The 62,963-nt window shown below is 39.8% G+C and overlaps 1 protein-coding gene across 2 annotated transcripts; it reads right to left on the reverse strand.

The window, feature by feature from the left end:
• Nucleotides 1–17,287: 17,287 nt before the first annotated feature.
• RASSF9 (Ras association domain family member 9) lies at nucleotides 17,288–48,267 on the reverse strand. 2 transcript variants are annotated; one of them, XM_007670090.3, is made up of 2 exons: nucleotides 48,009–48,267; nucleotides 17,288–21,497 (listed from the first exon to the last, which is right to left on the reverse strand). In XM_007670090.3, the coding sequence occupies exons 1-2, from the start codon at nucleotides 48,053–48,055 to the stop codon at nucleotides 20,237–20,239; spliced, it is 1,308 nt and encodes a 435-aa protein (XP_007668280.1). In that variant the 5' UTR covers nucleotides 48,056–48,267; the 3' UTR covers nucleotides 17,288–20,236. The 2 variants fall into 2 exon arrangements, with proteins under 2 accessions (XP_007668280.1, XP_007668281.1); XM_007670091.3 differs by lacking the exon at nucleotides 48,009–48,267 and adding an exon at nucleotides 23,078–23,344.
• Nucleotides 48,268–62,963: the final 14,696 nt, after the last annotated feature.

Genomic DNA, 62,963 nt, shown 5'->3' on the forward strand with positions numbered 1-62,963 from the left:
ATTTTTATATTCTTAGTTTCTTGTCCCTCAGCACTGAATGAGGACATATCATCATCATCAGTAGTATTTTTGAGCACTTATGTTGTGCAGAGCACTCTACCAAGTGCTTGGAAGAGTACAATGCAACAGACTTGATAGATGTTTTCCTGGCCCACAATAAGCTAACAGTCTAGGGGACTTCTTGAAGTGAATCCCGCTTATTCAAGAATAGGCCTATTCTGGATTTATTTTACAACAGATAGTAAACTATAGTAGTGTGTGCTTGGTGCTACTTTAATCTTGCCTTTTTCCTTTCCATGACCTGATGCAGAAAAGAGCTCCACTTTGCTGTTAACTTTAGTGCCAATAATGAACCGTGATCAAAAAAAAGAGAAGCTTCTACATTGATTTAGACAGATTTGTGGCAGGTAAACCAATAGACTCACTTATATGGGTATGACATCTAGCAAATTGATTATAGTGGAATATTTCAGGACTCAGGCTGGTAGCACTGCCCAAATTTAGAAAGTAATTAATCATATCGCATGGGATTAGAAAACTAAATAGCAGCAAATGTCCCAAACTCCTGGTTGCGATCACTAATAAAACAAAAGGAAAACATTCCAGAGTCTCCCACAATCTAAGTGGTATCATCTCATGGACTGTGTTCTAATGTGGTAGGAAAACCTGAAGAATACTTGGGTCCCAGTCATCAAAGAACAGAATACAGGACTGACCACTGATATCTTCCAAGAAGCTCAGTGTTAGGCTCCAGGATAAGAAAGACACCTGCAAAGAGACCCACCATCATATTCAACCCTGTTCAAGCAAAGAACCCAAAGCCGCAATCTCAAACATAAACAACAAACTGGCATTCTCTGAAGGCAGCTGTCAAGACAATGGGCTTGGTCAACCTGAGCCACTGAGACTGGTTTAATGAAAATGACTCAGAGATAAAAAGACTGTTTACTGCAAAAGCAAGAACACTGTTCACACCTGGCAAACACCTCACAATCATGACAAAAGAGAGGCAAATAGAGATTTGTGTTGTGACACCTAATTCAAGTTGAGTGGGTTGTGCGTAAACGTGGGCCACCAAGGCATAAGAGACTCCAGGCTTTCCAGACCGGTACCAAACCCATCATGATGGAAGTTGCAATATATCTTGAATACCTCATCTTGAGCACTTCTGAAAAGTGAGTGGCTTCAGCTTCAATATAGACAAGTAGAGAAGTATAGAGCACCTATATGGATATTTTATATTTAGCCCCTATTCCTGAATCACATTCACAAACCAACTGCTCATCCTGAACTCTTATGAAAGTCTACTATCTGGCCTGACACATATATCTACTATCAGGAGGTCGTAGCATGTCATTTTGGGTTCATTCATTCATTCAATCATATTTATTGAGCACTTACTGTGTGCAGAGCACTGTACTAAGGGTTTGGAAAGTACAGTTGGGCAACAGAGACAATCCCTACCCAACAACGGGCTCACAGTCTTATTGTGTAAGTACCTAGGAGAATCTGTGGGAATGGCCACAGTGCTCCATTATTATCCTGAATACAGCTATTATTTGGGGAGATTAGGTCCTGTAAAATCAAAAAAGTACAGAAAACATCATGATGTCAGTCTACTGGCAACAAGGCTATGTTCCTCAGCACTGTTTCCCTTTTTGGGACATGCAAGAATGTGTGACAGGAAGATATTCAAACAGATACCATATGAGAATTCAAGAAGGGTGACTGAAATAAGGGAAATAGAGGACAAGAAAAATCTAAGACCACATGGCATCACAGCTTAATATCTGCTACAGGGAGAACAAGCTTGGACACAATGCAATCCTAATAACCCTTTATGAAGAAAAATGATGGGAAGATTGTGAAGAGAAGTGACAAGAGCAAAAAGCAGTGGCAGGAGCTGCAAACAACAACCATGACTGTACCACAGTCTTGCTAATAATAATAATAATAGTGTCATTTCTTAAGCACTTACTTTGTCCCAGGCCAGGGGTGGATACAAGCAAATTGTGTTGGACGCCATCCCTTCTCCACGTGGGGCTCACAGTCTCAACCCCCATGTTACGGATGAGTTAACTAAAATACAGAGAAGTGAAATGACTTGCCCGAGGTCACACAGCAGTCAAGTAGTGGACTTCCAGGGCTGTGCTCTATTCACTACTCCATGCTTCCGCTTTATGTGGCCTGCTCAGTACTGTGGATTTCAGTGGCCTTTTCAGATATACCCATCAATAGATCCGAGGCACCAAATCCACGAGGCTGATAGATGTTGATTCCTCCATAGATTTTCATCTCTAGATTGAAGCCATTGTGGCTTCCCTCATAATTCTTGAACTTAAATTCCCAGTCTTCCTTTCCCTAGGTTTTTGACAAGCCCTGAGATTTTCTGAGCAGGGCTGAAGAGACCCCAAATTAGGTCTTTCAGACCCACTTACTCTTTTGCAGTCTGCCTTCTCTCCTGAACCCACACTTCTCTCTCCTCCTAAAAGCCTCACTCTCTTCTCAATCCCTTCTCAAAATGAATTTCCTCCCTGGCCATTGGGGAACTTCACCATCAGTGACATCACCTTCGAGTTGGATCAGCTTTTCATTCAGACTTCTGAAAGTAGACAGAGCCAAGTATTCGTGTTTAGGGACGAGAGGCCACTGTCCTTCAGTAGATGTTCTTTGAACGAGAGCAGGGAGCTGAGGGTCACTGCCTGGATAGGCACAGTAGGGAGTCCAGCAACAGGTGTGTCCAACCAGTTCTCTCTCTCGACTGAAAACATACCAGGGGAGACCTGAGACCGATCTCAATCCACCCATCGTTCCTCCGGAAAGTGGGATTTCACTCCTATAACGTCAAGTAGGAAGCAGAAAGGAGGTTATCCGTGGCCTTATTCCCCTCTGCCTCCCAACCCGGAGAACAAGAGTAGGCAGGAGGTGGAAAGATGGGAGGAGGCAGGACAAAGAACAGGGAAACAAAGCCCACGAGGGTTTTAATAGGTCTGAAAATGATTAATACAATAAATAATTGTTCTCCTGGAGGCAGACAATGTGTTGTTGAGATCACCTCTGAGAACATAAAAACACATTGCATATAGGAAAAAGTAAAGCTACAAATGAGTCAACCTACAGAGGGAAAAGCAAACCTGTGTCATTCTTATCATACAAAGAAAAGTTGCATTGTTTAACAGCCTCCACACTACTTTGTTTTGCATGATAGTCTTGATTGATGCATCGTCACATATTCTGAAGTCATCACAGCATATTAAAAATAATGAAGAAATGTATTTGTTATTGCTTTGAATATGTGAAAGTTTTGTGGTATCCTCAAGGCAAATTGCTCACTATGATACCATATCAAAGTAGGAATGATAACAGTCTCCCAACACTGATTAAACCATTCTCACAACAACTCTGCCCTTGTTAAACTCCTTCATTTTGTATGGGGATGAACACAAGCCTGTTTCTTTATGAGGTAGACATTCTACATATAATCAAAGACAACACACGCAGAATCTTTGGCAGTGTATATAGCCGTACTAAATGCAAGGCAATTGAATCTTAATCACTAATCTGCTCCTCTCTAATTACCAAACTAGAGATCCTGTTAAATGAAGATGATGGCAGGGTTGGGGAGGAGTGAGAGAATATTTGGAAAGCAACAGTCACTGAAGCAGTAGTAACATAATCATGTCACACCCACTCCCCACCTATTCCACAGCCCTTCCATCCATCTTAAAGTCCCAAGAAGCAGGAAGCATTTATCTCAGATCTATTCTTTTAAGAAAGAATTATTTCTCATGTTTTTGTTTTGCCTTTCCTTAAGAGTCTGTCGTTAGTCCTCTTTCCACAGTTGTTCTTATAGAGTGGCCAAACACTGCACTTATATTCACCCATGTACTTTTCCCCAGGCCCTAATACAGTGCTTTGCATAGAGTAGATGCTTCATAAATGATTACTACTACTTACTTTTACAATATTATTCTTTATACAATTTAAATTCCGTGAGGAAAAGAGAAAGAAGAGGTAGGGGAGAGGAAAACATTAAATGGCCTTTACTGAGAACTTGAAGTATGCAGAGCATTGTTTAAGTGTTTGGAGTAGGACAATAGAATTGATAGACACTACCCTATCTTTGATAAGTTTTCAATCTAAGTGGAAATCAACAGAGAGCCACCATAGTAGTAATACTATTTATTAAACACCCATATGTAAAACACCTGCTAAACTCGGAAGAAAAATACACGAAAGGTATTGGACATGGACCATGGCTCACGAATGAAAAGTCATCTTAATATTAGTAGCATTAGTAGTAATTATAGCAATAACATTTATTGAGCACCCACTTGGTATAGTGTACTGTACGAGGCATTTAGAAATTTAAAGTAAAAAAGTGTCATATTCCCTGCCCATAAGAAGCTTATGGTCTATTGGGTAGAAGTAGAAAAGGTTGGAAGGAGAGAGTGATAAGGAAAAAGGAAACAGGACTAATGACCAGTTGGCTGTTTTATTGTCCAGAGCAGCAAGAACCACCACACCACCACTCTGACGTACTGTAGCCCAAGTGAAGGTGGAAATGCTTAGTAATGATCTTGATAATTGATAATGATAATTCATTAATTGATTGTCAACCTAACAGTGGTATTCACTGAATCTTATAATATGTAGAACATTGTACTAAGCACTTGGGAGAGCACAATACTACAGAATTAGTAGACCTGTTCTCTGCCTATAAGGAGTTTACAATCTGGAGGATTAAAGTATAGAGTTTACCATCTAACCCAATCATCAGTCCAGCACGAAAATGGTACTTCAGCTAACAGGATACTGTTTAACCCCTCTGGACTCTGAGTTCATTGCGGGTAGGAACGAGTCTATTTCTATATTGTACTCTCCTAAGTGCTTTGCAGTGCTTTGCACACAATAAATGCTCAATAAATACCATCAAGTGAAAGAATGAACAAACGAATCCCTTACCAAGCTATTTGTTCAATATATCTTGTTATATCTGCTATCTTTTATATCTTGGTTGGATAGGTGGAAGCTAGTGCAATAAGCACACATAAATTATTTGTCATACTCCCTGAGCAAAATTAAACCATTGCTAATTACCTAATTGCTAATTACTTTCACATCATGGCATTCGTTTTTACTTTCTTCTGCTTGGATGAGATGGAGCGAAAGATTATTTGGCATTTCTTCTTGTTTACCGAGCATCGTTCTGTGAATACGCCACAGAAGGGGAAGAATTCTGTCTTCTGAAACCCATAGTAAACTGATATTCACACTCATGAATACAGTCTCCCCATCAGCAGCATCATTTTCGAGCTAAAAGACAACTCTAAATACCAACTTAACAGGAAACCTGGTTAAATGATCCATTCTGCAGAAGGAAATCAGCATCAATAGTTTTCCAAATATAGCACTAGCATAGACTTAGCTGTGGAATGAAGCCATCGGGAGACTTTGCCTCTCATTTAGGGCTGGTAGTTTTTACTTCACGAAAGCAACTGTCAGCAATTGGCAGGGGGGTTTAAAACCGCCTCAGTTACTCAGTGATTTCTGACAACTTCTCTCCAAGGCAGGACACAGTGGGCTTGTGCAGGCCACAGTTACCACATTTCCGTTTGGTGGTGGATTGGAAAGGGGAGGCGTCAATTCCTTCTGTGAAGAAGAAACTGTCAGTTTTACTCTGAGTCGGGAATCGGAGAGCTGAGCACAGCTCGGCACTCTCCGAGCACCGACAGATTCAGAAGAGGCTGAGTGGTTCAAAGCTTGGCATATCTGAAACTGCCATCGATATCACAAGCAGCAGCAACAGAAGCAGCGAGAGAAGCAGAATTCATCAAATCCTAGTGGGCCCAAAGCCCCGTACCAGTTGCTTGGGAGACAATACGAAAGATAATGACACATATCCGTTGCTTTCAAGTTTCTGCTCGTCTCCAAGGAACAAGTGCAACTTTTTATCCCTGTCATGCCCACTCCACATCTGTCCTAAAATGAACATTTGGAGGTGCAGACAATGGAGCACATAAAGTTCAAGGCATAAGATACATCTTAACACAATTTTTCAAATTAGAGAAGCTCCCTGCTAAGGACATTAGAGCTGAAAACAAAGGTAGATTGTTGCTACTTTATTTAGTCTCACTAAGCTTGATGATCTCTGAGCAGGAATGCCGACCCATGCCCCCATTCTTTCAGGCCATTTATATAGAAAAGCAATAACATTTTAAAATTAAATTCATTATTCAAATATCAAGACATTGCAGAATCAACCACAAGAAGCTATATTACCCGAAGTTGAATATTTCAGTAGGTTTGTTCTTAAGAGGAAAGGAGTCAAAGGTCGTAGAAAGAAAAGACTCATCTTAAGCTATAATTCAAACCTCAGAAATTTTCACCTTCAGCTCTCTGTCAGTTCACGACAGAGTGCACTTCAGGGCAGGTAAGGACTCTGCGATTATTTTCTGTCACTTTCATTTCCTATTTCATTGTCCTCTCCTCTTTAATTCCCATTTCTTTCTTGTTTCTTTCCATTATTTTTGCTTTTATCAACTGATGCTTCCATTTGTGAATAAACAACTTCCCATCGCTATTCTGTACGTTAGAAAAATACCGATGTTCTATTATGTTCTTTTACTTCCCCCACTATCGAGACCATCACGTCTACAATCATTAAAACACGTGTGAAATAAGGATGGCCGAGATCAAAAGCTTAGAAGTTAGACATTTTAGTAAAACTAACTTTGTGGAGCCAAAAATTAAAGGGGCTATGGAGTGAGAGAGGGAAGGAGTCTAGATGGATTGTGGAGTAAAAATTAAAACTAGAGTGAAAATACAAGGATATTGGAAGGAATAATAAGAATTCCACAATAAATTTGTTATTTAAATTTAATTAGGATATCTCCAAGAACAGGAAGAACATATTTCTGGAATCAAGACCACTTCTAGCCCTCAATAAATTATGTCTTACTCTTGAAAAACTTCAAACGCTCTAACCTGAAAGCTTGTAGTAGGCAGGGAACATGTCTACCAACTCTGGTGGTAGAAACAGAGTGACCTAACTGAGAAAGCACACTCCTGGAAGTCAGAACGACCTTCTAATCCTGGTTTTGTCAAGTGCTTTCTGTGTGACCTTGGGCAAGTCACTTAACTTCTCTGTGCCTCAATTGCCTCAAGTATAAAATGGATATGATGCACAGGGGTTGTGTTTGACATGATTAACTTGTACCTACCTCAGCACTTATAGCGGTGTTTGACGCACAGTAAGCATTTAACAAATACCATTAAAAACCCTCTGTGATACTATCTCTTCTCAAGACCTTAGTACAGTGCTCTATGTAGAGGAAGCACTAAGTAAATGCCACTGATTGATATTCTTCCCGGAATAGAAGTGGTGTTGCCTAGTGGAAAAAGAGCTCAGGCCTGGGAGTCCTGGCTCAGCCACTTGTCTGCTGTGTGACCCTGGACAAATCAGTCTGCTTCTCTGGGCCTCAGTTACCTCATCTGTAAAATAGGGGTTTAACCCTCCTCCCTCAGACTTAGACTGCAAGCCTCGTGTTGGACAGGGACTGTGTCCCATACGATTATCTTGTAGCACAGGACTTAATACAGTGATTGCCACATAGTAAGGCTTAACAAGAACAATAATAATAATAATAATAAGTACAATGATAATAGTTCTCAATCTAGACAGTGTGGGGGTGGTACAGGATTAAGAAAGGAAGGTGGGATACAGAGAGAAGATGTGCCCCGCTGAAATACCAGGTGTATCTTGTCCAATGCGTAGCCCGAGATGTGGGGTGGGTGGCTAGGTGAGAAAAGGAGAAGAATCAGAGAGTACCTCAGTCCTCTGCTCTCTGGGAAAGGCTTCTATCTGCCCATGCAAAACACCCCCAAGTAGCGTGGCTCAGTGGAAAGAACACAGGCTTAGGAGTCAGAAGTCATGGGTTCTAATACTGGCTCTGCCACTTATCAGCTGTGTGACTTTGGGCAAGTCACTTAACTTCTCTGTGCCTCAGTTACCTCATCTCTAAAATGGGGATTAAGACTGTGAGCCCCACGTGGGACAATATGATTACCTTGTAATAATAATTATGGTTTTTGTTAAATGCTTACTATGTGCAGAGCACTGTTCTAAGCACTGAGCACTGTTCTCTACCCCAGTGCTTAGAACAGTGCTTGGCACATAGTAAGTGCTTAACAAATATCATTATTATTAAGATGCAGAAAACCTTCATTCTGTAAACACAACTGAACACTAGAAGAAGAACTTCTAGGCACTTTTTAAAGAAACCGGGAATGCACCTCTCAGGGGAAGAGAGAATTCTTATCTTCTCCTGAAAAAAGGATAATAGTGATTATAATAATGATAATGAATATCATACAATTGTTATTATTATTAGGTAATAATAATCGTATGGAATTTAAGTACTTACCATGTGTCAAGCTCTGTACTAAGTGCTGGGATAAATACGGGATAATCAGGTAGGATGTAGCTCCTGTGCCACAAGGGACTCCCAGTCCAAGGGAAAGGGAGAATGGGAATTTAAATTCCCAGTTTACAGAAGGGTAACTGAGACACAGAGAGGCTAAACCCAAGATCATACAGCAAGCAAGTGGCGGAGCTGAGATGAGGATGAGGACCCCTGACTTCCAGGTCCACTGGAAGTCTCTTTCTTCCAAACTGACCACTTATCTCCAGCTCAGAACAGCTCGACTCTGGGGGGGTAGACACTCATGGAGTCCATTCCAGAGAGGGCAAGCAGGAACCAATTCTTTTCTAGGACCTTGGAAGGCTGGAGGGTAGAGGAGGGGGAGAGGGGAAAAACAGCCGCAGAGGAAGAAACTGGGAACTGCTCCTGGCAGGATCTCCAGAGAGTTGGAACAATCGATGGAAAAGTCAGTGACTACCGGCTCCAGACACTTCCCCGGTCTGAGCTAGAGTTCCTGCCAGGATACTGCAGTGCACAGGAGTTAAAGGAATCTAGTGCTATTGTTGTCGATCCTTCCAGCCCAAGCCACATTTTCATCCTACCAGCCTCACTACCCACTGCCACTTAGAGATGCTGCCTCTGGGGAGCAGAGTTTAGTTAGGCTGAAGAAGCTGAAGAAAGCCATAATGATAATAATTATGATATTTGTTAAGGGCGTATTATGTGCCAAGTACTGTTCAAGGCACTGGGTAGATACAGGGTAAGCAGGCTGTCCCAAGTGGGGCTCAGTCTTAATCCCCATTTTACAGATGAGGTAACTGAGGCACAGTGAGGTTAAGTGACTTGTTCAAAGTCACACAGCTGACAAGTGGAAAGAGCACGGGCTTGGGAGTCAGAGATCGTGGGTTCTAATCCTAGCTCTGCTGACAAGTGGCAGTGCCGGGATTGGAACCCACGACCTCTGACTCCCAAGTCCAGACTCTTTCCACTAAGCCACGCTACTTCTCAATGTCTGCACTCAATCTGTTTCAGAGCATCTGTGATGTCACGCTATCACAATATCCTACTTTCACAATGTTGATGGTCCAAACTCCTCACTAAGCTCCAGCCTGATCTGGTAGTGAGGATGGTGGATATAATAATAACAACGTTGGTATTTGTTAAGCACTTACTATGTGCTGAGCACTGTTCTAAGCACTGGGGGAGATACAGAATAATCAGTTTGTCCTGCATGAGGCTCAAAGTCTTAATCCCCATTTTACAAATGAAGTAACTGAAGCCCAACCAAAGAAGTTAAGTGACTTGCCCAAAGTCACACAGCTGACAGGTTGTGTGGCTGGGATTAGAACCCATGACCTCTGAGTCCCAAGCCCGTGCTCTTTCCACTGAGCCACAGATATTTTCTTAAACCATTCCTTATGATCATATATATTCAATAGCGTTTATTGAGCGCTTACTATGTGCAGAGCACTGTACTAAGCACTTGGAATGTACAAATCAGTAACAGATAGAGATAGTCCCTGCCCTTTGACGGGTTTACAGTCTAATCGGGGGAGACGGACAGACAAGAACAATAGCAATAAATAGAATCAAGGGGATGAACATATCTCATTAAAATAATAGCAAATAAATGGAATCAAGGCGATGTTCATTTCATTAACAAAATAAATAGGGTAATGAAAATATATACAGTTGAGAGGATGAGTACAGTGCTGAGGGGATGGGAAGTGAGAGGGGGAGGAGCAGAGGGAAATAGGGGTAAAAGAGGGCTTAGCTGAGGAGAGGTGAAGGGGGAGGTAGAGGGAGCAGAGGGAAAAGGGGAGCTCAGTCTGGGAAGGCCTCTTGGAGGAGGTGAGCTTTAAGTAGGGTTTTGAAGAGGGGAAGAGAATTAGTTTGGCGGAGGTGAAGAGGGAGGGCATTACAGGACCGCGGGAGGACATGGCCCAGGGGTGGATGGAGGGATAGGCGAGACCGAGGGACGTTGAGGAGGTGGGCGGCAGAGGAGCGGAGCTTGCGAGGTGGGCTGTGGAAAGAGATAAGGGAGGAGAGGATATATATCTATACATATATAGTCACAGATAAAGGTAAATCTAGATTGATGGATTCACCCCCAATTTCATATCAGCATAAATACTTGTTCTATATATCTATATATCTCTCTCTATATAGTCACAGATAAAGCTAAATCTAGACTGATGAATTCACCCCCAATTTCATATCAGCATAAATACTTGTTCTCTCTTCTAGAACTGCATATCCATTTTAATTGACTCGAAGACACATGTAATTCACTCAGGAAAAGTTCTGAAGTGTGACGTGGGGTAGCTAATTATCAACACTCGAAGAGCTAATTAATTCCCAAACTGAAAATGTTTTACACAACAAAAAATGATTTGCTATGCAGAAGCATGCTGGCCTTTCAGTGTTTACACTCTTCTCATCTACCAAGTCATTTTATTTAAAGAAACTTTGAAATGTGACTTTACAGTCAAAAAACGGAAATCTTACCACAGCCTATCCATTCAGATGAGTGTTGTTTCATAATTTTCACAGAAACAGATGGAGAGCAGCAATCGAAAAAGGTCTCATGTGGGCTGTCTGAATTCATTAGCTTTTTTTTTTCCCCCTGAAAAGTGAAGCTGAAAAATGGACTGTAACATTTCTACTTAGTTTGGTCACCCTTTAAATAAGCTATTTCATCTCACTGCTGTCATTTTCAGATGGAACTAATAACAAAGAAGTTATAATGAGCCTCACAATTAATTGCAGTCACTTCAGTGCAAATAACATTTAAAAATGAGGACACAATTTATAAGTTTTATTACCTGTGCTCCCAGTGAAATTCTTATTAAAATTAGGATTGAATGGGCAGTTTGAATGTGAGCATAATGGATAGACAACCTTCTTTCTTGAACTGAAAATAAACATAGAAGAAAAAAACAATCTGTTGTTCCCTACTGGTTATAATTAAGGTAGGCTGTAATTAAAACTTGTCTTAGGCTTTCATTTTATAATCTCCAGTTGACTAAGTCCTCAGGTGTACCCATTTCCTCCTATATTTAAATTCCAAGCTTTTTTTTTCAGTATATGAACTCTTTAGTTCAAGACAGTACCATGTAGCAACTACTGTTCTAGTTGCTAATTGAATCAAATTATTTCCCAGTGTTCTTTTAAAGCAGTTTCCTTAATGGTATAATCTGTCCTATTAATGTGACTTTTATTTTAGTTTCTTTGGGAGAAGCAGCTTGGCTCAGTGGAAAGAGCCCGGGCTTTGGAGTCAGAGGTCATGGGTTTGAATCTCGCCTCTGTCGCTTGTCAGCTGTGTGACTGTGGGCAAGCCACTTAACTTCTCTGGGCCTCAGTTACCTCATCTGTAAAATGAGGATTAAGACTGTGAGCCCCACGTGGGACAACCTGATTCCCCTGTGTCTGCCCCAGCGCTTAGAACAGTGCTCTGCACATAGTAAGCGCTTAACAAATACCAACATTATTATTATTATTATTAATAAAGGTTTTTGCACATCCAGTTGGTCAGTGAAACCAAGGATGTCACCCACAATTTTAGCTATAAGGATGCATGGCTTTAACTCAGGTCCACTTTCTATTTTACATCACCCAGACTTCTTTGGCACCCCAAACCTTGCAGTTTTACCCAAGAATGCATGCTAGATCTATCTGAAGAAAAAGGCTCATTCTCAATTGAACGATGCTTCCAATTTAAATGTCAATCAGGGAATTTTGTTATTACTACTACTACTAACTATAATAGCTATTGTTAGCAAATACTGTGGGCTAAGCCTTGGGGTAGATTCAATGGTAAGCAGATCAGTCTCAATCCCTGTCCTACATGAGACTCACAGTCTAAGGGGAAGAGGGAATACCTAACTTATCCTGATTTTTATAGATGAGGAACTAGAAGTGCGAGAAGTCAAGTGAGTTGCCTGAGGTCACACAGCAGGAAAGTAACAGAGCTGGGATGAGAGCCCAGGTCTCCTGATTCCTATCAGAGTGTGCTCTTCCCATTTCCATTGTTCCGTGCTCTTTTCACTAGGCCATGCTGCTTCTTACACTGCTTAGCAGTCAAGTTCCTAGTGGGAGCACATATGCAGAGAGAAATGCAGCACTTAGAAAAGGTCACACAAAGGTATTTTTGCATGCAGGACTCATTTATTTCTGAAATGATCACATCACATTGCCAATATTTACCTGGGGGCCAAAATCTACCTTAGGAGCTTCTCCACCTATGTTAACCAGTGACTTTCAGGATTCTTGCTGGGCCTGTCCCTCCAATAGAACATCCTATAAACAGCTATAAACCACGAGCAATGATGGCCTAGTCCCTGAGGGCAGAATTCAGAGTAGCAGACTTTCTGCTGGACCAACAGAGGGTTTTACACAAAATGTGCTTATTTATCCAAATATTAAACTACATAGCCATTCAAGTACAAAGCCTTTTTAGGTGCAAAGGTTGAAATTCTTAAACTAGAAATTGATGAGAGATCACAAAATCTATACTTATTTTAGGAGAAGCAGGGTAGTCTAGTAGAAAGAACATAGGCATAGGAAAGAACAGGAAAGAAAATCAGGGGAACAACTCCAACACATACCTACTTTTTGACTATGGAAAAGTCATTTAACTTCTTATTCATCTATAAAATGGGAATAAATGATTTGTTCTCCCTTCTCTTTAGGCCAGGAGGCTTATGAGGGATAGAGAATTCCTGACCTGATTGTGTTATATCTACCCCAGCATTCAACTGAGTGCTATGCATATAGTAAATTTCCCAAATACCACAATTACTAACACTATCAAATTAAATATTCCATTCACTAAAAAATTTACTTTTCAATTAAGTAGAATTTGCATTCAGAGAGTAATCACATGAAATATTTGCTCAAATAGAGTTTATTTTCCTTAAAAACATATATCTGAGAGTAAAGGGCAAATACATAAGATGAGAAAAGACTTCAGGTATTAGTTCATTAAGTTTTTAGAATTACCAGATTTTACCTTCCAATATGGCATACATATCTGAAACAATCGTTTTATGTATTTCCTTCATGGTGCTGATACTATATCATTATCTTATATTATTTTAGGTGTTGTCACTTTCCATTTACTCCTCACAGTCTTAGATTTAAACTATGCAACTGAGATAAATTGATGGAACTGTGAATCTCTGCCCCCCCCAACCTGATTACTATATAATGTACTAATTTAAGAGCATCATGTAGCAGAGGTAAATTCTTCAAAAACACATTGCAGAAATCACTTCTTTTCTATTTTATATTAGTAAGACATTTCTTATTAAAACAGACATTCTTTACACACCATTAAGTTCTGACAAGAGCAATAAGGCCTTTTATGAATCCCTTCCTTCTCTTTTTCTCCTCTTTCCCATATCTCCTTTCTGTATCCTGTTCTTTCCTCCCTCTTTCATCTTTATCCTTTCTTCAGAATGTCATGTCTTTGAATATTATTTTTCTCTACTTCTCTGTGCTTAAAGTCCTTTTGTTTTTCTTCACCAAACCTCCCTTTGACCAGGGATCTTGCATTTCTTGATCTCAGTTTCTAACATTCTGTCAACATCCAGAGCAATCTCTACCTACATGTTTTCATGGAAATATTTCCTCCTTATCATTGTTTCATTGGTTCTATTATATTTCTGATATTGTTAGCATACTCTCACCAGTATGCTGCATAATGCTATGGTGAATTTCTGAACAATTTTCTTCTCCAGAATAAATATTTGATCTAATTCTTTCTCTTAGGCATTTTCTGCTTCTAGCTAAGCAGGATTTCTTTTAAATGATATGGAAGTTCCCCGATTTATGTAGGTCATCAGCTCTTATAAATATCTCAACATAAAATGAACAAATGCACCATTCCTGAGAGAAATTGGCCAAGAAGGTAGTCCTGTACTCACATAGCATATTGTGAAACATATGTAGACAGAAGAGGCTTAAAAGCAAAATCCTTTCATGGCAAACTGAATTGGCTACCTCCACTAAAATAAAAGGACTCCAGCTAAGAGAGCCAAGAAGACTCCAAGGTTTCAACAAATCCTAATCTAAGCCTGCATGAAATGAAGTAAATGGGGATGACCCTGCTTGGGGGCTTATTGAAAGGAGGCCAACTAGTAAAGGAAGGCCAGATTCTGCAGTCTCCAAGATTAAGGTTGAATAGAAGTCTGTGAAATTCTCATTTGTACATTAGCATTCTCTGATAAAATGAGGGGGAAAAGAGGGAACATAAATCATCGTTTCCTTTTTTTAATGTATATAAGGGAAAATGTATGTAAGTGCTAGATAATTAGCTATTTACTGACATCCAGCCTAAATAATCACATCATGAAACTTGGGAAAAGCTATCGTATCGTGTTCTTTTTTTTCCCCCCATTTTCTTGCAGCATCAGAAAAAAAAAATTGTGAATGACAAGGAGAGTCTGTGCTTCTATAACTTCACTTGACCTGGCTCTGATTGACTAGCATTGGAATTATTTTTCATACTACATATAAGGAATCATCATCAATGATATTTACGGAGTTTTTACTGTGTGCAGAGTACTGTATTAAGCACTTAGGAAAGTATGATGCAGAGATGGTAGCCATATACCCTACTCACAACGAAATTACCATCTAGGGTCTACAGTACTACAGCATTTAGCTTAATGAATGTCATAACAAGTATCAAAACGAATGATTTTATATACAATCTGATTTTTTTTACTTATTTACCTATTTATTTTTCTGGCTTTTTCAAAGCATGATTTTTCTCTGCTGCATTGTTTGAAATTCCACATCACCTGGAAATCAGCTTCTTCCTTTCAAGAATACATCAGTTTTCAATTGGTTAGCTGTCATAAGCATGTCACTAAGTGACAATTGAAAAAAGTCAAGAAATAATTGAAAGTTACCAATTTCTCACTCAGCAATATAACCTTTAGCAATACATTGCACCTAGGGAAAATTTCCCTTGATCCCAGATGTGGAGAAGATCCCCTCTGACCAGTCTGTGGGCCCAATCAACAAAGCTGCCAATCAGTCCATTTCCTGAGGGTCTGCTGAAGGTGGGAAGAAGCTTCTAAGCAGGACTGGGCCTCTAGTCCTCTCCTTATTGTCCGGTCATCCAATGGCAGAGACCCATAGGAGCTGTTGGGGAGGAAGGCTCTGGGCACCATGGACAAGTATGAGCAGTCTCCTCCTCTCCCTCCCCGGGATACCCAACTCTACTCTGGGAAGAGAGAAATGATAAAGGACAAGAAACAATATTTACAATTCAGCTGAACCTTAAACAGTTTTTTATTTTTATTTTCAGGGAATCTTCCTACAAATATCTGAGATCACAGTATAATTGTAATTGTACTTGTATAAGTCATTGAAGAATATATTAATTCTGCATTTATGGGATCTTCCAAAATAGCCTCCATTTTATGGTATTTGTTAAGTGCTTACTATGCATCAGGCACTGTACCAAGCGCTGGGTAGATACAACTGTAATCAGGTTGGACATGTTACATAAAGGGTCAATATTAAGAAGTTTGTTTTCTTAACCTCCATTGTGAAAACATGAAGATGGGTCCCATGTTGCGGATCAGGATATCTGTATTTTCATAAATATGGATTCTAGATCTAAACACCTGTTTGGGGCAAAAGTAGATGCATTCTTGCTCATTTGAATCAGGACAATAATGATTGCTTGTGTGTTTCTTCCTTCCTTCATTCCATCATTGGTATTTATACTGAGAACTGGTCACTTATGACCTGGTTGAGAGTTATTCCTTAATGTTCAGTCAAAAGGGAGCTGAAGCTGGAGAAGAAATTGTCTGCTGTGATTTGCACCCCCCTGCAATTATTTTATGGTGTTTTTCAAGCGCTTATTATGTGACAGGAACAGGATTAAGCACTGGCATAGATGCAAGCTAATCAGGTTGACCACAGTCCATGTCTTACATGGGGCTCACAGTCAGTACCCATTTTACAGTACTCTGATACAATTTACTGTTCTCTTTAATCTCCCCAAGCCGCTACAATGATCATCCAGGGCTATCAAGTGCTGGGTCTTGGTGCAGGCAGGGCAAATGAGTAGGGTATTGGGAAGGTATAAGAGGAGAGTTAAGGGGTGAAACTCTTCCTAATACACTATTTCTATTCTTTGAACCACACTTTCTCTGAGCCAAGAGGCATTGATTCCCATAGTCCCACAACTGAGACAATTCTCTTGAACCAAGCAGCTTTCTCTGTCCACTGGAGTTTAAGGTCATGGTCCACTGCTTGGATTTACTCTAGTCTTACTGTTCTTGCATAAACAAGAAAAATCAGTAGGTTCTGGAATCTGCTGCTCTCACATTTCATCCTTCAATTTATTTAACTGTAAAATAGGGGTGCCATGAGATTAAAATATGATCATTTGCATGAAAGTGCTTTGGAAAATCCACCTATGGTGTTAACGGGTTGTGGTGGTGTTGACTGTGGTTCTTCATACTATCATCCCATGTCACCTTTAGCTGAGGGCAGGAATTAGGGATGAGGTGGGCAAAGTTTCTGATGGTCACCCTTACTTTCACTTTCCCCTCCACCCTAGCCAAAAAATGAAATGCAAAGGCTGGGAACCAAAACCCAACAGTGGTATAAAACAGTGAGAGTCCTAAGGTTTCAGAGAACTACTCACCAAGATCATTATTTAGAGTATCAAAAGAGTGAGGAATACATTAATCTATATTAATATAAACATTTATATGTATATATATATATTTATAAAGAAAGTTATAAACATCTTGCTAAAGAAAGTTATAAAATGCCAACAATGTAAATCCCTGTTTACACATTAGACATTTTACCCAGAAAGAAAAGCAACACAAAGATAAAAAATGAATTATTCCTTTAATGTTCTATATCTTCTACAGTTTCAGTAAATCAAAACAATTTTCATCTGATACTAAATTTTCTGGGTCAACAAGACAGGAGAAGGGTATGGTCTATCAACAAGAAATGTGTCTTTAGAAATTGGAGGAAAAAGCACTTGAAATGTGAATGAATTCAGTTACACCCCTAAGTCACATGAAATTCAGCCACATGTTTAGAATGCAAGATATTTAAATAATTGTAAAAATTAAAGGTCTTAATTCAAATTCAGGGATAGGATGCATACTTGAATGTAAAAATATACTAGGTTTGTAAACAGAAAAAAAAAGAGCTTTTTACATTTTTAGGAAATATCAATATAATGAAAAGTTTCCCTGACTCCAGTTTTGCAATCTAAACCATATATCCCATAAAGTTAAAGAATAAAGTGTATTGTTTATATCTGTTAGCTATACAAATCCCAGTTTAACCAGGGGAGTCCTGGAATTTTGCTGATCTGCTTCGGGAAAAATTCTAGGAAAAAGCATATGTTCAGGTACTGGAAACATCAGCTTTTGCACCAATCATCGATTACTTTACACATACCATCAATGCTTGAGAATTGACTAGCTTGACCATTCAAGCTGGAGACAGCAGATTCATGCTCAGGTAAGACCTGAAAGCAATTCTGGGATTTGAAAGAGGAATATCTCAGATACTTGAAGATTTTAACTCCTCAGTCTCTCTCTCTCTCCCGCCTCAATTCTCAGGTAAACAAAATAATTTAAATTGATATAAATGATTTGGTCAGTCGTTACAATGCTCCATCTCACATGGTTATTTCAACTAGAGTTTTATCTAGTATACAAGATATGTGTCATAGTCATAATTCTACCATACTATAATTTAGAGAAAAATATAAGCTTCTGAAATAGAAAATTTAGCCATGCTTTCCTATTTTTTCTTACTCTAATATAGTTTATCAGTTTTACAAAATGAAATTCAATCTGCCATACTACTACAGAGTAGATAAAACGATCCACTATAAAGTATAAACTATATTTTTTGCCTATAGCTCTATGAATATTAAACATAAGCACAATTCTTCCTAGGTAAAAGCAATAGTACAGTGTTATAGCAAAAGGATGACCTTTCATAATCATCTCAAATCATTTATTTTTTTCTACACTAGGTGCTTACCATAGCCATTTAACTATAATATGCTCAAAGATGGTTTTCTAGTCTGTATAATGCAATTATAAAATGATCTACAAATTAAGGTGCTCCATATAGTAAAGAATAGGTGTATTGTCACATTTATGGTTTCAGGATGTAAAACTGTACATACAGAAGATGCTACAAAGTGCTACAAAGTGAACAGTAGCAGATTAGTGTACAAATTTTTTGTCATAGATTTGTTTCCCCTACTGAATGTCAAGGATATTTAATAATTTAAACAATTGAATATTTAATTGCTCCCTAAAGAAATGTTTTAGTGGTATATTTATCAGTTTGAAAGAGAAAGCAATGCTTTCACCATTCCAAATGACAGTTGTAAGTAATTCTTATCTATTTCTGCTTTGCTTAAAATAACTTCCTACATCCTTCCAGTAATAGGTTCAACAAAACTTGACAATGCCATATTCTTGATCTTGTAATGCTTCAGGTGTTTTGAAGTGACCTCAGAAAATTTCAGGCACTCTCCAAATGGGAAGAAATCCTAACAAAAAGAGTTTTCCCTGAGGGTAGAGGGTAGATGGATGGAAGAAATAGAGGTGACGAATTATCCAAGATTTTAAAAAGGGAGATGTGGATGGAACAGTAAATCTATTAAGCTTTTGTTTTTTTAGACCAATTCCTGCATTAAAGACATCATTCTAGTAAATGCAATGAATGATAATATCAAGGGACAGTTAATAACAGTGATTCTAACTCCTGAAATATTTTATTGACTAAACAGATTGTGAACTTAATTGTTTTAACTCATGATATCTATGAGACAGAAAAAAAATACATGTAGATTTAAATTACTGAAATATCACAAGTCTAAGCCAACTTTCCTGAAACCACTTGTGCCATAAATTCTGGTCCACTTTCTAATGGGCTACAGAGATTAGACAAGAGATTAGGGAAAGACTCCCACTCCCTGTATTCCTCTCCTATAATTTGGTGTGGATCTGCATTTGATTAAGGGGAAATAACTCTGCAGGCCAGGGCTAAGGCAAGTTGAATAAGAAAGCCTTGATTTTTTTTCCCCTCTCTGCCTTGAGTACACAACTCTTTGGAATCATTGATGTAGCCGGCAGCTCTTCCACTGCCCTGTCCTCAAACATTCCTAAATATATGCACTGTTAGTCTTCATGCCTGCCCTAACACCACTGATTCTCACCCGTTCCAATATATGCTTTTACTTCAGATCTAAAGACTCAAGTCCCATGCAAATATCCAAGGTTCAATTATTAACAGAACAAATATTCCAATAGAGGCCATTAGCAAATATGATAACCTCTTAGTGTCTACATGCTATTCAGACTTTACAATTCCAAATGTCTTTTGTCACTTGAGCGTTTTCCCATGTCATATTCAAATGTTGATTTAAATTTTCCAACTATCAAAGATGAACATCTTACTTTTTGAAAGTGTCACTTAAAACACAAACTTCACTAAAATCAAATTGATTATCATTTCTCCATCTACACATGAATTATTCCAACCAAGCGTGTCTATTGTACATAATACACACTTTTCAAGAAGTAATGGGTATTCAATTAGGTGTTATTTTTGCGATTAAGTAAACTTGACAAACTATTTTTTTTTTCCTTTTTATCTGTTACTAGGTCAAACAAATAACTTAATTCTTCTTACGGATGCGTTCAGATATCAGAATGTGATTTTGGTAAGTTTTTCCCCTATCATGAAACAGAGTCATAGAAAGGATTATAAGCCACTTATCAATTTAACTATTTAAACTATGTAGATAACAGCACCACATCCCCTAAAGTAGTTTCAGAGTCTTGACTATGCGTGGAGCTGATACCAGTGTCAGAGTCTGTGTCGTTGATATATGAATTAAAAGCCCTCTGAGAAGAATGAAATGCTATGGTGCTGCTTTTAGTGCCCTCAGCAAATTTTCTTCTATCTTCATTAGGCAGACAGCCATCTTTGTTTGTTAAATGAAGTGAATTAAATTCCTCTGCAAGGAGTTCATATTCCTTTGCTTTCTTTTGAAGCAGCGAGTCATTATATTTAATCTCTTTCTGAATGCCACTCAGATGAGAATGGATTTTTAATCCAGTTTTCATACTCTTTTCCAAATCATACTTGACACTTTCTAAATTTGAATCTTCAGGTTCAGCCTTGGATACACCCTCTGCATCTTCATTTATGTCTACACAAACACTTTTGACTTCATTTTCTATTTCAGCAGAGAGCTTTTCAATAAGTAGTCGGTAATATTTCAGTCGTTCTTCCATATGTAAAATTCCATCATTATCACTTAAACACTCAAGCTCCTGATTTTGATCTTGTCGGAAGTCTATCTTCTCATCAGCCTCACTGAGACAACCCATGAAACCAGAATCCTGACCACAGTTTTCTCCGTCATTTTTTCCCTGATCCGAATGGAATTTAGCTTCACATTTTTCTATTTCTAAGTCTAGTTCTTTCATCCTCTTCACTTGTTGATGGATCGTATGGTCCTGAGAAATGATCAGATGAACTAATGTTTCCATGGTATCTCGGTCTTGGGAGACAGTGCCTTGCTTAATTTTAGCCAGCTTCCTGAAAGTCTTTCGGACAATTCTCTTTTGCTTCTCCAAAGGCAGAGTCTTCATGTAATTAGCTGGGCTGAGTTCCCACTGTCTTTCTGTGCTTTCCACTAATTTAACTTCAGCTGATCGCCATAATGGAACGGGGATAAATGCATCTGCTTTGACCAAAACAAAGTGCATATTGGGCTGCTCTTCTCCCCAAGCCTTCCAAAGTCTCAATATTTTAGTTAGTGGAGGAAGAACCCTTTCTGAACCCCTCCACTTTTCAATGATACAGTATTCATTAGGCTGTCCAAATAAAAGTCGTTTCTCTCCAAATGCAGTTTCATGCTCCTCAAGCAGAGCCTGGATCACTTCTGCAGAAGTAGTTCGCTTGGTTAGCCCACAGACAATCTTTTCTTCTTGACAAACCCAAACTACAATTTCCCTCTCTTCTGAGTCCATGTCCCTGGTTGGAGATCTGTGAGAAAAACAATGGGAAAAATATTATTATGTGTTCATTAAGATCCACAATTGTAAATCACAAATATGGTCTAATCATCAATTCCCAAGTTATTGACATAACCTCCCAATATAGTATGCAAATTACAATGGTTTATACCAGAAAAAACCCCAAAATAACTGCCAGTCTCAAAAGTGATCACCAGTCTTTTCAGTTGAAAACAATTTTCTTTTTTTATGAATCATATTTTTCTTTTAAACACCTTGTTTTAGAATAGAAATAAAATACCACAAATTTCTAGGGTGAGTGAACTAGTATATTTATAATCATATGGGAATGTGTCATTAATTGATTACCATATAATATTTAATATTCCACAAATCTAAACCTTACAAGAATATCTGAATGCTTAACCCCTTATTTCTTTCTTTCCAACTATGATGAAGCACAACTCAGTGGAATATATATTAAAAGGAAATAGAAAGTGAAATGGAATCTGTTAAAAGCCTGTTTGCCACTATTAAAATTTCCATTTTAATTTTAGACAATTACTGTCATTTGCCAAACCAATTGAAAGAATCCCATTCTAAACACGAATAATACAAAAATATACTTGGAGAGGTATAAGAATTTAGTTTTTTTTTTTCTGGACTGCTTTTGAGTGTGGAGAAAGAGTACCTCACATAATATTTTTAAAACTACTTCACATTTAAGTATTTCAAATTATTTTATCATGTTCACTGATAACCTAAAGTTACTACAGAACATATATGAAGAGCTTGGTTCCTATCTCATAGGTTTCCTTGTGGCACTTGTCAAGCACTGTTTATTTTAAATGCTGTGGTAGACACAAGGTAATCAAGGGCTCACAGTCTACATAGGAGAGAGAACAGGGATTGAATTCACATTTTACAGATGAGGAAACTGAGGCACAGAAAAGTTAAGTGACTTGCCCACGGTCGCAAAGCAGGCAATGACTGTTTATGCCAACAAGGGTAAAAATCAAGGAGAGTACGTGTTTTAAAATAGAAAAAATGCTTTGGGAAAATTTTTAATAAGACATTTAAAATGAGGACTACAGAAAGCAATGCAGGCTGTGAAAATAGGTCTAAAACTATGTTCTAAGTAATGGAAAACAATTGGAAGTCCTATTCAAGTTTCTCTGCTAGCTTTGCAGTGTTAATGGCTTAACTGCCCGGCTGATAAGCCTGTCAAGGTAAAAATTCTCTGCAGCAGTTTTTCTTCTTACATCCTCTTGTGACGCTAGCCACCGTCATAAATACGGATATCAGAGCCAAAGTGAAAGGCAAGGAATTAGCCTTGGAAAAGGCCTGGTGGGAAGGCTGAAGGGAAAATGCCTGCATTTCCTTAGAGAGCATATTCTCTTCTCCCTTCTATGCCTGTTTGATTTGTATTATGTAAAAGACAGAGGGAAGAAATCAACTAGTCATTCCTTTCCCTTCATGCCCCTAAACAATTTCAGGCAGATGAAAATCTATCTTATTTTTAAAGACCTACAGAAAAGGAAACATGAAACCTTCTTAAGTGACCGTTTAAATGTTCAACAACCCTCAATTATGAAAAAAATTTTGCCTCACATGTAACCTAAATGTTTAGTTCTGCAGTTTAAATCCATTTCCTCTTATTCTGTCCCCAGTAGAGATTGAGAACAGCTGCACACTTCAATCATTTCTTCTCTAGGATGAATAATCCCATTGATCTTCACAAAATTTAATTTCTAATCCCTTAATCATCTCTGCTTCTACTCCTCTGAACTCCTTCCGAGTTTTCCACATCCTTCTTTAGTCGTTAAATCCTGAACTGGACAGAATACACTGGTAAGCATAACTGATTGATGCTGTGTTTCACATGCGGCTCACTTCACAGTGTTCCATGTTACTACGCCTATTATGATGCGTGCTTTCTGAACTTCAATACTCCACTGCTGCCTCATTCATTAGCCACAGTGACCTAGAGATATTTTCTGACCGCCCACTCCTAGTCATTTGTTTGACAGAACAACATTTTCATCACTTTTTCAATTTATCAAAGGTATTTTCCATTTAATTCAATATCTTACAGCATCTATTCAAATATTGGCAGCCACACACCCATTTCATTCATTCATTCAATAGTATTTATTGAGCGCTCACTATGTGCAGAGCACTGTACTAAGTGCTTGGAATGTACAATTCAGCAACAGATAGAGACAATCCCTGCCCATTGACGGGCTTACAGTCTAATCGGGGAAGACAGACAGACAAAACAATAGCAATAAATAGAAAGAAGAGGATGTACATCTCATTAAAACAATTTATTTGCTGTCTGCACAATCAATGTGCATTCCCTCTCTTCCAGCATCACTGATGAGAACATTCAGTGAAACTAATACCAAGGATCAACCTCTATGTCCCTTACATGACATTCCCCAGTCAACTGCGCATCCACCAAATAGATGATCAAGATCAAATTTCCCTAGTTGATGCCTGTCATTCTAGATGAAATCAACCACAATCTCCAAAGTACCTGTAAAGGGAAATTTCTGCAAGATATGGTCTACCAAGCAACCCTCAAGAAACTGGGTCCCCAGTCATAGTCCCCAGGATTGCTTTAATTCAAATAATTCAAAGAGCAAAAGACTTATTTGCAAAACAAGGCATATATATCAAATACCTCTTGCAGCACTTCAGGATCCTGACAAAAGATAAGCTCACCACAAGACACAAGTCACAAGACACAAGCAATGGATACATGACAAGTGGTGGATTCATAAGAGGAAAAGGTCCCAGGCTTTGCAGATCATCACCAAACCAGGACTTTCAACATATCACAGCCTAATTCACACTGTGAAAATTCCTTGGAAAAGAAAGCATGATTCCAGCTTTACTCTAAAGGAGAAGGGAATAACAATGATGGTATTTATTAAGCACTTATTATGTGCCAAGCACTGATCTAAACACTGGGGTATAGACAAGGTGATCAGGTTGTCCCACGTGGAGCTCACAGTCTTAATCCCCATTTCACAGATGAGGTAACTAAGGCACAGAGAAGTTAAGTGATTTGCTCCAAGTCACACAGCTGACAAGGGGCAGAGTCAGGATTAGAATCCATGACCTTTGACTCCCAAGCCCGTTTTCTTTCCACTACACCACATTGGGATTAGGACCCAAGTCCTTCTGACTCCCGAGTCCGTGCTCTATCTCGACCATTCTGCGTCTCTGAATTGTTGCATGCATTACACACTCTGCACATCTACTTCTTTGTTGCACCCTCTGTTACAGTGAAAACAGAAAGGGAGAGGGTGAGTGATGTTATGAAATCCATTAGCATTACAATTAATTCTTCATGCAGGCTCTCTGTGACTGACTCAAAGCTGGTCCATCCTTTACAACACCACTTTGATGGGTGAGACATGTGAGGAGAACACCCAAACAGCTACTGTGGAGTGCTGCAATGTGGTAATCAAAAGCATGTAGGGTAGAAGAGACATTTTAAGGCAACAATAAATCACAGCCCAGCCACATGACATCACAACTATATATTGGGTAATAATTATGGAAAACAGATCAGCATGGGGCACTGCAAACTAGAGAGGAGTGGTTCCTTTCCAGGAATTGCAGCGTCAAGAGAATTGTGGAGCAGAGGCATGGCAAAAACAGAAGTGGACTTCTCATAAAATGAGCACAGCAAGTCTTATTCTGGGTTTTTTGTGCACGTGTGTCTCACTTGGTTCCCCCTTTTAGGCAGGGCTCACATCTACCAATTCTACTGCTGCTTCTAAGCAGCATGGCTTAATGGATAGGGCACGGACCTGGGAGCCAGATGAACCTCCACCACACGTCTGCTGTGTGGCTTGGGCAAGTCCTTTCACTCTTCTGTGCCTCAGTGACCTCATCTGTAAAAGGAGGATTAAGACTGGGAGCCTCATGTGGGACAGGGACTGTGTCCAACCTGATCAACCTGTATCTAACTCAGTGCTTGGCACATAGTAAGTTCTTAACGACTACAATAATAATAATAATTATCATTGTACTGTACTTTGTACAATGCTCTGCACCCAGTAAGGATCCAATAAATATCACCAATTGTTCTCCTCGGACACATTTGTAAGCAGATGTAAACTATAGTCAATGGCATCATCTTTGGTTATGAAGGTAAGCTATATAATTTAAACCCTATATGCATTAATTCCAAGTTCCAGGTGATACCTACTGCTTATAACAGTCATATAGAACTGCATTTACTTATTCTAAGAACACTCTTTTCTTACCAAGCTATGTTATTATCTAGTAATATCTAAGCTCTTAGTATAGTGCTCTGCACACAGTAAGTATTCAGTAAGTACAACTGAATGAATGAATCTAATAATAATAATAATAATAATGGCATTTGCTAAGTGCTTACTCTGTGCAAAGCACTGTTCTAAGCACTGGGGGGGGATTCAAAGTGATCAGGTTGTCCCACTGTGAGCCCGTTGTGGGTCAGGGACAACCTGATCACAGTCTTAATCCCTATTTTGCAGATGAGGTATCTGAGGTACAGAGAAGTTTAGTGACTTGTCCAAAGTCACACAGCTGACAAGCAGCGGAGCTGGGATTAGAACCTATGACCTCTGACTCCCAAGCCGGGGCTCTTTCCACTAAGCCACGCCACTCCTCCTAGTACAGGACTTGTTACATTTTTGTGCAGAATATCCCCTCCCAAAATTTAAATTTGAGCAATTGGAGCACAAAGAATTACTCATGGAAAATAAAGACATGTTAACTTTAACTTAGTTTATGTCCACGTGGGGGTATAATTATGAAATGATAAAGAGGGGGCGAGAGAAGAGGAGAGGCCAAGGAAAAAAGAGGGAGGAAATACCTGAGGGAGAGGAAAAACAACCACTTCTTGTTTTCTCTCCCCCTTGCCTGTTAGTGTGGGAGGGTGTCACTGCTGCAAAGCACCATATTTACACATGAAACTGACTTGTTGCAGTATTAATCTTCATCCAAGTTGTAGAGGAAACACCTTTTATGGCACTCAGCTGGAGGGGAAGAGCAGCTAGCATAGGGTTTTAATAATAATAAAAATATTCATAGCTTTTGTTAAGCGTATACTATGTGCAAAGCACTGTTCTAAACGCTGGGGGGCTACAAGGTGATCAGGTTGTCCCATGTGGAGCTCCCAGTCTTCATCCCCATTTGACAGATGAGGAAGGCACAGAGAAGTTGTGACTTGCCCTAAGTCACACAGCTGACAAGCAGCAGAGCTGGGATTTGAACCCATGACTTCTGACTCCCCAGACCGTGCAGACGTAGAGGGCCACGAACAAAGTGAGTAAGTCTAATGGGGAGAAAAGAAGCTGCAGTGTGAAAACAAATCACAGCAGATTTGCTTGTAGGGACCCAGGGAAGCAACTGCTTGGAACTGAGCGCCTCCTTCCCCTCAACAGGAAAGAGAAAGGGACCACACAATTCTCACTGACACTACCACTGCTCAACAGGCTCTGTCTTAGCAGGCATGTGGGAGGCCAGCAGCAGAAGAAGTGGAATTAAGCAAATTACCTTTTCACTGACTTTCTTCAATCAATCAATGGCATTTATTGAGTGCTTACTTTGTGCAGACCATTCATTCATTCATTCAATAGTATTTATTGAGAGCTTACTATGTGCAGAGCACTGTATTAAGTGCTTGGAACATACAAATTGGTAACAGATAGAGACAGTCCCTGCCCTTTGACGGGCTTACAGTCTAATCGGGGGAGGCGGACAGACAAGAACAATAGCAATAAATAGAATCAAGGGGATGAACATCTCATTATAACAATAGCAAATAAATAGAATCAGGGCGATGTACATATCATTATATTTATTTCAGCATTGAATTAGTTAACAATCTATTTGACTGAATAACTTACCATCCTGCAAAGATAAACACATACTACAAGTTTTCAAAGTTGTTATGTTTTAGGGTTTGTTTTTGTTGAAAACAAGGACGTTGGGACATGATTATAAACTTACATAACTTCACCTTCCCTTTGGCATCCATGAAAGGTGGAGCAGAATTGTGGATTTAAGCAATGTGAGAGAGGCAGTGGTGCCTAATGGATAGAACTCAGGCCTGGGAGTTAGAAAGCCTGGGTTGTAATATCGGCACGGCCACTTGTCTGCTGTATGACATTGGGCAAGTCATTTAACTTCTCTGTGCTTCAGTTACCTCATCTGCAAAATGTCCCAATTCAAACAGCACGTAGACTGTATCTACCCCAGTGCTTAGTTCAATGCCTGGCACATAGTAAGCCTTTCACAAATAGCATTCAAAAAAAATTCTAGTCCACAAGCATTTCACGGTCTTATTGTGAAAATGTTCTGGCTTCCAGTGCAAATGAAACTGAAGCAAATAGAGCTGAGGATACCTAGAAAACATTATTTCAGAGATTATATTTTCCAGGATCGAAAAAGAGATTCCCAGAATACTCTGAGTGATTTGAGCCTTCAGATAATGCTGAAATGACCAACCAACAATCTCTGTAGAACTCTCAAATTCAGACATGTTTGGCTGAATATAGCTTTCACTCTCATTTTTTTCTTGTTTTTTTTTTTTTTATGGTACTTGCATTTCTCTCTTGAATGTACATGCTCACGGCCCCCAAACGTTTGTGTACTTACTGAATGTTCTAATGTAAGTTTGGGCATTTAATGAAGCATCTATCGCTAGGAAACCTTTTGGTCCATTTTTCCTCTCTCTTTCTCTCTGCATTAAAATGAAATTTCTGCTCCTAAGATTTGAGTGGAATTTCAAGAATGGATTGAACCATAACAATTATCTCTTTCATAAATTTTTGCACACAACTTGGTAGAGAACAAGTGTGCCAACTCTGTTGCATTGTACTTTCCCAGGAACATAGTACAGTGCTCTGCACATAGTGAGTACTCAGTAAGTATGATTGATTGATTAGCTGATCTCTCCTCAATTGATAGTAGTTGAATGGCTTCACGAATGTCACCTGTTTATATTGGCAAGCCTGAGCTATGGAACTTGGACTTGAGTTATTTTAATTAACTCAGAATCTAAAACATCTACAAGTCCCAAAATCCTGTAGGACCTAATCCAGCCCAGACATGGAAGTTGAAGCAGCATGACCTAGTGGAAAGAGACCGGGCCTGGGAGTCAGAGGACCTAATGCTAGCTGTGCCAATGGTTTGCTTTTTGACCTTGGACATGCCACTTAAATTCACTGTGCCTCAGTTCTCCTGTTCTCCCTCCTACTCAGACTGTGAGCCCCATGTAGGACAAGGACTGTATCAAACCAAATTAGCTTGCATCTACCCCAGTGCTCAGAACTGTGTTTGGCACATGGTAAGCACATAACAAATCCCATAAAAACAATGCCAGCAACAACAACAAATAAAACAAATTTAAGGCCAAGAGAAGCTAGTAGTTGAAGGCAAAGTGAACAGTATATGTAGGAAAGTCCCAATTCTGGGTCATTATTAAATTGCCTGGATTGCCAGGCTTATCCAGGATAAATGAGATTTATGGATACTTCTAGGTGTATATGCAGTTAAAAAATACACAGACAAGCCTATTATTGACTCACTTACTCAGACCCTTTGCTAGTAGAAGCAGCGTGGCTCAGTGGAAAGAGCCCAGGCTTGTGAGTCAGAGGTCATGGGTTCGATTCCAGGCTCTGCTACTTGTCAGCTGTGTGACTGTGGGCAAGTCACTTAACTTCTCTGTGCCTCTGTTACCTCATCTGTAAAATGGGGATGAAGACTGTGAGCCCCAGTCTTGGGACAACCTGATGACCTTGTATCTCCCCCAGCGCTTAGAACAGTGCTCTGCACATAGTAAGCGCTTAATAAATACCAACATTATTATTATTAGATTTAAGGGATTTGACTGAAGAAGCGTGCATACTAGATTCAAGGTGGGGTGAGATTAGGAATATGGTGGAGGTGTGGTCTGGTATGGAAATTGAACATTGGGCATGAGTGACCTGGATCAGAAGACTAGGGATACTGCATTTTTCTCAGATATTAATTTGAAAAAATTCAATGCATGTCAATTCAATAAACGGATAATAATAATGATATTTGGTAAGCACTATGTGCCAAGCACTGTCCTAAGCACTGGGGGTAGATGCAGGCTAATCAGGTTGTTCCATGTGGGGCTCACAGTTTTAATCCCCATTTTACAGATGAGGTAACTGAGGGTTTCTATGAGGCATAGAAAGGTTAAGTGGCTTGCCCAAGGTTACACAGCAGACAAGTGAGCGTGGCTCAGTGGAAAGAGCATGGGCTTTGGAGTCAGGGCTCATGAGTTCGAATCCCAGCTCTGCCACTTGTCGGCTGTGTGACTGTGGGCAAGTCACTTAACTTCTCTGTGCCTCAGTTCCCTCATCTGTAAAATGGGGATTAAGACTGTGAGCCCCACGTGGGACAACCTGATTCCCCTATGTCTACCCCAGCGCTTAGAACAGTGCTCGGCACATAGTAAGCGCTTAACAAATACCAACATTATTAAGTGGTGGAGCCGGCATTAGAACCCACGGCCTCTGACTCCTAAGCCCGGGCTCTTTCAACTAAGCCATGCTGCTTCTCACCTAAAACTGAAATATGTAGTTTTTTAGGTGCATATTTTTTCAAAAAAAAAAAAAATCCACACTTCCTTATATGTTCTCTAGTCATTTTAGAAAAATACTGTTAATCGCTTTTCCAACATTTTTTCCTGTTTGGTACAATTGAGAAATCATTCCACATGCCTAATTAAGTTTAAAATTATGACCATTCATTATTAAATCTAGACAGTAAATTTTACACAACCTGAAATGCGTTTGATCACATATTAAGTCTACTGTCTATTATTGTCCGATCACATATATTTTATAATCTCCAAACTATACAAAATAATAAATCTTTATTTAATGATATGATTTTGATTTTCTAAGCCCTTTAGTATTCTATACGTTTTAGGTTTTTCAAAAATTCACTAGATTTTCCAAGAGTCCTAAAAATAATTCATATCTTCCTGCCTAAATGCATCTGCCGACTCGTGTGGTTTTTCTCATCTGTTATTCCAATTAGCACGAGAGCAAAATGCAATGAAATCTTTTATCTTACATTTGAAATTACACAGTTTATTATAAATAATACAAAGAAATATTATTAAAACAGTTTATAATATAGCAATAGAAGTCCTCGGCTAATGACTGCGGTATTTGAAAAGTGCTTCTGTGTGTCAAGCCCTGTCCTAAGCACTGGGATACAAATAAAATAATTTGGTCAGATATAATCACAGTCACTGGCTCACAGTCGAAATAGGAAGGAGAATGGGCATTGAATCCTCATTTTACAGATGAGGAAAGTGAGGCACAGAGAAGTTAAGTGAGTTGTTCCAGGTCACACAACAGGAAAATGGCAGAGCTAGGATTAAAACCCAGGTCCTTTGACTCCTAGACCCACACCCTAATTTCACGTCCCTAAAGAACCACTGTGCATTTTAAAATAGATGTTTTACATTTTTGTAAAAGATCTATTATAAATTTATTAGCCCAGCTGCTAAAGCCTAGAAGTTTAATTCTGAAAAAAAGGTACAGTTTGTATTTATGTGAATATATATAGATTCCAGGTTTCAAAGTCAGTATTTTCATGCTAAAAGTAAAAGGTGAAAGTTAAGCAGTGATCATGAAGAAAAATGTACATCTTTTCTAAAATAATTGAGCTTCTGCTACTTTTATGGAATGTCGTCATGAGGAGGTCCATATTCCATCAATTGGTTTTAATCCTCCAGGCTCTTCAGATGCAGTGTAAAAGAAATGAAACACATTAATCATTACATTACTCTTAAGAAAGTTTCTTGAACAAATCCAACAGGACCATAAATAAAATCACGTTTCTCTCATAAAGTGTCCATGAAATTGTTTTTTCAATATACTTGTGATCAACTGTAAACAAAATATGACTTAAATGCTTATGCATATTTAGACTTAGAAATAATTTTTCAAGACAAAGGAAGTCCTTCTATCTGTGCATATAGTCTAGACGACAATCTTGGTATCTCAAGTCTTCCACCTTGCTCCAGGCACCTGGCCAAATGCCAGAATTAACTAGGACGGCCTAACATTCCAATTTCCATACCATGGAAAATGATAATAATGATGGTATTTGTTGGTATTTGTTATGCGCTTACTATGTGCCAAGCACTGTTCTAAGCGCTGGGGTAGACACAAGGGAATCAGGTTGTCCCACGTGGGGCTCACAGTCTTAATCCCCATTTTACAGATGAGGTAACTGAGGCACAGAGAAGTTAAGTGACTTGCCCAAAGTCACACAGCTGACAAGTGGCGGAGCTGGGATTTGAACTCATGACCTCTGACTCCAAAGCCCGTGCTCTTTCCACTGAGCCACGCTGCTTCTCTATCCTAATGAGTATCCTAATGTTCTTAACTGCTAGGTGGTAACGTTTAAGCAGTATTGCTAATCCCCAGGTATTATCCAATTTCGCAATTATCCAACTAGTAAGAGTTGTGCCAATTCTGTGGGATTTAATTATCTGAATTTCCTGCCTGTCTGGGTCCCTAGTTCCCTTTCTCTTGACCCTGATGAAGTGGTCCACTATTTTTCCAACAAAATTGAAACCAAAAGATGAGAGCTTCCCAGTGCCCAGCCCTCACTCCTACACTTCCCTCCCACTACATATCCTCTCTTATCCTTCCCAGCAGCCTCAACAGATCTTCCACTTGCTTTCAAAATCCATATCCTCAACATGCGTCTTCTACCCCGTACGACCTCATTTCCTAAACTCAATTGTACATAACCCACCTTCCCTGCCTTCCATCTTCAACCACTCACTTTCTGGTGACTCCTTTCTCTCTGCTTTCAAACCTAATCACATCTCTCCCATACTTTATTAAAAAAAAAAATCCAGATTCCACTGCAGGCTCACGCACCTTCATCCAATCTCCCTAATCCTATTCCACTCCAAGCTCCTCAAAAGGGTTATATGCCCCTGCGGCCTCCATTTCCCTTACATCAAGCCCCTTCTTGTTCTTCTACCAACTGGTTTCCCTTCACTTGTGAAGTTTCAAATAGTATATCATTCTTCCTAGCTCTCCGGTAGATCGTTCTCAGTGACTTTTGGTGGCTCTTCCTCTGTATTTCACTTCCGCTAAGGGTGTCCTTCAAGATTTTACACTTATTCCTCAAAGGAGTTATCCACTCCTTTGGCTTCAACTATCCACATCTATATGGATGACACCCAAATCTATCTCTTCAACTCAGACTTCTCACTTCATCTGAAATCTCACATTTGCTCTTGTCTCCAGGATATGTGCTGCAGAAACCTTTGGATTAATATGTTTAAAACAAAATTTTTTCATCTTCTCTTCCAAATGTTCTCATTCACCTAACATTTCCATCACAGTTCCCAGCAAAACCTTTTCCCTGTTGCTGAAGCCTACAAACTTGGCATTATCCCTTACTTCTCCCTCTATTTAAATTATGTTGATTTTTTCTGCACACATTTCCTTGATCATCCAGTCTCAACAAATGGCCACCTCCCTGATTCAGGCACTTATACCTGTTTGACCACTATACCAGTCTCTCACTCAGCTTCCTGTCCCTGGTACCTCCCTTCCCCAGTCCATATTGCACTCGGATGCCAGGTTCGATTTTCTAAATGCATCTGCACATGTCTTCAAACCTCCACTGGTTACCCGTTCCTCTCTGTATCCGGCACAAACTTTTGACCATGAATAACAAAGTACTCCACTAGCTCTCCCCTTCTTACTTCAACACTGCACTCTAGTTTATGCTTTCTGTTCTTCCAAGCTCATCTACTCACTCTCTCTCTTCCTGGGATCTCCTCCCTCAGCCCTGGCTCACATTCTTCCTCCAGCCTGAAACTCCCTTCCTCTCAAATCAAACAGATGACAGCTTTCCCATTTTCAAAGTCCTTTGGATAGCGTGTCTTCTGCAGGAGATTAATTTTTCTTCTCTCCAGGTCAAATTCTCCCAAATTCCAACCTCTTCTTTTGTCCCCCCCCCCCTTCTCCTCCCTTATCATTAGCTTGTGTATATTTCCTCTGTGCATTTCAGTCCCAGTGCTTACAACGGTGCTTTGCACATAGAATGCACTCAATAAATCCTATTACAAAGACTACGTATTTATACACTTCAACCAAACTGTAGCACTCCTTTATACACTATTTTACATACCCTATTAAGCACATACTCATCCACATATCTATTTCATTTTCCCCTTATCTTCAAATTATATTGTGTCTGACTCCCCTACTAGACTGAAAGCTCCTTGTGTCTTTTAACTATTGCTTTGCCCCAAGTGCTAAATACAGTACTCTGCAAAGAGTAGGCATTCAATAAATGCCACTGATGTATTCATAATTCTGTTGTGCTTTGACATAAAACAAGTTTTTTTTTATAATGTAACCTTTGAAATATTTCTATATGTATTCTGGCTATATAAACAAAATAATTCAATTAACCTGAATGATTTTGTTCTATCCTAAATGCTTCAAATCTGTGAAAAATGACATGCTTTTCATAAATTTTGATCGTGAATTTACTTTTTTGAACTGTTTTGCCAATTTTCAGTGGGTGTCTTGGCTAAAGATCAAGGACTCTGAAGAACTCTAGAATGATTATTTTATAGTGTGAGTATTGGTTTTATTCTTTTAAACAAGTTCATCTTTATAAATAAAACCTGAATTACATTTAACAGGGTTATATTTTATAGCTGTTTCATTGGAACAATATCCAATTCCATTATCCTCACATAATTACACTCTAAAAATACATATGTGTGAAAATAAAATTCTGCTTCTATAATTACAAAATATATATTTAAGACATATCCGTGCACTTACACTTAGGTATTCCTAGAACTCTGTCATGCAATAAAAGTTCCGCATATAGTTTAATGTAAATATATTATAAGTACTTGCTGGGAAAGTATTTCTCACTGCAGAATCAAAAAAAAAGAAAATCTTGTCCACTTAAAATCATATTTTAAACTCTTTTTGCTGCAAACATTTTTCCAGCTACTTTTAAATGTTAATTTTGTTTGTCAATCGCTAACATACATATGCCATTAATGTTTAGTTTTGGTATTGCAAAGCACAAACATTTCAGATATTATCCATTGTGATACTGAAGAGTGCAAGATCCTCACTTTCTTAAGGAATCTGATTTCTAATAGCACTTCTCAAGCAGTGATGTTCTCTCTGTGAGTGGACTTTACTTACATACCCTTTGGCCTATTCTCCACAATTATTCCATTATTTAGCACTGCCTTTATGGATGTTTCATCCAGAAAGACAGATGTCATGTCAGAAAGAATATCTACCCCATAACAACCCAGGGGCACACAGCAACCAAGAGAGGAGTGGTTCTTTTAGAGCAGAAACTTCCTAAAGATCATGAGACAAGAAGGTAAAAGTGAAAACAATTTTAGGTACTGCAAACAAGAAATAGGGCAATATGGATGTGGACAGCCTTTCTGTGTGCAGCATTCATTCATTCAGTCGTATTTATTGAGAACTTACTGTGTGCAAAACTCTGTACTAAGCACTTGGGAGAGCACAATATAACAATATACAGAGACATTCCCTGACGGCAATGAGCTTACAGTCTAGAGCCTGCAGTTGAAATAAGTTCTGCACCAGCTGGTCTTTTCAGTCACACTTGCATTCATCGGTGAATTTCACCATCAGTAATGTCTTTGAGTATGAAGCATAGATATACATATGTATATCTGAAACAAATAAACCTGAAAATACTTACTAATTAGCCATGAAGTGTCTAAGCACTTAGTACAGTGCTCTGCACATGGTAAACGCTCAATAAATATGATTGAATGAATGAATGAAATAGCAGCAAATGTGTTTAAAAAATTAATCCAAAAAGATTTTACAATTTGATTTTATATATCTACATAGCTCTCTGTAGATAGATTACAAAATAAACATATGTTTACATACATCTATATCTACTTAGTTACATTATAAATTAAATTCAGCATTATAATTTCACCCATTTTCAAAGTCAGGTGACTTTTCATTGTGAGAAGGAAATGTGTCTGCCAACTCTGCTGTAATGTACTCTCCTAAGTGCTTAGTTCAATGCTCTGTAGATGATAAGCGCTTAATTAATACCACTGGCCGATAGATTGATTCTGAGTACTAAGGGCAATTATATCCTGTAATATCAAAATTACCAAAACGCTTTTGGATTTTATCTCTAAAAAATGTCTTGCTATTGAGATGAAGGTTGGTGGCCAGTTCCTCAACCCCCAAGCCCCTACTAGGTAGATGAAACCTGACAGAAAAATACGCTCAAAGAATTTTTGTAAGTCATTTCTATTTGGAACAATTGCAGTATGAGTGATGATTTATGACATTCATGTCTATATATGATCTATATTATCATCCAATAATTACCTGATCCTATGAAGAAAGAGTGATAGAGTTTATTTTACAGTTAATTTTCCTTTTGATTACTCTGACCTTTGTACTTTAATATTCTACATTCCTGGGTTGCCTATTCTCAACAGTTATTTGAGTTTTATTAGTGTGACTACATCTCGGTGAATGAACCAATCAATCATATGTGTTGAGGAGGTAAAGTAATTGATTTTAAAATTCCAGCTACGTTTATAAACAGAAACCACATCGGAATTTGGAAACTTTTTTTTGTGGTACCTTGAAAAGTTTTATTTTGCAATAAATTGCATGGTTTGTGGTTTAACTAAACATCCAGTGATCATATACCTGCCACCCCAGACATACCTGCATGGGCACAGCAATGACAAAATGCCAAGGAAGCACAAAAAAGAAGATGATACATTATTTGAAACTTCACAAGTGGAGCATATTCATCATCTGCTATTGAAAGCTAGATTAGTTGCTATTTGGTATGCCAAGATGTATCAATCTTTAAAAATATTTGCAACTGATTGCTGTTTACAAATCTAAAATGGGGATTCATTATCAAAGTATGAGCCCCAGTTACATGGAGATTGTTTCCTTAAAGGTGTTTTTTAATAATATTTGTTAAGTACTTATTACTTGCCAGACATTCTACTAAGCACTGGGGTAGATATAAGATTAGTAGGCTGGTAACAGTTCATGTCCCACATGGGGCTCACTGCTTTAATCCCCATTTTATGAGAAAGAAACTGAGACACAGATAGGTTGTGACATTCCTAAGCAGCAGATAAAATAGCTGAGATGGAATTAATAATAATAATAATGATGTTGGTATTTGTTAAGCACTTACTATGTGCAGAGCACTGTTCTAAGCACTGGGGGAGATACAGGGTAATCAGGTTGTCCCACGTGAGGCTCACAGTTAATCCCCATTTTACAGATGAGGTCACTGAGGCACTGAGAAGTTAAGTGACTTGCCCACAGTCACACAGATGACAAGTGGCAGAGCCAGGATTCGAACCCATGATCTTGGACTCCCAAGACCGGGCTCTTTCCACTGAGCCACGTTGCTTCTCAATTAGAACCCAGGTCCTCTGACTTCCATGCCCATGCTCTTTCCACTAGCCCAGGCTTCTTCTATTAGAATGAGACTTTTGGAAGACTCATCTAAGTCTCTCTAAACATACAAAGATTGAGGAAAGAATACAGTAGAAAATGAGAACTTGACAAAAGTATTATTTGTTTACATATAAAGTAGCATAGAAAAGAATGATAGGGATAAAAGAGGGAAAAACTTCCAAGCAACAGGTTATAGGGTTAGTCACGGGTAATTAATCACAGGTGAGTAATCAAATATGAGGAAAAGTGATATGAACTTGAGAGGTATGGAGAGTGTAAACTGGAATGGAGTGGATTGGAATGGGAAAAGAAAATGGATAAGAAGAAAAAGAAATGAAAAAGAACACAGATTTTGGCAACACACTGCAAGGAGTCAAGGGTAATACTAAGAATATGGGCTTCTGGGACAGGAATAATAGTGTTTTTGTCTAATGGGATGGGAAAGTTAGGTGGAGGCATGTGTTTAGGAGGGAAAATGAAGACTTCAGTTTTACATGCATTGAGTTTGAAGAGCCAGCATGATGTCCAAATGAAGATGTCCAGGAGGCCAAAGGAAACTGAAGTTGGCAGAGGACACAGAGGTGTGGTAAGGCAGATTTTTAAATCATCTGGCTGAGGTGGTAGCTGAAGGCATTGGAGGGGATCTAGGGAAGCTAGAACAGAACCCTGTGGGATGCCTACAGAAACAGAAGAAACTGAAAAGGCGTTGCTAGAGAGATAGGAGTAGAACTAGGAAAGTACCTCGATCTCATCTATATTACCTTGGAGCACTCGTCCACTTCCTGCCTCTGGCCTGGAACAGCCTCCTTTTTCATAATGTACAGATAATTGCTCTCCCCACTTTCAGAGTTTTATAAAGGCACATCTTCTCCAAGAAGCCTTCCCTGACTAAGCCCTCATTTCCCCTTTTCCCACTCCCTTTTGCATCACCCTGACTTGCTCCCTTTTTTCACACCCCACAAACACCAAGTCCCAGAGCACTTATGTACATACCCATACTTTATCCATATCTATTATTTATTTATATTAAAATTTGCCTCCCCCTATAGAGTGTAAGATTGTGTGGGCAGGGATTGTGTCTGTTATATTTTTGGGTTGTCCTCTCCCAAGTGCTTAGTACAGTGCTCTGCACACAGTAAACTCAATAAATATGACCGATTAATTGATTGACTGATTATCATACTATTCTACTGGTAAAATCAGGATTAGATAGCATCCTCTGGAGAAGAGAGGAGTCAGTTGTGATGAAGGCAACCAAAAGCTCAAAGTGCACTGGCATAAAGCAGTAGAGCCCAATGGCTTAGACAAGATATGAGTAAAATTTGGAGATTGAGAAATTGGTGAAATAGAGAGTCAAGAATCCAGATTTTAGTGGGTCAAGAAGAGCCGTGAAGGAAAGAAGTGGATCAACAACAGATGCTTAAACCTGTTTGATATGTCTGGATAAGGATGGAAGTCTATTGATAAGGGGATAGCTGGAGGGTGCTGTAGAGACTTGAGCATATTTGAAAACAGAGGGTAAGGAGCCCCATAAAATGAATAGTTGAAGGTGGGATTAGGAAAGGGTGGGGACAAGTGTTTCCAGAAGTTGAGAAGGGATGTGGCAAGAATCACATGTACAATGGTAGATTATGAATGTGGAATGGAGACCCCTCAAAAGAATCCTTAAGGGAAAGCATAACCTAGTGGATAGAGCACAGACGAGGTGTCAGAAGGACCACTTGACTTATGTTTGCCCTTAGGCAAGTCACTTAACTTTTCTGTGCCTCAGTTTCCTCATCTTTAAAATGGGGATTCAATATCTGTTCTCCCTCCTACTCAAATTGTGAGCCCTGTGTGGGACAGGGAATATGTCTGACCTGATTATCTTGTATGTTCCCCAGAACAGTGCTGGACACATAGTAAGTGCTTAACAAATACCACAAAAAATCTGGGAAAGATGAGCTATATGGACATATGGATCCATAGGGGTGGTTGAGGAAGTGAGGAGGCAATTTTGGTGAACTCTCCTTGGTGGATTCATTTTTATCAACTAAGTAGTTGGCACGTTTGAGGAGGGCAAAAGAGGAGGAAGGTGGGGTTCCTTGGAGGTTTACAAGGAAGTTAACCATCTGGAATAATTGTTGGGACCAATGAGTGGGGAAAAATAATGCTGTTGGGCAGAGGTGTAAAGGGTAAGGTTTAATATGAGGTGGAAGAATTCATGCAGATGTCTGGACTTCTGCTTATAGCATTCAGCAGTGTGAAAATAGAAAGCATATTATGTGGATGATTTGACTAGTGGAGATTCATGGTGGGAGAATGATGAAGGAAAACGGTGGATGAGTTGAGTTAAGTGGAAAGGAGAATAGTTGAGTGCATGGATTTGGTATCATTAGTGAGGATTCTGGGAGTGATGCGATGGTTTGTAGTAAGTGGAGGGGAGAACAGTTGTATAAGTGGGGGAAGGTAGGAAAGGTAACAGTCTAGGAGGTTGTGGTCAGAGACTGATATTTCCAAGTTTGTGAGGTTAAAAAGGGAAAAGTGGTTTGTGCTGCTGAAACCTCGTGAGTGTCCAAATTAGTGTGTGGGTGAGGTATACTGTGAAACGGGAGGGTTGTAAAGACTTTGTAATGTAGCCACAGCACAAATGAGTCAGTTTTTAATGCGAATAACAAGCAAATACTTGGAAACAGTTGGTATCAGATAAAGGCTTACCCTTAGTCACAGATTAACATTCCATGTACTTCTTCATAAGACAGTGGAAGCTAGCATTTGATTCAGTGTTGAAAATGAAGGAACACTTGGAAAGAGAATATTATTCCCCCATTTCTGACCCCTATTCTTTAACCATAATTCTAAATGGTTTGATTAATCAATCTACTCAAAATGTTTCAATGAACAAATGTAACTGTTATCTATTCAGACCACACTGTGCCATTTCTTGTATTTCAGATTTCTGTTCCACAATACTCCCACATCAGACAATTGGGACTCACATCACCCTGCCCACTTCTATTTCTCTTTTCTACAGTTTGTCATATTCTCTTGTCTTGTCTAAGCCTGTCACTGGTGGCTGCTTAATAAACTTTATTTGATGATGATGTTTCCTTTGTTTCCTGCACCCACTCTTCTTTCGTGCTTCTTCCCATGCTTGGAACAGGTCCTCCCTTGCCTTTTGACTTCCAAGTGCCTTATTAGGATTGGATTTTTACCCACTCCCTCAATAAGCACTCTACACAGACAGGTTTAAACAACTATTAAAATGGAAAACATCATACACGGGGGATTTAACCATAGTACTGTTCTTAATATTGAAATGAGCTATACTTCACTCCGCTGTCCGGATTATCTTTCTACAGCAATGCTCTGGGCATTTCACTCCCCTCCTCAAAACCCTCCAGTGGTCACCTATCAACCTTCACACGAAGCAAAAACTCCTCACTCTTGACTTCAAAGCTCTCCATCACCTTGCCCCGTCCTACCTCACCTTGCTTCTTTCCTTCTACATCTCACCCCATACACTCCACTCCTCTACCGCTCACTTCCTCACTGTGCCTCGTTCTCGCCTGTTCCGCCGCCGACCCCTGGCCCATGTCCTACTTCTGACCTGGTATGTCCTCCGTTCTCACATCTGCCAAACTCTCTTCCCCTCTTCAAAGCCCTAATGAGAGCTCACCTCCACCGGGAGGCCTTCCTTTTCCCTCTGCCCCTCCTCCCCTCCCCAGTCCCTCTATTCCCTCCCTCTGCGCTACCCCCTTCCCCTCCCCATAGCACTTGTGTATATTTGTATATATTATTCATTACTCTATTTTATTAATGATGTGTATATATCTATGATTCTATTTATCTAATTTAATTTTGATGGAATTGATGCCTGATTACTTGTTTGTCTCCCCCTTTTAGCCTGTGAGCCCATTGTTGGGCAGGGATTGTCTCTATGTGTCGCTGAATTGTACGTTCCAAGTGCTTAGTACAGTGCTCTGCACATAGTAAGTGCTCAATAAATATGATTGAATGAATGTATGAATAAATAAAATGAAAAATCATCCAAAGATAATTAAATGAAAAATGTAACTATTTCTATGTCTAAATCTATGTTACTAAAACACAACCTAATCCTGGAATATCAGTCCTCTAGACTATAAGCTCATTTTAGGCAGGAAATGTGTCTGTTACAGTACTGCGTTGTCCTCTCCCAAGCACTTAGTACAGTGCTGTGCATACAGAAAGCACTTAATAAATACCTTTGACTGACTGACTGACTGACCTCTGGTAGGTTCTGGGCCCAGAGCTTCGCTCTACCAATTTTGGGACTTAGGAAACATTCCCTTTGGAGGCCAGGGAGGCAACTTCCCCCGATTAGACTGTAAGCCCGTCAATGGGCAGGGATTGTCTCTATCTGTTGCCCAATTGTACATTCCAAGCTCTTAGTACAGTGCTCTGCACATAGTAAACTCTCAATAAATACTATTGAATCAATGAACTTCCATTACTCTCTGAAATCACGTATCACGCCTCTGCAAATACCACTGATTGACTGCATATGACAGACCTTCAAAAATCATCCATTCATCTATGTCTTCAGAATGAAAAGGGTAGACGTCTGATCAAATTTGATTTTTCATGAAATGAAACATTTAATGTTGGTATTTGTTAAGCGCTTACTATGTGCCGAGCACTGTTCTAAGCACTGGGGTAGACACAGGGGAATCAGGTCGTCCCACGTGGGGCTCACAGTCTTAATCCCCATTTTACAGATGAGGGAACTGAGGCACAGAGAAGTTAAGTGACTTGCCCACAGTCACACAGCCGACAAGTGGCAGAGCTGGGATTCGAACTCCCTGACTCCAAAGCCCGTGCTCTTTCCATTGAGCCACGCTGCTTCAACATTTGCCTTAGTCTAGGATGCCACAAAGTTGGAGTTGATCAGTTCAAATGTGCAGTACCTGATGTCCCAACAAACAGGGACTCTGCAGTATTACCGTGGCCCAAAACTAAAGCTTTCAGACACTTAGCCTGGGTAATTGCAAGAATGACTTTGGGCGAAATACTAAATCTGCAAGAACTTCCACTTTTTAATGGCTGTTCTCCACACACCTTTGCATTAGGTGCCCTGCCTTGAGCTTCACTTTATGGGTGCTCCGCTTCTTGGGGATGAAAAAAAAGGCCAAGTTTCACAGGATCATCAAAATTTGGGATATTGAAGCTATGTACCTATTTTCAGAAACAAATGTAAAAATCTTGAAAACTGCAGGTTCTCCACTACAGTTTGAGTAGCTATTAAAGATGTGTCTCTCCAAAGATCAAGGTAGGCTTTAATTAGCCGAACATGTATGCTGTGCTTATGAATTTGGGAAAATCTACTATACTGCTTGCAGTATAGATTGTGATAAGTATGAAGTCATAAAAATTATGTGCCCACACCTGAAGTAGTCCAAATGAAGTTCTGTGTTTAGAAATGGAGTTAATTTTGATATGAATAAATATAGATAACTCCTGAAAATGCTATTTGCCACCCACACACTTGGATTTCAAAATATAATTAAATCACCATCACTTACTATTCTATTTCCTTACACAAAGTAATCACCAAACTACCTATTATTTAGGTATGTATTGCAAGTTCTAATAACCAATACGCAAACTTTATCTTCTGACTAGCGAAGTATTACAGGAGGCTATCAGTCCTCTGTATTCTCTTCAGGAATGAAATTACTACCTACTCCAAAGAAAAGAGACTAATTAACTCATCAGAAAAACAAACCAAACCCCAACAACAACAAAGTAAACAAACCTAAACAACTTCCAAAAAAAAAAACCCAACAACAACAGTAACAAATATGCTTTTGCTTTTCCAGGATTATTTTTCTAGATGAAGTGCAAAATTATGATATTAAGAAAGTTCTTTTTAGTCAATAGGTAATTGAAGACAAAAAAATACTCAGGTGGATGTTGACATGACATATCCTTAAGAATATGAGACTCAGAATATTGGATTTTTTTTCCCATTTTGGGATCTGACCTCAGCAGGCAACTTTAAAGTGCAAAAATATCTTGCTTGAATTCTTCCTCTTGATATCTTGAAAAGGCAAGAACCTAAGAAGTGAAAAGGGTCCAAGAACAGAGCAAAACAGTAAAAAACCCCACTGAAAACCTGTAGAGGCAGCCATCATGAACAGTTGCCTTTTTACTCTCCGATTCTCAGTTGGAGAGTTGTGCATCATAATGTCATGCTGCCCATTTTTTCACTGGGTTCAAAAAGGTCATTCATTAGAAGTTAGCCCCATTCCCATCATGCTAAGATCCCATTCTTTATGTTTTAATTTCTTACTGATTTTAAAACACCGGCTCCACACAAAACTCATTTTTCAATAAAATTTTACAGTGAAATTCTAATCCGTATAATAGCCTATCAACCTAAATTGAAGAAGATAAAAGTTGGGGTAGATTTTCTGTATCTTCTGCCCAGAGATTCTTCTGATTGTGACAACACTACCACACATTGGAAGTTCAGGCCTTTATTACCTGAAACATTGGGGGTGACTGCTGGGGGGGTTCACTGTGCATCTGGTGAGGTGCTACGAAGGCTGAGCACAGCTGGAGATTTGGAATAAACTATCTTTCTGCCAAACCTGAGTCACCTGAAATCCCAGTGGAAGACACAAGTAAGAGTCAAATCAGGAGCTTCTGAGTGGTGAAGATCACCTAAAATGACTCTAGTTTTGCCCCAAGGCAGCTCTGAAGTATTTCAATAACAAATCTGGCTTCAGGATTCACCAGCTCCAGAGGAATAGGGCAATTAATCAAAGACATTGGTAATTGTCCTTGGTGTATTTAAGCAGAGATATCAGAGGATTGGTTTTCCAACATCTTTGTTTCAATTATTATTAAAACCCATTTAAAACTGCAACAATCACTCGCTAAACAAAAATGATGTAAATGCTAAAAAAGTTCTATAACAGTTATTTCTTCTTAGTGTTTTCCATAGAACAGAAAACAGGTACGAAGAGAAGTTGGTTAGAATGTTCCCTCTGAAGGAAGCAATTGTATTTTCCAGCTACTGGATTGTTCAGAGATTAAAACTATTCTAATAGTAATGGTATTTGTTAAGTGCTTACTTTGTGCCAGGCACTGTACTAAGCGCTGGGGTGGATACAAGCAAATCGAGTTGGACTCGGTCCCCGTCCCATGTAGGGCTCACAGTCTCAACCCCATTTTACAGATGAGGTAACTGAGGCCCAGAGAAGTGAAGTGACTTGACCACGATCACACAGCAGACAAGTGGGGGAACCTGGATTAGAACCCATGACCTTCTGACTCCCAGGGCCGTGCTCTCTCCACTACGGCATGCTGCTTCTCACATTCTTCATCTCTCTCCAAAGTATTTAAATTAGTGAGATGAATACCAGTTCAGGGTCTTGGCAGGGAAAATTTAATCTACTATAGGCAAAGTAAAAATGTTTCTACTCCCGTCTACTAAGTTTCCAGAATCTAGCTGCAAGATAAAATTTGGATGTAGAAACATGGATAGAGTTGAGTGAGTTGTTGCAAATTATTTCACTTGGCATACTGAACTGGTTCAAGTGAGAAGCAGCGTGGCTCAGTGGAAAGAGCCCGGGCTTGCAAGTCCGAGGTCATGGGTTCAAATCCCAGATCTGCCACTTGTCAGCTGTGTGGCTGTGGGCAAGTCACTTCACTTCTCTGAGCCTCAGTTACCTCATCTGTAAAATGGGGATTAACTGTGAGGCTCACGTGGGACAACCTGATGACCCTATACCTACTACAGTGCTTAGAACAGTGCTCTGCACATAGTAAGCATTTAACAAATACCAACATTATAATTATTATTAGCTTTGAGCAAACAGCATCCAGTTAAATTGTCATTGTTCAATTATCTTGCCATTTTTTCATTCAAATTAATAAAAACATTTAATAGTGTGAATTAATAAAACAGTGTAAAAATACCTCACTCCTTTTGCTTAAAAGTACATCAAGAATATCTAACCTAGACAGCTCTATCGATGGAATCATGTCTTGAAATGTGCCAATACTTACACTTTGCCAAGAATGTTTTTTTCAACCTGCTTTTCTAAGGTGTTTCAACCAGAAGAAAGATTACCTACCTGGCAGAATGAGAGAGTAATTCAACTTCTCTCAAATGTTTGGTACTCTATGTATCAGTTTAACTGGTGCTTTCTAGAACAGTAGCTCTATTCATTAATGACACACTTAAATAATACCCCACGAAATTCTTCAAATAGTTGTCAAGTTATTATGTTTGATTGAGTACAAGCTTTTTGATAAGAATGAATAAATAAGAGATGGTACCTTCTCAACATATCCTCCTTTTCCTTATCTTAGTGTTGCTTTTACCCTTCCAAGTTTCCCAACCAGATCAGGTGTTTTCTCATTTTAATGTTGGCCTTCTCTAGTAATAAATAGCTTCTTAGGAGAAACTAAATTGGTCACGTAGGAAAGTTGAGAAAATAAAAAGATTTCAGTGAATAGATTAATGATAAATGATGTGGCCTATGTAGTTACAATGTGTCTACAAAAAGCCTATTGGGTTTCTAGTTGTCAGTTATGATAAAATTTGGTTTACCTATATTTTGACATCGAGATAACCATGAAACTAAGTAAATATGTGCTTAAATCTGTCTTTTTAAAATGTGTTTGAAATAACCCAGTATTCTGTGTAATGCAAACTGAAGTATATATTCTCTAATCATGTCGACTACACTCATATTAATTTTGTATAGGCCAATCACACTTGTAACAAAATTTATATTTCATGTAAATGGAAGATTTAAATTTACCCTTGATGTGGACCTTGAACATGTTTTTGTGTTTTGTAGAAACTAGTATTCAAAGCCACATCAAGGACTCATCAAGGGTAAATTTATTCAACTCACCTAATTCACTTGACCTATAATCACCTGTAATCGAAGATATGAAGGGACTTCTCAAAGACTCCTGGAGAAAACTAAATTATCTGTATAGCTAAATCCCTGTACCATGTATGGATTATTTGCCGAGTCAGTTAAAACATTAATTTTTATATTTTTATTTTACTAAAAAAAATTGTGGCACAAACATGCTGTGATTCTATTAAAAAGGTAATATAAAAAAATCTTAAAGAGAATCACTTCCCTTTCTTTTTACGAGTTCAGCAGTTTCCCTATGCCCTTCCTGTCACCGCCATTAAATTACACCTCTGCAAGTTCTATGTTCATAATGAAACTCCAGCACATTATAGAGTAACAAAGAGAACCAAGGAAGCTCGGGAACTTTTAAATGATTCATTCCTTTTTCATCATTTTAGTGACTGCTCGATTGATGTAGAGATTCTCCCCTAAAAACACTTTGTCTACTCACCAGTTTTTTGCCGTGGAAGTGAACTGACCGACTTTCACCATTAGTTGATGAAATAATTAGTTGGCTGATGTAATTTGGGTGAAAAATATTCGCTTGTCAACAAGGCTCATTGAGCAACAAAGAGGAAGGTTTATTAGATTGCTATTTGGTTCCTAACATGAAGATATTGAAATAGTGAAAAATTCCTAGTACATCAAACATAAGAAAAAAATTCTGGGAAGTTCAAAACACTATATACCTTACTGAAATTCTGAGCAGGCTATCATTTGTCAATGTACTCTATGATAACACATAATTAAATGCTATGCTTTTTCATTAAGGAAGATGTCTCTCCACTGATTCATACAAATTACCATGAATAAAGCAGTGCACTAAATTAATAATAATGACTACATTATCATGATTAAACAATGCCCAAACCACATTATTGTATTTGTTGTTATTCAGATAGTATTTCATTTCACTGTTGGGAAGTCCATGTGTGCAATACCAAGTACTTGGAAAATAACAAAGCTTGTGGGTTTGATATTTAAAAGGGAATTCCATCAAGGAGGTGGTGAGAGTATCAGAGTATGTACATGAGATATACATGGAAGACATTTTACATTAAAATTTCAATGTCTGTAATATTCTCATCTTTAAAAATAATCACACTATTATCTCCTGTGTAATTGTGAGCTTATAACTTATACTAAGTATAGCATGTACAAACAAGCATGACTAAATATACCGCACATGCCAAAAAAGTAAAACCCGTGAGCATTCGAAACTACCGAGTTGAAAACTTAGAAGCAAAGTAAGAAATATACCTTAGTAGACACTCAAACATAACTTTGTCTTCCAAGTTTGGCAAACTATTTCTACCTTAAGCAGAAAAAAAGCCCTGAATTACTGAAATGAATTTGCAATTGTGGAATATAAAAATAACCAGGAAATCCAGATGATGCCTCTATAAAGTTTCAAGACCCTGCTCACATACATACATTGAAACTTCTGAAAAGTTGAAGAATCATTTTACATACAGAATGGAATCTACTTTAGGAATACACCAGTTTGGGATAAAACTTTTTTCATTATGGGGGAGGAGGAGAGGCGCTAGTATTAGAGATCCTAATGGTCTTTGTTTGCAGACTGCATCAGGGTGGTGCAGTTTTTGCTCTAATTAACAATTCTGAATCCTGGTATATTTACATTTGAATCCCACTCTCTTCTCTGAGCTCCTAAACTATATTTACTTCCTGCCCGGAAAACAAGGATTCCTCTTGGGAAAAAGATAAATGGGTGGCTTCAAGATTCACTTTCTATTGAAAATACTGCTCTGGAATGCACCAGCAAAAGGGACAGCAGAAAGGACAACCAGGGTGGGCAGAAAAAACATAAAAGGAAGAAAACATAATCACTCCCTTCCTTCTTTTTCTTTTGTTCAGGTCACTTTTGATCACCTCTACGTTTATGACTGAAATGAAGAATACACCCTGGATGGAGGAGCTTGTAATTTTTCAAGAAGTCACTGATGCCTGAAGCTTCACATTCTCCCGAAACATTTTTCTTTGGAAAGTCAAAACAAAACGGGAAACTCTCTCTCTCTCTAATACACACACACACACTCACTCACTCTCTCTCACCTGTTTTTATTCCGAGCCTTTAACAAGTTTCTTCCAAAGGGTGCCATGGTCACTTAGGAAGGTTAACCCATGAACAATCCTCAATCTCTTTTGGTGAGGGGGGTGAGGTGGATGTCTTCAAGGTTGCTGCTCCTTCTCTCTGCTTAGATCCTCTTAGTTTCAGGCTCATTAATGGTTCTGGATGAAATGAGCTACTGGAAGTTGTGTAACTGCTGCTAACTTTGAACTACTGGCTTGTTGTTGCTGCTACTGCAGCTTTGGAGTCCTGCCCAGCTTCAGTCTCAAAGAAGGCGTTTATGAGCAGGAAAAGAAAAGAGAGAGAGAGAGAGAACGCACATCTATTGTGTTTTGAAGTTATTTACAGACTTACTAAACTTTAAGACCTGCCAACCCCAGGGGCACAGTAATACACCAAGGAAAGGGGATTTCATTTAGGTTGGAAATATTTTTCTCCCACTCTACAAGGGGAACACCTATTAAAGTATTAAAAATGAAGGATTAAAGGATTAAAGCCAAGACCCCCCTCCTCCTCCTCCACCATCACCCTCGGTTGGTTAAATAAGCTGATCATCATAGCCCAAGGGTGGGATGGGAAAGTAACTTGCTACTGGGATTCTGACTCCTAGTTGCCAAGGAAAGGGAAACCATCTTAAATTTGCCCTCTCTATGAAATGCTGGACAAGAGGTAATAATAATAATAATAATGCTGGTATTTGTTAAGCCCTTACTATTACTATGCGCAGAGCACTGTTCTAAGTGCTGGGGTAGATTCAGGGTCATCAGGTTGTCCCACGTGAGGTACACAGTCTTCATCCCCATTTTACAGATGAGGCACAGAGAAGTGAAGTGACTTGCCCATAGTCACACAGTTGACAAGTGGCAGAGTCTGGATTTGAACCCATGACCTCTGACTCCCAAGCCCATACTCTTTCCACTGAGCCATGCTGCTGGTGTCAGGACCAGCTATCGATGGATCGGTCACCTGTTTCTCTTTCAGTGAAGCCATCGGCTCAAAACCCAGGTGGATGCCAACCTGACCGGCTCAAGCCCAGCTGGGGATGAAGCCGGAGAAGAGGGGATGAGGGGCGGATTTGGATTTGGCATGTCCTCTCTCAGAACAGGCTTTCCCTGTAAACTCTTTAAAAACTTCCTCTCTCTTAGAGACCTCGAAAGGGTCAAGCCATCCCCATTTCTGCCCAGTTTGGAGAGAGGGATGGGCAACATGATCCATCATCTGAGATACCTGAGGCACCTATGAGGCAGAGGGGGGAAGAGATGAAAAAGATATCAGTCCAATCCTTTCATTCACTCATTCAATAGCATTTATTGAGCACTTACTATGTGCAGAGCACTGTACTAAGCTCTTGGAATGTACAATTTGGCAACAGATAGAGACAATCCCTGCCCATTAATGGGCTTACAGTCTAATCGGGGGAGACAGACAAAAACAGTAGCAATAAATAGAATCAAGGGAATGTACATCTCATTAACAAAATAAATAGGATAATAAAAATATATACAAATGAGTGGACGAGCCAGTGTCGAGGGGAGGGGGAGGGAGGGGGGAGGAGCAGAGGGAAAGGGGGGGAAAGGGGGCTTAGCTGAGGGGAGGTGAAGGGGGGGTGGGGGGAGCAGAGAGAGCAGAGGGAAAAGGGGAAGCTCAGTCCAGGAAGGCCTCTTGGAGGAGGTGAGCTTTAAGTAGGCCTTCTGATTTCCTGATTTCTTTGTGAACACACTAGCCATGCTGGGAAGATTTAGCCCCCTACTGTCAGGAAAAGGAGGAAAGGAGAGCCTAGAGCCTGGTACTGTTTCAACTGAACCTTTTCTGCGTTCCAGCTACCTTCCATCATTAGACTATGAGCCCGTCAATTGGACAGAGATTATTGCTATCTGTTGCTGAATTGTACATTCCAAGTGCTTAGTACAGTGCTCTGCACATAGTAAGCGCTCAATAGATACTATTGAATGAATGAATGAATGAATGAATGAATGAACTTCCACCTACCTTTTGCACCCCTAATAAACCCTAGGAGTGCTGAAAAGTAGTGGGGCCTAGAAGAGAGAACACAGGCCTGGGAGTTAGAAAACCCAGGTTTTAATCCTGGATCCGCCAACTGACTGCTGTGCGATTTTGAGCAAGCTGCTTAACTTCTCTGTGCCTCAGCTTCTTTATCTAAAAAATGGGAATCCAATACCTGTTCTGCCTTCTACTTAGACTGTGAGCACCTTCTGGGACTTGATTAACTGATATCTACCCCAGTGCTTAGCACACACAGTAAGCACTTAACAGACACTATTGTTACTATTGTTAGAATCACATTATTGTCGTGGTTGTTATTAAACACCTCATTGTTAGCAACTCTATTGTATTGTATTCTCCGGAGAATTTAGGACTGGGCTGGGCACACAGTAATGTACCATTAATTGATTGATTGATTGATTATTAATACAGCTACAGCTCACATCCCAGGCAGAGTCACCTGCATCTTCTTGGGAAATTTGAAAAGCAGAAAAGGAAAAAAAGGAAAAAAAAATGTGGCACAAGCCTCATATTCCCTAATGCTGCTCAGAGTGATTCCACTAATTCACTCCGTTCTCAGTATCTCATGCCCCCGAGAAGCTCTTAACACTAATTTAGTACTTTTTCTATATTATGACCAGGAATAATTCTCCAGTCTTCTGAGGAATAACCAATTTCTAAGGAAATCTTTGAAAAGAACATTTTTTTTCAGCCAGTGAGTGTTCTCACTCAAAAGGAAATTAAATAAATTGGCTTTTTCTCCCCCTTTTACTTAGATAAGGAGAATGCATGCAGCACATTACAATAGCCATCTTCAGTTTCTCTTCTTCATTTATCATAAGAAGAAAAAGGGTTTGCACATCTACTTAGCCATCAAATTAATCAGTTGCTTTGCAAATGAATCCGTTCTAATGACAGAGGGTGCAACTATTAAAATTCCCAAATCTGAAGTGGTCAGGCTGTCCTTTTTTATTATTATTTTTATCTCCAGTTTAGTTATATGGACTGGTATTTCATCTAGTTTAAATTTCATTTAACAAAGTAAGAATTGAATATATTCTTAATGGATGTCAGGGAAATGTATGAATTATTCATAATAGAGACTTCTTAAAAATAGTTTTTGTATATTCATATTTTGCTATAGATAGTCATTATAATAATTGTAGAATATTAACTAAACTATAACCAGGATCAATCGAGACTTGCCATCCTCCCATCTCATACGCTTATACCAGTTCTGTTGCATTGTACTTTCCCAAGTGCTTAGTACAGTGCTCTGCATACAGCAAGCGCTCAATAAATACCATTGATTGATTGATCTTTTTAGAGCGAGGCTAGCAAAATACAAAGTTGAAGAATTTAGTGCCACAATAAAGTAAGAGCTTCTACGAATTGCTGAAGATCCCATATGAATGTAAATGCAGTCATCCCATATTTAATATACTGCTGTTTTAGCCCATTTTCACGAAAACACCATTGAATTTCAATCCTGGTTTTATGGCACTCTTTTACAGTGGGATAACTCTGCAAAGTTTACCTTGACTTGTGCACTTCCCTCTCCTTTCTTTGAAGTATACCAAATTGACTTTAATTGAGAAATTAAAGCCCTTCAATTCAACAGTAGATAATCAGTTAGTACTAGCACTAAAAATAATGATAATAATCATGGTATTTCTTAAGCTCTTACTATGTGTGTGGCTTAGTGGCAAGAGCACTAGTTTGGGAGATGAAGACATGGGTTCTAATCCCGGCTCTGCAACTTGTCTGCTGCGTGACGTTGGGCAAACCACTTAACTTCTCTTTGCCTCAGTTGCCTCATCTGTAAAATGGGGATTAAGACTGTGAGCCCCAAGTGGAACAACCTGATTACCTTGTATCTACCCCAGAGCTTAGAACAGTGCTTGGCACATAGTAAGTGCCTAACAAATACCATAATAATAATAATTGCTATTATTATTATTATGTGCCAGACACTGTACTAAGTGTTGGGATGGATACAAGCAAATCAAGTTGGACACCGTCCCTGTCCCATGAGGGGCTGACAGTCTCAACCCCCCTTTTACAGATGAGGTAACTGAGGCCCAGAGAAGTGAAGTGATTTGCCCAAGGTCACACAGCAGACAAGTGGTGGAGATGGAATTTGAACCTATGACTTTCTGCCTCCCAGGTCCGTGCTCTATCCACTATGCCACGCTGCTTCTGTGTAGTAGTAGCAATATTTATTAAGCACTGACTGTGTGCTAAGGACTGTACTAATAACTGGAGAAAAAAAATACATGTGAGAATTAATATGTTCACCGGACGTCCAGGGGCCACAGTCTAAGAAGAAGTGGAGGAAGGGTTTGACACAAACGTAATAGAAAAGATGAAATATTATAAACAAATGAAAACGCATTGGGGAAGACAAGAGTCCAACAAGTCAGATGGTAGTAAAGGGGATCGGTAGGTGACTCGTGGTGCCGCCTTCTCCTTCCCCTGATTTTCCCATCACTGTAGATGTCACCACTTTCCTTCCTTCCCTTCTCACAAGCCGTAATCTTGGCTCCGTCCTTGACTCATCTTTCTCATCCGATCCACATATTCCATCCATAAGTAAATCGTGTCTGTCTGACCTTCAGAGCACCACTAAAATCCACCCTATCCTCTCCATCTTAACTGCAATCACGTTAATCTAATCATTTACTCTATCCCACCTTGATGACTGTAACCATCGCCTCGCTGACCTTCCGGCCTCCTGCTTCACCCCACACCCCTACCTACTTCACACTGCTGACCAGATCATTTTTCTATAAAAACATTCAGTTCACATTTCTCCACGCCTCAAGGCCCTCCATCCACCTCCACATCAAACAGAAACTCTTCGCCACTGGATTTAAAGCACTCAATCACCTTGCCCCCTTCCATCTCACCTCACCATTCTCCTCCTACAATCCAGCCTACACACTTCGCTCTGCTAATGCTAACCTTTTCACTGTACCTCGATCCCATCTATCTCACCACCGACCTCTCACCCACATCCTGCGTCTGGCCTGGGATCCCCTCCCTCTTCATATCTGACAGACAAATACTCTTGCCGACCTTTAAAGGCTTATTACAGGCACATCTTCCCCAAGAGGCCTTCCCTGAGTAAGGCCTCATTTTCCCTTTTCCCACTCTCTTCTTTGTCACCCTGATTAGCTTCCTTTATTCATGTCCCTTTCCAGCCTCACAGAACTTATGTACATATCTGTGATTTATTCATTTATATTAATTTCCGCATCCCTCTCTAGACTGTAAACTCACTATGGGCAGGGAATGTACCTGTAATATTGTTATATTGTATTAATAATAATAATAATGTTGAGCACTTGCTCTGTGCAGAGCACTGTTCTAAGCACTGGGGTAGATACAGGGTAATCAGGTTGTCCCACATGAGACTGACAGTTAATCCCCATTTTAGAGATGAGATAACTGAGGCACAGAGGAGTGAAGTGACTTGCCCACAGTCACACAGCTGACAGGTGGCAGAGCTGGGATTTGAATCCATGACCTCTGACTCCCAAGCCCGGGCTCTTTCCACTGAGCCACGCTGCTTCCCTACTGCCCCATCAGCTTAGTACAGTGCTCAGCCCACAATAAGCACTCAGTAAATACAATTGACTGTACTAAGCACTGGGAGAGTGACATTCATTCATTCATTTAATCATATTTATTGATTGCTCATTGTGTGCACAGCAGTGAATAAGTGCTTGGAAAATACAATTCATCAATAAAGAAAGACGATCCCTGCCCACACCAGGCTTACTCAGCTTGGACACAGTCCCTATCCTATACGGCCTTACAGCCTTTATTCCCCATTTTGCAGATGCGGTAACAGAGAAACTGAGAAGTGAAGTGACTCTCCCAAGGTCACATAGCAGATACGTGGTGGAGCCAGGATCAGTCCCCAGGCTTTTTTGACTCCCAAGCCCGTGCTCTATCCATTAGGCCACTCTGCTTCTCTGTTCCTCTATACGACCGAAATAGGAGGGATTTCTCTCTGCACTTTGGTCCCCATCATTTGCTGCACTATTTTCCCACTGTATTTGTGTGCCCCACACATTCTACTTTTCCCCTTGATTTTTCCCAGTGCATTCCCTTTGCCTCCCATACCTCAGTCACACCATTCCTACTGGATTTCTGCAAGGGGAAATCCACCTCCAGCCCTGGGGGTCCTGAGGCCACTGCAGAGAATGGGAGTGGGAGTGGAGAGCAAACTCACTTATAAGTTAACTCACTTATCCTGCCTTCTCCACGCCTGTGACCTCCTTTACAATTCTCTATATAAACTTCTTTTTTAGCCATTCTCATGCACTGTCCAGCAAAACTGGGTTGCTGTGAGTGTTGCCTTAATTTGAGGAGCTAACTGCAATCTAAAATTTTGTTATTAGTAACCCTATGCTGCATTTGATGTTAAGTATGCTTTATGAGAGAACTGGTAACACTTCTCAAGAAGCTGGATGTGTCTTCTCTAATAGGTTCAGGCCTCACAAGTCATTTAGAAGGTTGGATACCTCGATAGCTTTATATAATTTAAACGTGGTTTGAAGTTTAATTTCTCATCATCACCAAATGAAGACTGTTAATCTCCAAAGGTTCTACAGTCATACTGAAAATATATAGGCTTCGCTGTGTTTCGGTCTGAGTCCACAGTAGTATTAAGGTAGCTAAGGTTTGACCAGAAAAACTCTGGTTAGAATCTTTTAAGCAATGAAAAGGAGTACATGTCCCCATCATATCTAGCCAACTTTATAACTGTGCATACATAAGCACAAATGTTTCAAACTCCAGAAAAAATGAAGAAAAGAGAAAGGCAGCCAAAGCAGTTTTAGCCAGAGAAATGTAGGAGCCTAGGGATTTGTGATGAGGATATGATATATAGATACATGCAAAACACAGATGCATATTAAGAAAAGTGGATGATTTGAGATAGGCAACACCAGCTATTTTTCTAGTTGTCAGAAAATCATGTTTATTTAATATAAGCCTAGATCAGGAAGCCCTAATGGCCTGTCATATAATCTTAAAATTAAAATCACGTTATTTTGATTGTCCAAACCAGTAATTCATTTTTGGTATAACAATATATTCAATAATTCTGACTTTTCCCTAGATGTTTTTTTCTGGCATAAAAAGCATGCCTCAAATTTACATAGTGGATATTTTTGAATAGCTAGTACGTGGTCAGGATTATCCAAATCACATCCTGGAAAATTTGGTAGAGATTTCCTTATAAATACCAGTAATAACTAATTCCATTTGCTGCAATAGTATATGCTCAATATGCATAAGCAAAGTAAATGTCTTTAAAATTGTGTAAGTGTGATTTCTGACCCTGTGAACATTAAGGTTGGACTGCAGGTGGGGCGTATGTAAACGTTTTAGAATAAGGTTAATACCTCACAAAGCCAGTGCTCTAAACCCTGGTATTACAAGTTTCAGAAGCACCAGTGTATATCAAACAAGTTTGTGTTCACTATGACACGGAGGCCAGGAGGGTGGGGCTTCAGCGTAGAACTCACCCATATGAATCATGAATACATTGTTTTAGTCATAAATTAAATGTCAAGAATAGGGAACAGGAGATGAATTACTCTAAGATGGCACCTTATTCAATAGTATTTATTGAGCACTTTACTATGTGCAGAGCACTGTAATAAGCGCTTGGAATGTACAATTCGGCAACAGATAGAGACAATCCCTGCCCAGTGACAGGTTTACAGTCTAATAGACGGGCTTACAGTCTAATCGATAATAATAATGTTGGTATTTGTTCAGTGCTTACTATGTGCCAAGCACTGTTCTAAGCACTGGGAGAGATACAAGGTCATCAGGTTGTCCCATGTGGGGCTCACAGTTTTAATCCCCATTTTACAGATGAGGTAACGGAGGCACCGAGAAGTTAAGTGACTTGCCCAGAGTCACACATCTGACAAGTGGTGGAGCCGGGATTAGAACCCACGACCTCTGACTCCCAAGCCTGGGCTCTTTCCACTAAGCCACACTGCCTTATGTGGATCCTTTAGCTTTATGGTTGAATGATCCAGGTTTAGGAGCTTCCAGTATATAAGAAAAACTAAGAATTTGTTTTTAATTTCTAATTTCTATAGCACTTAATCAGTGTCAACTTTTGTTGTAAGCATTGGGTTGATACAATACAAGTTAATCAGGTTGGAGACGGTCTCTGCCCCACTTAGGGCTGGCTCAAAGTCTAAGTAGTATGGTTATGGTATTTGATAAGAACTTAGTATGTGTCAAGTCTTGTCCTAAGCACTGGGGTAAATACAAGTTAATCAGGTTGGCCCCAGTTCCTGTCCCACATAGGTCTCACAGTCTAAGTAGGAGAGAGTAGGAATTAATTCCTATTTTACAGATGAGGTAACTGAGGCACAGAGAGCTCCCTCTAGACTGTAAGTTCATTTAAGGAATGTGTCTGTTCATTGTCATAATGTACTCTCCCAAGTGCTTAGGGTAGTGTTTTGCACACAACTCTCTTCTCCTCTTCAAAGCCCTACTGAGAGTTCACCTCCTCCAAGAGGCCTTCCCAGACTGAGCTAACCTTTTTCCCTCTGCTCCCTCTGCTGCCTCTCTGCCCCCCCTTCACGTCCCCTCAGCTAAGCCCCCTTTGCCCCCTTTCCCTCTGCTCCTCCCCCCTCCTTTCCCCTCCCCTCAACACTGTGCCTGTCCGCTCATTTGTATATATTTTTATTACCCTATTTATTTTGTTAATGAGATGTACATTCCCTTGATTCTATTTATTGCTATTGTTTCTGCCTGTGTCTCCCCCGATTAGACTGTAAGCCTGTCAGGGGGCAGGGATTGTCTTTATCTGTTGCCGAATTGTACATTCCAAGCCCTTAGTACAGTGCTCTGCCCATAGTAAGCGCTTAATAAATACTATTGAATGAACAGTAAGTGCTCAATAAATACAATTGAATGAATGACTCGCCTTAGGTCACACAGCCAAGAAGTGAGCTGGGTTTAGAACCCAGGTCCTCTGACTACCCGGCCCATGCTCTTTGACCACTAGGAGCTTACAATATACAGGGAAAGACAGAAGTTAAAATAAATTATAGCTAGGGAAAATAGTAGAGGACTTGTACATGTGCTGTGGGGCTGGGTTGAGTATCAAAGGGCTTAAAAATCATGCAGAGTTTTGAGTGAGGTCTCATGGTAGAGGCTCATTAGTCATTTCAATGGGAGGGCTCATCAAACTATCACAGAAAAATCTCCTTAATGAGGTTTTTTATAAGCACAACCTCTGCATTACAGAATTTCTGACAGTATAAATTGCACTTCTTCGAAGATGGCACGGGCAGTGAAATCCTCCCGCAACTGTGTGGTTGAAAAAGTTCAAGTGGCAGCCATAGTCCCAACACACTACACCCTCACAAAAACTGCCCTTTGTGTTTTTGTTTGTGTTGCCATGTCTGTTAACATTTCCTTGCACCATTTTCACTTCAGCATCCAAGACTCCGTAAGAAAGAATAACTGGATGCTCTTCTAAGATGCTAAGTATATAAATATACTTTTATAATTACTGAAGCAGCATGGCTCAGTGGAAAGAGCCCAGGCTTGGGAGTCAGAGGTCATGGGTTCAAATCCCAGATCTGCCACTTGTCAGCTGTGTGACTGTGGGCAAGTCATTTCACTTCTCTGGGCCTCAGTGACCTCATCTATAAAATGGGGATTAACTGTGATCCTCACGTGGGACAACCTGATTGCCCTGTATCTCCCCCAGAGCTTAGAACAGTGCTCTGCACATAGTAAGCGCTTGACAAGTACCAACATTATTATAAATATGCTCAAATGTAAAATGTCAAATGTGCTCATTTGTATGTTATTTGTATATATTATTTATTACCCTATTTATTTTGTTAATGAGGTGTACATCCCCTTGATTCTATTTATCTTGATGATGTTGTCTTGTTTTTGTCCGTCTGTCTCTCCCAGTTAGTCTGTGAACCCGTCATTGGGCAGGGATGGTCTCTAACTGTTGCCGAATTGTCCATTCCAAGTGCTTCGTACAGTGCTCTGCACATGGTAAGTGCTCAGTAAATACTATTGAATGAATGAATGAATGAATGAATGAATGAAAATATCACTGTTGAACTCTTCTGTGCTCCATTCATTCCAATATTCTGTCTTTGACAGTAGCAACAAGATACTTGGAGGAAACATAATAATAATGTTGGCATTTGTTAAGCACTTACTATGTGCAGAGCACTGGGGTAGATTTACAGGGTCATCAAGTTGTCCCACGTGAGGCTCACAGTCTTAATCCCTATTTTACAGATGAGGGAACTGAGGCACAGAGAAGTGGAACATACAATTCATGGTTAGTTCCTAAAATCCATTTCTCTGTTTAGGGATGTATTAATCTTAGATCCCTAACCATTTTGCTCTACATATCTCAATTTTCTCTCTGGCAACCTATTATGAACTCCTACCCAAGTATTTACCCAAACCCCTGTAGAACCTGCTGATATTTAATGCTTCTACAAATTTGTGTGGTAACAAATTCCATATTCTCACCACCCCCTGAGTATTCTTTAGCGATTATGTGACTAGCCTTTTGAAACTGATATAATCAGATGTTAAGGTGCACCAGACCTTAAGCTGTAATAGGTGTTTGAGGTTTATAGCTGTAGAAGGTATTATTATTCAAAGAGCTGGCTGGAAGATAATTGTTCTAAATGGAATCCCAGAGTTTTTCGTTTAGTTGCTGAGGATGTTATTAAGTGGAAATTAGGAAGAGGTGATGCAACTAAATAAGAATTTTGGAATGAAAAGTGCAGCTTCAAAGCAAGAATACACTCATGGGCAGTTCTATTAAATGTATAATAGAATATAAATTATATATAGAAAGAGTTCACAAATCAATCCAGCTGGTGCATAAAAGACCATCTGTCTTGTTAAACAAAATACTTCTTTTAGAATTCTATTAAATGATTTAAGTAATTTCTTTCCTTAAATCTGGAGGTTTCAATGGGCACCCTGGGATATTTGAGGATTTTTTTTTTTGCGTAAATTATCACAAGACGGCTACCAGCTACCTTGGAGAATACATGGAAAAGTGAAACAGAACTCTAATGCTGTAAAGGGACAAATACAATATTTAGTTTTAAAAGCTAATATGGAGAAAAGCCTAATACTGAAATTTTAAAACTTATGGAGTAAATCTAGAAGAATAGAAGTAGCGTGGCTCAGTGGAAAGAGCCCAGGCTTGGGAGTCGGAGGTCATGGGTTTGAAGCCCGGCTCTGCCACTTGTCAGCTCTGTGACTGTGGGCAAGTCACTTAACTTCTCTGTGCCTCAGTGACCTCATCTGTAAAATGGGGATTAAGACTGTGAGCCTCACGTGGGACAACCTGATGACCCTGTATCTACCCCAGCGCTTACAACAGTGCTCTGCACATAGTAAGCGCTTAAAAACACCAACATTATTAAAATAGAAAACATCAATTAAGCATTTTATAAACTCCATGACAATCACATGGCAAGCCACAAATAATTTGAACAATATGAAGGATGCCAGAAATTCAATCAATCCATCAGAGTAGTTATTGGTACCTAGTGTATATATAGTATTAATAATAATAATAATAACAATAATGACATTTTTAAGCACTTACTATGTGCTGAGCAGAGGACTACATTCGATAAAAAGCTCACCCTTTATTTTTCCCAGTGAGTTTTATGGAGTGGGAGAAGCTGACCCCTTCCCATCTCCCACTTGGGAGAAGCAGCTGGAAAGAGCACGGGCTTGGGAGTCAGACGATGTAGGTTCTAATCTGAGGTAAATCTGTAGGTTTACCTCATCTGTAACATAAAGATTAAGACTGTGAGCCCAATGATTACCATGTATCTACCCAAACTAACTCTCTTCCCCTCTTCAAAGCCCTACTGAGAGCTCACCTCCTCCAAGAGGCCTTCCCAAACTAAGCTTCCCCTTTACCTCTGCTGCCCCTCTAACCCCCCTTCACCTCCCCTCAGCTAAGCGCTCTTTTCCCCTTTTCCCTCTGCTCCTCCCCCTCTCCCTTCCCCTACCCTAAGCACTCTGCTCATTTGCATATATTTTTATTCCCCTATTTATTTTGTTAATGAGGTGTCCATCCCCTTGACTCTATTTATCGTGATTAAGTTTCTTGTTTTCGTCCGTCTGTCTCCCCCGATCAGACTGTAAACCCGTCAATGGTCAGGGATTGTCTCTAATCTGTTGCCGAATTGTCCATTCCAAGCGCTTAGTACAGTGCTCTGCACATAGTAAGCACTCAATCAATACTATTGAATGAATGAATGAATACACCAGTGCTTAGAACAGTGCTTGGCATCTAGTAAGAGCTTAACAAATATCATCATCATCATTATCATCTCACTGCAGTGCACCAGGGAATACAGTGTCATCTGGGGCAAATGAGGTCTCAGTCATGGCGAGGAGAAGCCTTGACTATGTCAAGAATAGATCAAGGACAAAGGGAAGCTTTCCCATGATGGAGCAGGGGTTCCACAGGCCAGACTCGGTTGAGGCTGAGGGGTAACCTTGTGGGGATTAGGGACAGAGAGAGGGAAATATCTGGTTGGGAGGGATCTGAGGAAGGCCCTGGAAAAGGATAACGGGGAGGGGAATGGGCGGGTGGGGTGACCAGAGTGAAGGGACTGAGGAGACATGGGATCGGGCCCGATCCAGAGAGCCCAGGGACCTCTAATTCCACTAGTAGATGGGGACCCTCCCAGCAGCTCCCAGGCTAGGGAAATCCCCAGGGAGAATGGGCCTATGGTAACAAGTCATTAGCTGCTAATGGGGAAATATTAGCCCGTCAGTGTAGTGGCTGTCCAGAGTGAATGCACGAGCCCTAACAAGTCAAGTCCTTAGTCGTTAATCAGCTAATGTTAACATGCTGTTTTCTCCTCAGTGCAACTCCAGGGGCCAGGGCGTTCTCCACTCCTGGTGCAGTGCTAGGTCCCCAGTTCATTGAGGGGGTGTGGCTGGGGGCCAGGGTCTCTTCCTCTAATAATAATAATAATGGTGGTATTTGTTAAATGCTTACTTCCAAGCACTGGGGTAGATACAGGGTAATCAGGTTGTCCCATTGAGGCTCACAGTCTTACTCCTCATTTTCCAGATGAGGTAACTGAGGCACAGAGAAGTTCATTCATTCAGTCAATAGTATTTATTGAGCACTTACTATGTGCAGAGCACTGTACTAAGCGCTTGGAACGTACAATTCGGCAACAGATAGAGACAATCCCAGCCCACTGATGGGCTTACAGTCTAACTGGGGTGACTTGCCCACAATCACACAGCTGACAAGCGGCAGAGCTGGAATTCAAACCCATGACCTCTGACTCCCAAGCCCATGTTCTTTCCACTGAACCACGCTGCTTCTCTAGACTGTGAGCCCACTAGGGGTAAGGAATGTGTCTGTAATATTATTATACTGTACTCTTCCAAGCGCTTAGTAGGTTGGTCTGCGTGGCCTAGTTGATCCCCAGGCCTGGGAGTCAGAAGGACCCAGGTTCCAATTCCCGCCCTGTCACTGGTCTGCTGTGCTACCTTGGGCAAGTCACTTCTCCGTGCCTCAGTTACTTCATCTCTAAAATGGGGGTCGAGACTGGGAGCCCTGTGTGGGACAGGGGCTGTGTCCAATCCGCTTATCTCTTATCTACCCCAGCGCTTAGTACAGTGCCTGGCAAATAGTAAGCGCTTAACAAATAGCACAGTTATTATTAGTCGTACTAAGGGCTCAATAAATGCAATCGATTGATCGATTCCACCTGGCACAGTCCCAGGGCTCTGGTGGGTGTGGAAGGGAAGAAGGTGACCCTTTCCTTTGATCCGTCATCAGCCTCCGGCTTGGAGAGGGGGATACCGAGGAGGCTTGGTCCTCCTCTTAGCTCGGCCTCAGTCCCTGATTCGCAGAAGGGGCTTGGGGCGGTCCGAGTTTCTCCCTTCTTATGCTATCCTAGGCCTCTGTTGTGTGGGTGACGAGCAGGAGGACTCAGCATCCCTTCCCTCTTGCACCGTCCTTTAGTGGATCCCAGTAGGAGAAGCTCCATGGCCTAATAGATACAGCACGGGCCTGGGAGCCAGAACGACCAGAGTCCTAATCCCGCCTCTGCGACTTGTCTGGTGTGTGACTTTGGACAAGTCACTTAGTTTCTCTGTGCTTCTGTCACCTCATCTGTAAAATGAGAATTAACATTCTCATATGTGACTGTGGGCAAGTCACTTAACTTCTCTGTGCCTCAGTGACCTCATCTGTAAAATGGGGATTAACTGTGAGCCTCACTTGGGACAACCTGATTACCCTGTATCTACCCCAGCACTTAGAACAGTGCTCTGCATATAGTAAGTGCTTAACAAATGCCAACATTATTATTAATATTATATGGGATATGGACTGTAACCTACCTGATTATCTTGTATCAACCCAGCCCTTAGTACAGTGTCAGGCACCTAGTAAACTCTTAATAAGTACCATATTTTCTTTTTAAAAAGAGAGAAGCCTGGATTACAGAAATCCTAAAAGCCTGAGAAAAATTAAAACCGGTGCAAAATCAAAGTTTACAGACACTTTCCTTAACTCCAAATCATCCAATCCTAACAAAACTTTTATTACCATTTTCATTGGCAGTTTGGTAGTCACTACTCATTGGGAACAGAAAAAATAGAACATTCCCACGCTACTGTTCTGGCATGGAAGAGATAATTCTAATGATGGAGAAATTTTTGCAAATAGAATTTAGCAGGTCCTGGAAAATTCCCTGAAAATGTGATTTTTAATTCCATAAATTCCAAAAAAATCAGTTTCAAAGACAAAACATCAACTTTCCAATTGAGTTTCCCCAATAGAATTTTCATTATCACTATTATACTCAGAACAGTTTAGAGAGTAAATACTGCATGCTGTCTTA

The sequence above is a fragment of the Ornithorhynchus anatinus genome, chromosome 14 (genome assembly GCF_004115215.2).
Source record: "Ornithorhynchus anatinus isolate Pmale09 chromosome 14, mOrnAna1.pri.v4, whole genome shotgun sequence".
NCBI classification, from domain to species: domain Eukaryota; kingdom Metazoa; phylum Chordata; class Mammalia; order Monotremata; family Ornithorhynchidae; genus Ornithorhynchus; species Ornithorhynchus anatinus.

Bases quoted from the DNA above. Each gene is read 5' to 3' on its own strand.
- RASSF9 (XM_007670090.3), bottom strand. From the start codon at position 48,055: ATGGCACCCTTTGGAAGAAACTTGTTAAAGGCTCGGAATAAAAACAG. The intron at 21,498-48,008 runs GTGAGAGAGAGT...TTTTTCTCACAG, and splicing joins AAGGCTCGGAATAAAAACAG to ATCTCCAACCAGGGACATGG.